The sequence below is a fragment of the Vicia villosa genome, linkage group LG2 (genome assembly GCF_029867415.1).
Source record: "Vicia villosa cultivar HV-30 ecotype Madison, WI linkage group LG2, Vvil1.0, whole genome shotgun sequence".
NCBI lineage: Eukaryota > Viridiplantae > Streptophyta > Magnoliopsida > Fabales > Fabaceae > Vicia > Vicia villosa.
Genome location: NC_081181.1, coordinates 13075594 through 13146271, shown reverse-complemented (window position 1 = coordinate 13146271; position 70678 = coordinate 13075594). Strand labels below are relative to the sequence as shown.

At 35.1% G+C, this 70678-nt stretch overlaps 12 protein-coding genes and 1 pseudogene across 13 annotated transcripts in view; 6 read left to right on the top strand and 7 right to left on the bottom strand.

Moving 5' to 3' along the window:
• Positions 1–15272: 15272 nt before the first annotated feature.
• Positions 15273–22638, top strand: LOC131649244 (uncharacterized). The gene is made up of 14 exons (XM_058919009.1): positions 15273–15499; positions 16889–17000; positions 18639–18751; positions 18871–18993; positions 19524–19714; positions 19815–19890; positions 20028–20114; positions 20212–20292; positions 20402–20434; positions 20526–20579; positions 20678–20719; positions 20937–21015; positions 21113–21183; positions 21293–22638. Exons 1-14 carry the CDS (start codon positions 15335–15337, stop codon positions 21386–21388), a joined length of 1323 nt encoding a protein of 440 aa, XP_058774992.1. The 5' UTR covers positions 15273–15334; the 3' UTR covers positions 21389–22638.
• On the bottom strand, positions 22252–23873 carry LOC131649245 (uncharacterized). Its single transcript, XM_058919010.1, has 4 exons — positions 23646–23873; positions 23474–23565; positions 22745–23005; positions 22252–22635 (listed from the first exon to the last, which is right to left on the bottom strand). The coding sequence occupies exons 1-4, from the start codon at positions 23773–23775 to the stop codon at positions 22456–22458; spliced, it is 663 nt and encodes a 220-aa protein (XP_058774993.1). The 5' UTR covers positions 23776–23873; the 3' UTR covers positions 22252–22455.
• Positions 23874–27184: 3311 nt separating this feature from the next.
• Positions 27185–30177, bottom strand: LOC131649243 (uncharacterized). Of its 2 annotated transcripts, none has more exons than XM_058919008.1 (6): positions 29983–30174; positions 29788–29902; positions 29398–29649; positions 28977–29120; positions 28149–28895; positions 27185–27574 (listed from the first exon to the last, which is right to left on the bottom strand). In XM_058919008.1, exons 2-6 carry the CDS (start codon positions 29899–29901, stop codon positions 27341–27343), a joined length of 1491 nt encoding a protein of 496 aa, XP_058774991.1. In that variant the 5' UTR covers position 29902; positions 29983–30174; the 3' UTR covers positions 27185–27340. The 2 variants fall into 2 exon arrangements, with proteins under 2 accessions (XP_058774991.1, XP_058774990.1); XM_058919007.1 differs by having other exon boundaries at positions 27432–27958; positions 29983–30177.
• A 5823-nt stretch (positions 30178–36000) lies between these two features.
• Positions 36001–38806, top strand: LOC131645916 (pentatricopeptide repeat-containing protein At2g17033-like). Its single transcript, XM_058916107.1, has 2 exons — positions 36001–36325; positions 36405–38806. The coding sequence occupies exons 1-2, from the start codon at positions 36038–36040 to the stop codon at positions 37515–37517; spliced, it is 1401 nt and encodes a 466-aa protein (XP_058772090.1). The 5' UTR covers positions 36001–36037; the 3' UTR covers positions 37518–38806.
• Positions 38807–43024: 4218 nt separating this feature from the next.
• Positions 43025–43852, top strand: LOC131648588 (uncharacterized). The gene has a single exon (XM_058918334.1). The coding sequence runs from the start codon at positions 43025–43027 to the stop codon at positions 43850–43852; it is 828 nt and encodes a 275-aa protein (XP_058774317.1).
• A 121-nt stretch (positions 43853–43973) lies between these two features.
• LOC131648587 (uncharacterized) lies at positions 43974–45236 on the top strand. The gene has a single exon (XM_058918333.1). The coding sequence runs from the start codon at positions 43974–43976 to the stop codon at positions 45234–45236; it is 1263 nt and encodes a 420-aa protein (XP_058774316.1).
• Positions 45237–45465: 229 nt separating this feature from the next.
• Positions 45466–46164, bottom strand: LOC131648586 (uncharacterized). Its single transcript, XM_058918332.1, has one exon. It carries the CDS (start codon positions 46162–46164, stop codon positions 45466–45468), a length of 699 nt encoding a protein of 232 aa, XP_058774315.1.
• Positions 46165–47312: 1148 nt separating this feature from the next.
• LOC131648585 (uncharacterized) lies at positions 47313–48401 on the bottom strand. The gene has a single exon (XM_058918331.1). It carries the CDS (start codon positions 48399–48401, stop codon positions 47313–47315), a length of 1089 nt encoding a protein of 362 aa, XP_058774314.1.
• A 3083-nt stretch (positions 48402–51484) lies between these two features.
• On the top strand, positions 51485–53427 carry LOC131648584 (protein FAR1-RELATED SEQUENCE 5-like). Its single transcript, XM_058918329.1, has 2 exons — positions 51485–52139; positions 52364–53427. The coding sequence occupies exons 1-2, from the start codon at positions 51485–51487 to the stop codon at positions 53425–53427; spliced, it is 1719 nt and encodes a 572-aa protein (XP_058774312.1).
• Positions 53428–61833: 8406 nt separating this feature from the next.
• Positions 61834–63596, top strand: LOC131648583 (F-box/LRR-repeat protein 4-like; annotated as a pseudogene).
• A 2729-nt stretch (positions 63597–66325) lies between these two features.
• On the bottom strand, positions 66326–67729 carry LOC131648582 (uncharacterized). Its single transcript, XM_058918328.1, has one exon. It carries the CDS (start codon positions 67727–67729, stop codon positions 66326–66328), a length of 1404 nt encoding a protein of 467 aa, XP_058774311.1.
• A 585-nt stretch (positions 67730–68314) lies between these two features.
• LOC131648580 (uncharacterized) lies at positions 68315–69043 on the bottom strand. Its single transcript, XM_058918327.1, has one exon. It carries the CDS (start codon positions 69041–69043, stop codon positions 68315–68317), a length of 729 nt encoding a protein of 242 aa, XP_058774310.1.
• Positions 69044–69355: 312 nt separating this feature from the next.
• The window catches only part of LOC131648579 (uncharacterized), a 1719-nt gene continuing 396 nt past the window's right edge, over positions 69356–70678 (bottom strand). Inside the window, exon 2 of the mRNA XM_058918326.1 lies at positions 69356–69969. Coding sequence (XP_058774309.1) covers positions 69356–69969 — 614 coding nt within the window. The remainder of the gene's footprint in view (positions 69970–70678) is intronic.

Sequence of the window (70678 nt, the reverse complement as noted above, 5' to 3'; positions counted from 1 at the left end):
CGATCTATCATCCTTTGAAAATGGACAAAATCCTTACAACCAAAGAGTCTCAAATGAAGTTCCATACCAAATTTAGTATGGAACTTCATTATTCAAAGCAATAGTAGGAGTGAGATTAAGAACATGCACAACCATGTAAAGTGTCTCACCCTAATAATTATTAGGTAACTTAACTTCAGAGATCATACACATCACTTCCTCAACTAATGTTCGATTCATCCTCTCTACTACACCATTCAATTAAGGAGTTTTAGGAGTATTTTATGTGCAATACCATGTGTTAGGAGTAAATTAATGGTAAATTCATGTGTTAATATAAGTAATTTCTGGTCTAAACTAATGCAAATTGTGATAGATCCATAGGTTTGTTATGAGAATTGAACTGAAAAGGTTTAGTTCATGTGTAAAGCAAATCGAATCACTTGTGGGTGTTATTGATGCAGGTTTAGAGCTGAACTGGAGCTTTAGGAAAACATGAAGAGGAAAGAAAGCTGGAAGTATCAAAGGCAAAGCAAAAAGATGAAGTTTGACAAGGGCGCGCCGCGGGAGTTCTAGCCAGCGCCGCGCCAAAGTTTCTGTTTTTGATCGCGCCGCGCGCATCCGTTGCCGCGCCGCGGCCTCGGCGTTACAAGCCCAAAACTTATAAATAGAAGCCCTAGCTTCCAAGTGAAAGGGGAGATCTTTTGTGAGCGAAATTAGGAGAGCATTCTGAGTTTGCAGTCACGAACAACAATTGAAGGCCAATTCTTTACCAATTGAAGAAATTCCGTTGAAGAAGATGAATCCCTCCATTGATTCTTGTGTGTTCTTCATGTCTATGGAGAGCTAAATTCCTCTTGTTGAGTTTAAGGTAGTAGTTAACCTATGAATATACAATACCATTGATTCTTTCCTATGAACAATTGTTTGAATTTTATTATCAATAAGAAACCTTGCTTTTAATTTACATCATTGTTGAATCCTTGATCGAAAGAGAGGATTTTTACTTTTGCCCTAGGTTACTATATTGATTCAATTGCAATTTGCAGAGATGGAATTGTGATTGGGTTTTCATAATTATCGTTCCTAATTACTATTATCGTTATTGATATTTGGAGAGATCGAATATCATACCGGTAAAAGTTATCTAATTTGGTTTGCAGACATGGAATCATATTTGAGGATAAGTGAAGATAATAGTTCAAATGATTGTTCAATTGTGAATTAATCCATAAGTTGTATAGGAATAGGTTGATGAACCCTAAAAGCTCAACATATTTCCTTAATCGTTAACAAATTCTCATTATTTGCATTCTTATTATTATTTAGATTTGACAATATTAGAATCATAAAACAAATCCAATTACTTTTTCTCACTCAAAATAAATAATTATAGAATGGCAGTGATATTAACCAATCCCTGTGGATACGATATATTACCGAAAATATTTACCCATAAATACTTTCAACAAATTGGCGCCGTTGCCGGGGATTGGTGTCAATATTGCACGCATTGCAATAGTTTTTTTTTTGAGTTATTTCCTTATTTTTAGTTATATTACTTTTAGTTATTTACTTATTTTTAGATTTTTTGTTTAGTTACTTATTTTTAGATTTTTTGTTTAGTTACTGAATTTTAGATTTTTTAGTTTAGTGCCTTTATTTTAGATTTTTAGTTAGTTACTTTATTTTAGATTTTGTTATTGCAATAGTTTTTTAATTTTTATTTTTATTTTTATTTTATCTTGTTATTTCACTTGTGTGCTAGTTTTGTAGATTTTTGTTTTTCGGAATGTGGGACCCAAATATAAATGTTGCGATTCATGCTCAAAACGAGATCCTAATTCAACAAATGGAGTATCTCCTTCAAAGTGTGTCACAGTTCACACCTCAAGTTAATGAGTTTCATGATATCGGATGGTGCACACTGGAAGATGCGATGGAGTATCATATGGCTAACCATGAATACTAACAACAAGGATTTTCACATTATAATCAAGGTTACCAAAGAGGACCCACTGAGTTAGAGGAAACCATGAATCAATTCATGCAATTCTCTTTAGCCATTCAACAAAACCGGGAAACACAAGATGTTCAATTTACCAAATTCTTCACCGAGAAAAACGTAAGTCAGGCCTCAACCTTTCAAAATCCTATGACTTGTGTAGAAACCTGCAATGCTACTTCTATAAGGAGTGTAAAAGTGGTTGATGAGGAAGTTGAAAACAAGGATGTTGGAAATAAGAGAGTGGAGGAGGAAATTGATAACAAGGGAGATGTTGTTGAAAAGGATAATATAGAGTATGTAAACGTCAAGAAAAATATAGAAGTTGAGTATGAGCCCTCAATGAAGCTACCTTATCCAAGACCTCCTAAAAAAGTGGATGATGTGTTAGTCGAAGGAAAAAAAAAAAGAGGATATAATCAAAGGAGTCGTGAATGAGTTAGAAACTTCAAAAGTTGAAACTTTTACAAAAGAGAATATGGTGGACTTAGAGTTGAAGAAGAGTAGTAATGCAAAGGAGCATAAACTCTCATTGGAATTACTTCCTCTACAAGCTCCTAATAAAGAAGGGAATGAGAGTCATTACGTTCGGCCAATGGAAATGTTTAGCCGTTTACAAATCACCATCCCATTTTTAGAAGGTTTAGAGTTAAAGCCAAAATGTGTCAAATTCATCAAGGATAGGTTCTCAAAGAAGAAGAAATTAATGGATAAGGAGGTTATCTCTCTTGAAGAGAGGACAAAACAAATGAAGGAAGAGAAATCGCGGGTTGAAGTGGTAAGAATTAAGGATGAAGAAACCAAACAAGCAAACATGAAATACTTTTGGGGCTTCACATTGGTAAGAAAAGTGCCAAGAAAACGAGACAATGGTTGATGATTCATCCATGAACCGTCGAGCCATGCGACGTTAAACGAAGCGCTTCGTGGGAGGCAAACCATGCTTCTAATGTTTTATTGTGTTTTGTTATTATTTCAGGAAATAAGAAGGGAACCTTTCTGGTGGAAGCTAGGAAGAGGCAATTGATATTGCAATACCCTCTGTGACTCAACCCTCTCGGGCTTGTTCTGAAACATTGAAGTCAATGTTTAGTTCAAGTTTGGGGGTGGATTTACTCTTTTTGCATTTTTCAATTTTATGCTTTTATGTTGTTATTTGTCCCCAGTTTAGAATGGGTAGTTCCACAGCATAATGAAAATCTCAAGCAAAGTACCAACAATGGAGCAACATGCGTGAAAGTGGTAGTGAGTGAAATTTTTTGAAAAATTTTTTTTTTTAAGTTTTCACTTTCTTTTTCAATAAGTGACAAGGCAGGTATGAATTTTCAAACTTAAACTCTTAATGTGCGCATGAAACGTAGGTTGTTAGTAAATACTTGGCAGAAGTTCTTTATGGTACACTATTTTTGTTGGATCGGTTTAGCCTTAACCATTGTGAGGAAAGCCTTCCATTGTTTACTATATGCAGGAGACCATCAATTGTTTTGACTTGTTTGTATCATGCTAAACCGTTTGTCGCATCGTTTGTGGAAATCTGTGAAAGTGATTTAGGCACTTGTTGAATCTGAGAGTTCTTTAAGCCAATTCCAACGTAAAACTTATTTTCTTCTGTGAGAGTGTGATCCTTTGCTAACTATTCTTTGAGCCTGAGGTCAAGATAAGCATCATAATATGCACCAAGGAAAATACCTGGTGAGTTTTGATCTCAATAAAAAGTTTTGTTTCGAACCATCAACCATAAAATTTGGTGATGTGTTTTCTCTTTGACCGTTCTTAGAAAGTAGGGGAGCATTCACATAATCTAAGTACAGGTTGATCTCCAAGTTGGGGAGAATCACAATCCAAAGAAAAGTAAGTACAAGTGGTAAGCGGTGAAGGACAAAAGAAATTCGTAGCTCGAAAAAAAATTTTATATATATAAAAAAAAAAGAACAACGTTTGAATCTAACAGTTGTTGAAAAAAGAGAAAAAGAAAAAAACTGAGCTACGAATGAGAAAAGATGACCAGGTAAGAAAGATAAAGTTATAGAGAAGAAGGAGCGAGTTATGATTTGGATGCTTCCCTAGATTAGGAACAACCCTTGATTATCTTCTTTTCTTTGAATCGAAACCGCATTACAACCCTAGAAAGACCTTCTGATCCTCAGATTCCACACGACTTGATGCTAACAATTTGGTGAACGTATGATATGGATCTTTGTTGATTTAATTGTTTGGATGAGTGTTTAACCCCTCTTTTATTCATCATACTTTTTGATGAGAGTGATTAGTGCTGATTCAATTACAATTGTGTAGTGTTTTGAACTTCTGGAGGTAATTTGCTTTCAAAATTTGTTTCGTGTGTATGTTCTGAGTTTGCAGGAAGAAAAGGAGTATTTTGCTTTGGTTACTAAATTGAACCACTTGAGAAAACTTTTTGAAAAACTTGTTGCATGACTGTTGGTATGTTTTGTTGGAGGTAAGTTAAATTGTTTAGGGACAAACAAAGCTCTAAGTTGGGGAGAGTTTGTTAGGAGTAAATTAATGGTAAATTCATGTGTTAATATAAGTAATTTCTGGTCTAAACTAATGCAAATTGTGATAGATCCATAGGTTTGTTATGAGAATTGAACTGAAAAGGTTTAGTTCATGTGTAAAGCAAATCGAATCACTTGTGGGTATTATTGATGCAGGTTTAGAGTTGAACTGGAGCTTTAGGAAAACATGAAGAGGAAAGAAAGCTGGAAGTCTCAAAGGCAAAACAAAAAGATGAAGTTTGACAAGGGCGCGCCGCGGGAGTTCTAGCCAGCGCCGCGCCAAAGTTTCTGTTTTTGATCGCGCCGCGCGCATCTGTTGCCGCGCCGCGGCCTCGGCGTTACAAGCCCAAAACTTATAAATAGAAGCCCTAGCTTCCAAGTGAAAGGGGAGATCTTTTGTGAGCGAAATTAGGAGAGCATTCTGAGTTTGCAGTCACGAACAACAATTGAAGGCCAATTCTTTACCAATTGAAGAAATTCCGTTGAAGAAGATGAATCCCTCCATTGATTCTTGTGTGTTCTTCATGTCTATGGAGAGCTAAATTCCTCTTGTTGAGTTTAAGGTAGTAGTTAACCTATGAATATACAATACCATTGATTCTTTCCTATGAACAATTGTTTGAATTTTATTATCAATAAGAAACCTTGCTTTTAATTTACATCATTGTTGAATCCTTGATCGAAAGAGAGGATTTTTACTTTTGCCCTAGGTTACTATATTGATTCAATTGCAATTTGCAGAGATGGAATTGTGATTGGGTTTTCATAATTATCGTTCCTAATTACTATTATCGTTATTGATATTTGGAGAGATCGAATCTCATACCGGTAAAAGTTATCTAATTTGGTTTGCAGACATGGAATCATATTTGAGGATAAGTGAAGATAATAGTTCAAATGATTGTTCAATTGTGAATTAATCCATAAGTTGTATAGGAATAGGTTGATGAACCCTAAAAGCTCAACATATTTCCTTAATCGTTAACAAATTCTCATTATTTGCATTCTTATTATTATTTAGATTTGACAATATTAGAATCATAAAACAAATCCAATTACTTTTTCTCACTCAAAATAAATAATTATAGAACGACAGTGATATTAACCAATCCCTGTGGATACGATATATTACCGAAAATATTTACCCATAAATACTTTCAACAAATTGGCGCCGTTGCCGGGGATTGGTGTCAATATTGCACGCATTGCAATAGTTTTTTTTTGAGTTATTTCCTTATTTTTAGTTATATTACTTTTAGTTATTTCCTTATTTTTAGTTATATTACTTTTAGTCTAAGCAAAACAAATTAATATTCGACTTTGAATTATAAGATGTGTTCACATATACTTAATGTGTTTTACTATCACTAGTGGAAGAAAATCCACTAGATAGATATTTATGTGTGTTGAAAAAGGGGGCAACTCTTGACGTATGTAGGAAGGCCACAATATTGAAAAAGCAATAGAATGAAAGATAGTGTTTGTTCCCCACCACCCACATTGCCTTTGCATTCTGCACGCCAAAGTAACCTACTAATAAGGTAAATCCAAACAGAACCTTCCAAGTCACGTTTCCTTATGTTCTTTTGCTTTCTTTGCTACTGCACTGGCAGTTAGTATCATTAAATTAAACAATATTTGGAATCTTCTTTTTATCTTTTCTTTTTTTTTCTTTTTGTTTTATTGTTTTCTTCACTCATATCACCACTCACACTATAAAAGCAGCGAGATCTAAAATATATATTTATAATTTTAAAAAGCTAAAACATTATCAACCAAATATTCAAACAAATCACATTTTTAACTAAAACCTCATTATTATATCCAACTTTCAAACAAAAACAAAGGGGCGTATCAAAACAATTTTTATAGATGTGCCAATTGAACTTGTGCTAGTGTATTTTTTAATTTTATTTACGTTTTTTAATAGCTTTTCGTTGTAGATTTTACGCTTTTTATACATATCTTTACAAAAAGTTATGATTTAAATGCTTAGAAAGACGTTTTGCAAATAAATTAAAAAATATAGAGATTAAAGGTAGTGTACTATCAGTGTAAATATTTTATACAGTAAGTGGATCACAACACTTAAAAAGTATTACTTTATATCTGATTTAAAGAAAAAGTTTAATGTCTACAAAAATTAACGGGTATGATTTCACTGATAATATAAAACAGTTTTATACTGTCATGTATTTCCATTAAATCATATATATATAAAAAATATCAAATTCACGGAAAAATCTATAAATAACGTAAATAAAATTAAAAAAGAATACAGTGGTGACGATTCAAATGGCACACCCTATTAAAATTACAAGAATGCTAAATTTACACCATATTATGACACTACACCGTATTTTATACGGTTTTTTAATTTTTTACAATATTTTATTTCCACTTAAAAATTTGTGCATGTATTTAATGTATCCTACTCTCACATAATATATACAGTGTAGGCCTGAAGTGATAGTAGAAAAATTCATTGGGTGGGGTGGAATGATGTTTGTCTTCCGGTAGAAAAGGGTGGGTTAGGAGTGAGGAAGATCGATGATTTCAACGTTGCTCTCTTAGACAAATGGAGGTGGAGGATTCTTCAAGGATCGGACTCCATATGGTAAAATCTTTTATGTGCTAGGTATGGTGATATTTGTTTACAAGTGACCAATGGCGGATATTTCACCCCTATTCGATCTTCTCAATCTTATTGGTGGAAGGACATTCTCCCTTTAGGAAAGAATTCCTTCAAGGATGCCATAGTCAACAATTGCAATTTCAAGGCTGGAAAAGGGTTTATTACTTCCTTTTGGCACGCTAAGTGGCTTGGTAGGGTTTTGCTAAAGGAGTCATTTCCTTTGCTCTTCGCGGCGTCTATGTTAAAGAATGCCTTCGTCGCTAGTATGGGGGGCTGGAAGGACGGCTTATGGCATTGGGGAAGCTTTGGAATTCCGGACTTTGCTGCTGCCAGCACGCATCAGTCTGCTGCCTGGCAGCTCCGTATGGCAGTAGCCGCGACCAGCTGCTCCCTTGTTGGCCGTAATTCGTTGTCTTGGGAGTTAGGATCTTGTGACTCGTTTTCGGTAAAATCTTGTTATAATTATTATGCTGGTTTTTTTCGACCTTTTGGTCCTTCCAATAGGCATGATGAAGCTCTCAATCTTGTTTGGAGTATGGCTGCCCCGTTTAAAACAAAAGCTTTTGGATTGAGGCTTATGATTAACAGGTTACCAACAAAGGATCTTTTGAAGATTAGAGGTATGAGTTTTTCGGATGATACGGCTAATTGTGTTTTTTGCGATTCGGATCTTGAAACTATGGAACATTCTTTTTTTAAGTGTTCTATTGTAAAGTTAATTTGGAGGAATATAGCGGAGTAGATTGGTATGTCGGATGTGACGGAGGAAGACCCTAAGGGGAGTTTTATGTTTTGTTACAATTTTTGTAGAAACATGAAATTGAAGGAGGGAAGACAAAGTTGCATTTGGATGGCTATAACTTGGTGTATAAGGTTAGTTAGAAATGGTATTATTTTCCGGAAAGACTCTTAAAGCGTTCTTAATACGGTTTGGGCTATTAAGACGTTGGTTTGGATATGGTCTTTCATGGGGGAGATTACTTACCCCAATTAAACAGTAATTGTTTTAGCAGTCTCTTTTTCTTTTCTTTTTTTTTAAAGTTAAATATATTAAAATTTTAATTAAAAATGTGGTTTGATTGGGTTATTTGACTAAAAATGTTGGTAATATGGATAAAATTTTCAAATAAATATAATAACAAATAATATCAAATACTTAAATTGTAAATCAGAATGACTAAATAAATCATTTCATATAAAATAGTTTTACGCTAATATTTCATAAAAATTTATTTTTATATTATATTATATAACTAATTATAAAATATCTCAATAATTTGACAAAATATATGTTGAAAGTAATTCTTTGTGTCGAAGCAGGTTGCTCGACAGAGACAAGGGAGGGTCGAAAATATTTGTTCGTGTGGGAATAGTTTGTTACACACAGATTTGTTTTAGATCTAGATAGATTTAATTTAGATTTAAAATAGATTAGATTTGATTTAGTTCCAAAATAGGTATTTTGGGCTTTTATAGTTTTGGGTTTTGGCTTAGGAAGAAAGCTAACATAAATCTATAAATAGGGAGTAATCCTCATTATTTTGTAATCAAGTCAATTGAATTGTATTCAAGGAATTTGCAGTTGCAAGTGAATAACAAAGTTTTCCACAGTTTGTGGGCAGAGAGTTACTCTGCAGAAACCCTAATCTTTTTTCTTCTTTAAATTTTTTTTCATCGCTATTGTGTGAGTGATAACAATCTTGTTCATCAAGATTGATAGAAATTCATCATAGATATTGGTGGATTTCCAACATCTGGTATCAAGAGCTTCGGCTTATCGATCAAGGGAAGAAGAAGAAAACCACGATGGTGGTGAGCTATGGTAATGGAAATTATCCAGCAAGTCTACCAATTCTGAAAGTAGATAACTATGAGAATTGGTCCAAACATATGAAAGTTCTATTCAGGTGTCAAGGTCTTTGGGATCTTGTAAAGGATGGAGTTGAAGAACTTGAAGAAGACGCTTCAGCAGAAGAAATAGAAGAACACGAAGAATTGGAGAAGAAGAGTTTTAAAGCACTCTTTATAATTCATCCATGTCTGAGTCCAGGCAACTTCGAAAAGGTTAATGATTCAGAATCTGCAAAAGAAGCTTGGGAGATTCTTGAAAAATCTTTTGGAGGCGCTGAGAAGGTGAAAGAGGTGAAGTTACAAACTCACAAAAGAACGTATGAACTGCTTCAGATGGAAGATAATAAAAGCATGAGTGATTTCTTCACTAGGGTTACAAAACTAGTGAATCAAATCAAGATATGTGGATAAACGTTAACAACAAGAGCTGTTGTTTCAAAGATCTTTAGGTCATTGGCTCCTAAGTTCGACCACGTGGTGGTAGCCATAGAAGAGTCAAAGGATTTGTCGAAACTGACAAAGGAAGAGCTTCAAGGGACGCTTGAATCTCATGAACAACGAATGGCTGAAAGAGCAGCAAGCAAGTCAAAGAGTGATGTGGCTTTGCAGGCTCAGTCGGAAAACAAAGGCAAAGGAAGTTGGAATGGAAATAAAGGAGAGGTGGCTAACACAATTCGACTAATCGAAGTCAGCAAGAAGGAAATTGGTCAAATCAGAAAAAATCCACATACCAAAGCAACCAAAGAGGTGGTATTGCAGGTAAAGGAAGAGGTGGTGGTCGAAAACCTGACAAGAGTCACATTCAATGTTTCAATTGTCAAAAGTATGGTCACTATTCTACAAAGTGCCGAGAAAAGAATACGGATCAAGAAAGTGATGCAAAGCTTGCAAAGCAAGAAGAAGAAGAAGAAGAAGAAGAGGAAGAAGAAGAAGAGATGATGTTGATGGTCACAACAAAAGATGAAGATAAATTCAAGGACCAATGGTATTTGGACTCAGGATGCTCATCACACATGTCTGGAAGGAAATATTGGTTTGTCAACATAAAGCCCTCGATGAAGAACATGGTGAAATTTAAAAATGACAATACTCTAGCAACTAAAGGTATTGGAGACGTTCTAATCATGAGGAAAGATGGCAAGAGGTCAGTAATTTCCAATGTGTTGTACATACCAGGCATGAAGAGCAACTTGCTCAGCATTGGGCAGTTGGTTGAAAAGAACTACAAAGTGTCGATCGAAGACAAGATGATGAGAGTCATCGACGCAATTGGAAGGTTAATCTTGAAGGCTCCTATGTCTCAAAATAGAACCTTCAAGATCAAAATTGATGTTATGGAGCACAACTGCCTTTCGAATGCAGCTAGCAGAGATGAATGGATGTGGCACTATCGACTAGGTCATCTCAACTTTAAAGACATCAGAGACTTAAAAAGAAAGAATATGGTTTCAGGACTGCCAGAAATCGACATTCCAAACGAGGTATGTGAGGAATGTGTGCAGGCGAAGCAGCACAAGAATAGCTTCAGCAAGGATGCAGGAAGTAAGTTGAAGGCTATTCTCGAAATCATATACTCTGATGTATGTGTTCCTATCCAGGTGGATTCGAATGGAGGTAACAAATACTTTGTTACATTCATAGATGATTTCAATCGAAAACTATGGACTTACCTGATCAAGAAGAAAAGTGAAGTGATCGAGGTATTTGTCAAGTTTAAATCAATGGTCGAAAGACAAAGTGGTCAAAAGCTCAAAGTTTTGAGAACTGATGGTGGTGGAGAATATGCGTCGAAAGACTTTGACATGTTATGCGATAAAGAAGGGATTGTGCATGAGGTAGTGCCACCCTACACTCCACAGCAGAATGGAACTGCTGAAAGAAAGAATCGAACCATCATGAATATGGTGAGAAGTATGTTGAAAGGAAAAAATTTACCGAAAGAGTTTTGGGGGGAAGCTGTGTCGACCGCAACATATATTCTGAACAGATGTCCGACGAAGAAGCTAGAAGGAATTACTCCAGAAGAATGTTGGTCTGATGTGAACCCTAACTTGAGTCATCTGAAGGTATTTGGATCTATAGCATATAGACATGTGCCAGATCATTTGAGAAGAAAACTTGATGACAAGTCGAGTCAGATGATCCTAATAAGATATCATTCGACTGAAGGTTACAAGTTGTTTGATCCAGTGAATAAGAAAGTTGTGATCAGCAGAGACATGATCATAGATGAACTTGAAGAATGGGATTAGACTAAAAATATCAAGAAAGATTCAGTGGGAATCTTACTCGAAGAACCAGAAACTCAAGTCGAAAGAGAAGTTCAACAAGAGGAGGTTAGAGATCAACCAAATACAAGCAGACCTCAGAGAACAAGACACATGCCTACAAGGTTACAAGATTGTGTTATTACATCAAATGATGTAGTCAATGATGAAAGTGAGATGGTACATTACATTTTCTATGCAGATGTCGAACCCGTTAATGAAAATGAGGCATTGAAGGATTCGAAGTGGGTGAAAGCTATGAATGAGGAAGTGAAGTCCATCGAAGACAACAATATTTGGTCACATGTCGAATTACCTCAAGGCAAAAAGGCAATTGATGTGAAGTGGGTATACAAGATGAAATGTAATCCCAAAGGAGAAGTGACTCGACACAAGGCAAGGCTTGTGGCGAAAGGATTTCTTCAGAAAGAAGGAATTGACTTTGATGAAGTTTTTGCACCTGTTGCTAGAATCGAAACAATCAGGTTGGTTGTTGGTCTAGCAGAAATAAACAATTAACACATATGTCAGATGGACGTGAAGTGTGCATTCCTAAATGGACCCTTAGACGAAGAAGTTTATGTTGCACAACCATTTGGGTTTGTGAAATATGGCGAAGAGAAAAAGGTGTACAGGCTACATAAAGCCCTGTATGGACTGAAGCAAGCTCCCAGAGATTGGAGTAAGAAGATTGACGGTTTCCTAAGGGAGAAGGAATTTGTGAAGTGCGCAACTGAACATGGAGTATATGTAAGAAGAAGCAATAGTGAATTGCTTATACTATGTCTCTATGTCGATGACTTGTTGATAACAGGTAGCTGCAAGAAAGAGATCGAAGACTTCAAAGGAGATCTTAGCAAAGAGTTCGAAATGTCTAATCTGGGCGACATTTCATATTTCCTTTGCATCGAATTCTACAAGAGTAGTAGAGGTTTGATGATGCACCAACAAAGATATCCAAGTGAAATTCTCAAGAGATTTGAGACAGAAGAATGCAATTCGACTTCGACACCTGCTGAAACAAGATTGCAACTGTCGAAGAACCCAGATGAAGATGATGTCGACCCAACCCAATACATAAGACTTATTGGGTCATTAAGATACCTTTTCCATACAAGGCCTGACTAAGCATACAGTGTAGGTATGGTAAGTAAATTCATGCAGAAACCAAAGGTATCACACCTAGCAGCGGCAAAGAGGATATTGAGGTATCTAAAAGGAACGCTCAAATATGGCATTAAATTTCCTGCAGCTGATAAAGGAAAAGAATGCAAGTTAGTTGGGTACACTGATTCAAGTTGGTGTAGTGATGCTGAGGATAAAAAATCCACAGCAGGTTATGTGTTTATGTTAGGTGGTGCACCAGCTGCTTGGAGTTCGAGAAAGGAACCAGTAGTGGCATTATCATTATGCGAAGTAGAGTACATAGCTGTTTCTCTTTGTGCATGTCAAGCAACATGGATGGAGAACTTGGTCGAAGAGATAACAGGTAAAGATCATGGAGCAATTACCATGAAGATCGACAACATGTCAGCTATCAACCTGGCGAAGAATCCAATAGCGCATGGTCGAAGTAAGCACATTGAAATGAGGTTCAACTATCTTCGAGAGCAGGTAGATAAAGCGAAGATGAATTTGGAACATTGCAGAACTGAGAATCAGATTGCAGACATCATGACAAAGGGAGTGCAGGTCGAAATATTCAAAAGACTAAGAGCTATGATGAATATAGATAGCTTAGACACAATGAATTAAGTGGTGTGTTGAAAGTAATTCCTCGTGTCGAAGCAGGTTGCTCGACAAAGATATGGGAGTGTCGAAAATATTTGTTTGTGTGGGAATAGTTTGTTACACACATATTTGTTTTAGATATAGATAGATTTAATTTAGATTTAAAATAGATTTGATTTGATTTAGCTCCAAAATAGGTATTTTGGACTTTTATAGTTTTGGGCTTTGGCTTAGGGAGAAATCTAACCTAAATCTATAAATAGGGAGTAACCCTCATTATTTTGTAATCAAGTCAATTGAATTGTACTCAAAGAATTTGCAGTTGCAAGTGAATAACAAAGTTTTCCACAATTTGTGGGCAGAGAGTTACTCTGCAGAAACCCTAATATTTTTTCTTCTTTAAATTTCTTTTCTCTTTTCATCGCTATTGTGTGAGTGATAACAATCTTTTTCATCAATATTGATAGAAATTCATCATAGATATTGGTAGATTTCCAACATCTGGTATCAAGAGCTCCGGTTTATCGATCAAGGGAAGAAGAAGAAAACCAGACTCTGATACCACTGTTAGGGGCAATTCGGAGGGTCAACGAGGGAGCATTATTTACTTGGGACATACTTTGTGAGAGACATACCACATCTCCACCTAAAACCTTAAGGTTTTAGGTGGAGAAGTGGTGTGTCTCCCACAAAGGTGTGTTGCTCAAGTGGAATGTCCCGAAAATTAACGATGCTCCTGACTCGACCCTCCCCTGATTGTTGCGCCAACAGTGGTATCACGAGCCTTAGGTTTCGAGATAGGGACCGACTCACTTGTATCGAAACACTTCCCGCAGGTGGTGGGTAGAAGGTTTTCCGTTGAGTGTCAACGGATACAAGTGTATGTGGAAGAGGAGTTTCCACATGGAGGGGAAGCATTGTAAACTCACGCTTGAGGGGGAGTGTTGAGAATAATTCAAGTGTGAGTGTGGATAATAGTCCCACATTGGAAATGCATGTGGTGACTTGTGCATATATAAGTGGTAGAACCCACTCACCTATCACCTTAAGGTTTTAGGTGGAGAAGTGGTGTGTCTCCCACAAGGTATGTTGCTCAAGTGAAATGTCCCGGAAATTAACAATGCTCCTGACTCGACCCTCCCCCAACTGTTACGCCAACAATATCTTTTTAAGAAATATTATCTTATAAATATTAACAAGTTATTATATTAATACATATTTATAAATAAATTTATTCTTAAATAAGTGTTCCATCACTATTTAACATTTAGACTAATAAGTTACACTTATTCTACTAAACTAGAATATATTTGACCGAGAATATTGAATATCCATGTAAAATTTTGTTGAGATTGATTGAAAATATACATGTTGATATTCTTTATGGTGGAGTATGATTGTCGGTGAAGACAATGAAAATTAATGTATTAATTTTAATCAAGGTAGAGATTGTTAGGGTTGATTGAAAATATATGTTGAAGAAGTCCCAAGTTTTGTGAAGAAAGAGGGAGTCCAAGACTATATATAGGATTAAAGCTTTTCCAAGTCTCACATTGCTTAGTTTAATGATGAAGAGAGAATTCAAAGCTATATATATATATATATATATATATATATATATATATATATATATATATATATATATATATATATATATATATATATATATATATATATATATATATATATATATATATATATATATATATATATATATATATATATATAAAAATTCAAGTTCTTCGTTACAATATGTACCAGTAAAAATTAAAGCACTTTAAGCTTGTATTTGACTTTCTTTTTTTTTCTTATGTTCTTGTAATAGAATGTTGTAAGATGTAGTTAAATATTTATTTTGGAGGATATGAGTGTACTGAAGGCCTGAATTAGTTGAGAGTATATTATGTGTTGTAACAATTTTTGGATAATGTTATTATCTGATTGTTTGTTATTTTTCCAACAAATTTACCATGCCTCTTCTATTTTCTCAAAGAAAAACTATATATTTGTAAAATTTAAAATTAAACTTTTTTTAGCAACTAAATCTAAATTTTTAACTATATTAATTATATACATACCTCTACATTTTTATTTTTTTTTCTATCAACAATAAATAAATTATTTATCAAAACATAAACAAACTTCTTTTTAAAAAACAAACTTGTAAAAAAATAAAAATAACTGAAATTAATTATGTTAAAAAGAAAGAGAGGTCCTGGCCCACGCCTGCCCCATGGATGAGTTTAATAATAGAAGCAACCGAACCAAATATATAAAGAGCCTAACAGACCATGCATTCTCCAACTAGTTCTCCACTCCTTCATCTTCCAATTTAGGAGTAACTATATCTATGGAGGGATTAACAGGGCTTACTCATCTCTTTGTAACAATGTTTCTCGCTGGATTCGGCGGAGTTATTGTTATTCCGGCCATCACCGACGTCACCATGGCCGCACTTTGCCCCGGTCAAGATCAATGCTCTCTTGCTATTTACCTCACCGGTTTCCAACATGCTGTGAGTTTTCAAATTTCATCTCTTTCAATTTTCATCCATTTCTCTGTAGAAATTAGAATGCTCTTCATTTTCTGAAAAAGAAAAAAATAATAATAACCGCTCATTCGGTGGAAGCAAAACGGTTCATGCACTAATTAATTAATACAGAAAACTTCCATTCCCCAATATATATTATACTCATTATTGAATTAATTAAATTAGCTTATCATAAAAGTATTTTACTACTTAGCACTTAAATAATTTTTTTATAAATAATAAATGGAAGGGTGGCAAAACCGGCGGTCGTTCGTCGGGCAGGCCCACCAAACTGGTTGGCGGATTGGATTGGGATTTTGGGTCTGCCGCCCACCAAAGTTCGCGCTGTCAATATCCGCCACCCGCCTAAGCTCGTCCCGCTAAAGCTCGCCGCCCGCTAAAGCCCACATCAACTATTTGTTAGGCTCGTTTCGTCTTAAGTCCGTCATTATTTAATTAATTCTAATAATTCAAATTCTTGATGATTTTATTTTATACATTTATTTGTAAATATATGCAATATTTTTTAGATAAAATTTATTTAAAAGACGCTTTATAAAAAATAGTTATAAAAATAAGAAAAATTTAATTGAAAGGTAAATTTTTTTTATTAATCTATTAAAAAATAAAGAAACATAAAATAAAAAATATGAAAGAAACATAAATTAAAAAATAGGCGGCCAAACCCGCCGCCCGCCAACCCGCCACCTTGACGGGGCGTACATGATTTTTATGCCCATTTTACTTAGCGGATATTAGACAGGACGAACGCGAGGCCGGACGGGCGGCCTGTTTTGCCACCCCTAGTCAGGAGTTCGAAACTTGTGTCATCTCTAATTCTTATTTTTTTTAGACTCATCATATATATATTTTCAATATATAGAAAAGATATCTAAAAAGTAAATTTTTTTCTCATAAAGATCAGAGGAGAGAGGTACCCATACGAATTAGACTGATTTTTCGGAATAATTTTTTTATTTTCATTATTAAAATAACTTTTTAATAATAGAGATGATAAGGAATATTAGATATTTGAAGTCAGTTAAGCAATGTGTTATTTCTCCATCAATATTAACAATTTTGCAAGTTATCTAAGCTAAAGTTTTTTTTAGTTATGCGGTATGTATCGGATACATAATTGGAAGTAACTTGAAAGAATGTTAAATTATGACATGTTATGAAACTTAGTGGCTAGTGCGGCTTTCATTGACTATGACATTTTTTTGCCTTTTCAATATTAGATTGAGAAAATCAATCCATGTATATAAAATCTTATTGTCAAATTAAAATATCAATAATCAATACTCTTTATCTAAAATTTCAGGAAATTATTTAATTAATAAAAAATGAGAAGTTGTTGATTTTGTGGTGCAGATGATTGGAGTAGGGTCAGTGTTGACAACACCATTAATTGGGAACTTGTCTGACCGATATGGCAGGAAAGCTTTGATCACACTTCCTCTCACAGTGTCTCTCATTCCTCAAGGTACTATATAGCATCATCATCCTTAACTAAATATACACATTTTTAAATAATTACTCCAACTTTTTTTAAGCTTAATTTGTTAATTCATCATTTCTTTAGTGGTTTGTTATGGCTTATATACCCTACCACATTCCACAATTGTGTTTAGTGAGTGGTCCAACTGCTTTATTGGGGGAATTAATAACCACTTTGTTGAACACATCGTTACGCATACTATATCATGGGCCACACCACACTACAAACTCATACATGTCTTTAAAAATAAAAATAAAATCTTTAATCTAATGGTTAGTGAATTGCCCTTAAAAAAAGTGGTTAGTAAATTATAATGTAAATTATTCTGAAAAATTTTGAATTCAAATTTTAAACATGATATATATAGCACGTTTGGATTTGCGTCCTTTTTCGTGTTCTAAAGTGGTGTCACTGTAAAATTTTAGAAGCGAGGAATAATAACTTCTACATAAATGTGATAATTTGTCGTGCTTTTGAATAACCCAACGCAGTTTCACTTCTAAAAATTGAGGGATTGAAGTTTAAATTGACAAAACCCTATTTTAAATACCTAAATTATGATTAATAGATTATAAACTTAGATATTTTAAAAGAAAAAAAATCTATTTGTAAATCTTTATTTTCTTTGCGAGTTTTTTTTATTGATTTATAACTTCTTTTTTATGAGTGAATTCAAATAATTTATTAATTAAACATTTGGTATATTATTTTACATTTACAAATTAGTCACTTAATTTATTAAACACTACAAATTCAATTAAATTCAATTAGTAAAAGTTTAAAAGTTATAAGTCATCAATTAACTTATAAACTATAAACTATAAACTATAAGTTCAAATGTCTTTTTTACTAAACTCTACAAGTTATGAGCTATAAGTTTATCCCTTATAAACTATGGATGTGTTTGGATTGCAGTAAACAAAATTGATTCTAGTATATTTGAGTTTGGTAGAATTGATTTTAATACAATTGAGTTTAACAGAATTGATTTATGATCAGATACATCTAGGTAAAAATGAGTTAAACAATAAATTTTAAATATAAAAATCACCTAGAATCAATTCTGGAGGTAGAAACTACAAATTTTAGTTTTAAGTAAAATCAATTCGGGAGGTGAAATCAATTCTACTTTTGATAAAAACAAACATTTCAAAATCACCCTGAATCAATTCTACATCTCTAGAATTGATTCTAGGTATTCCAAAAGCCAATTCAATCTTGCTATAACTTATAAAATATTATTAAGATATTCTATTGCGAAAATGCACTATTGATATTGATGTATACTCCCTTAGTGGGAAGCCTAATTATTAATGATTCATCCATCTTAGCACTCAACTTCTCATGTAAGATGTGCTACCTTACTGTTTGACACTCAACACCATTTGAAACTTTTGGTCATGATAGTGTTTACCACTCCTTTTGCTTTTCATACTTTTCTTACTTTTCTTTCTCTCTTGGTTTAACTAACTTTAACATCACTTAGAAGAAAAAAGTAATTAGGGATGATTTTGTCATTAATTTTTTTGAATTATTTGTATGGATTAAACTAGTTTAATTAATTGGCTACATAGTAGTAACTAAATACTAATTAAATAAAAATATTGTTCTGTATATCTGCAGCCATATTGGCATATAGCAGGGATACAAAATTCTACTATGCATACTATGTGGTCAAAACTCTTGCTGCCATTGCTGGTGAAGGCAGCTTCCATTGCCTAGCTCTTGCTTATGTGGTACTTTACAATCTCATTAACCTATTCAATTAAGCTGATTCCAATTCACAAATACACTAATAATATTCAATTGATTAAAAAAAAGTTAACATGTGGTTTAATTTTGATTTACTTACTAGGCAGACAAAGTTCCAGTTGGGAAAAGAGCATCAGCATTTGGAATACTTGCTGGTGTTGGATCAGCATCTTTTGTTGGTGGAACATTAGCTGCTAGATTTCTATCCACACCTTTGACATTTCAGGTTACATAGTAAAATCAAATTTCCTGCCTATATACACGTTAACAATGTTTTAGGTAGGGATGACAAACGGACATGTATGCCCCTCTAAAAGCTAAAAGTTGCAAAACTTCTTGCTAATGTCCGCGTCCATAAAAAATAAGGTAGAGCGGGATAGGCAAATTAGAGGGTGAGGGTCTAAAATCTTGACATGTTCCGTGTGGGCAAAACGGCCATGCCCCGTGTGGGCAAAATGGTCATGCCCAGCATGCAGATCCGTTTCGCCACCTTTAGTTTTAGGAAAAAGAATACTTGAATTTGTTAGGGTTTCAAGAAGTGGCCGCGGTGACATTGTGATTGAGCCACGATCCTTGATAATGCAGAGAATTGTGGTCAAACGCTACTTATGCGACCTCAATTGTGGCCGTGTTATGGTTTCAACAACACAAAAAAAAAATGTTATGTAGTGGCCCAGATCGCAATCGCAGACCTTTATTGAAAACCCTGCTCAGAATACCCTTTTATTTATCTGAATGTGTGATTGGTTTATACAGGTTGCTTCAGTGTTTTCTATGATAGCATTAGTGTACATGAGAATTTTCCTCAAGGAAAGTGCACCTATGAGTCAACCATTATTGAAAGAGACAGAGGAACCATGCATTCAACAGTGTGAGGATGATATGCCACAAAAAACATTTAAGAAACTACCTTCAATGGGGGATGTAATTTGTTTGCTCAAGTGTAGGTCAGTGCTGATTGATGACATTAATCCACTTTTGAAAAAATCTCTTTGTAATCACTTCATTTGATAGATTTATTGATCTTACAAGCTTTCACTTTTGCAGCCCTACATTCTCACAAGCAGCAATTGTTTTGCTCTTCAATAGTCTTGCGGACGGCGGCTTGATGGCAGTATTGCTGGTAAATCATTACTACTTTCTTACCGAATACAATCAATTCATGAGATACCGCAAATTTCAAACAACTGTCTATGGATATTGAATAATCATAGACCGAAATTCTGTAACTAACTAAAGTAAATTTGTCACTACATGCAGTATTATTTGAAGGCGCGTTTTCAATTCAACAAGAATCAGTTTGCCGACTTGATGATGATCTCGGGGATCGGAGCTACTCTGACACAAGTATGTCATAATAACCTTAGTTGCAATTCGCTATATTTTCTGTTCTCTATACTAACTAACATATCGTTCGTTTTGTGTACTTGCGATTCTTTTTCAGCTATTTCTCATGCCCATATTAGTACCTGCTGTAGGAGAGGAAAAGTTGCTCACAACAGGACTCTTTGTTTCCTGCATAAATGTAAGTTCGAGCCTGATACTTGACTGTTCCCTCGTGTTTTTTGTTTTCGGCTTTTCGCCTTAATTTAATTTTTTAAGTCACCTCATTATTAATTTGTTATGTTATGCAGATACTGGTATACAGTATAGCATGGTCATCATGGGTAATTATTTTCGAAAACATTGTTATTTACTAAAGTTTATTTTATTTTGCAAAACAATCCTTCAAGACTGTTGAAATTGAAAACCATGCAGGTTCCTTATGCTCTAGCAGGTTTCTCTGTTTTAGGAGTTCTTGTGCGACCAACTGTAAGTTTCTTATTTTAATCTGTTATTACTCTCTCAATCGTTTTTGTTTTAAAACTTTGGAATAGTGCTCTAATCTCTTCACTTTGTGATTGAAACAGATAACCAGCATTGCATCCAAACAAGTTGGACCAAATGAACAGGTATATGAATGACGAAAAAAAGACATTCGATTCCCTCTATTATTGTAAATGCTATGAACAAATTTGAATCATTTCATGTAAATGGCATCTAATAGTAGAAAATGTTGAAAGAAGATGTTATAGAATACAATGCTGGCTCAGAAAGTTCAGATAACAGTAATTGAAAACTCTTCTCAACTTCATCTCTATATGCTTAGAAGTTAAGTCTTTGATTTAGGGAATGGTTCAAGGATGTCTCTCAGGAATCACTTCCGTCGCCAACATCATTTCTCCATTAATTTTCAGTCCACTGACAGGTAAGACTATAATCGGGAGCAAAATCTACAGACACATATAGTAGTACTATTGAATTAAGAGAAAAATCAAAACCTGATAAGCTTTTACTGTATGCAGCCATATTCCTGTCAGAAGACGCACCGTTTAATTTTCCTGGATTCAGCCTAATGTGCCTTGGGCTAATACTGGTAAGATGATCCTTCATCACTTATCAATTATCAATATCATTCATCACATATCAATCAGTTCTTCCGATTTTTCTCTGTCATGAAGTTAACAAGTTACATTGTATTGCAGATGACAGCGTTTTTCCTTAGTCTTATGATTCGCCCTCCTCCTCCTATTGTTGGTGACAAAGTTAGTAGTAACCGTTGTACAGACACCTTGGTCTGAGGTGGGAGATACGTCTGCCTACTATTTGCGCGCAGATGCAGCAAACAATGTATTTCATTCATCATTTTGCCTCTCCAAAAATGTTGTACATAATCTTTGAGAGATAAGTTGCAAAATAATAGAATGAAATATACTTTAGGTGTAGATTCTACTTCTACTGAAGACATCAATATGGTTTTACACATGGAGACACCAAGAACACACATAAGCGAATTATAGAAAAAAGGAACATGACTTAGTTAAGTTGACTTTGAAAATAGTTATCAGATGAACCAACTGATAAGTCACAGAATTTTCTGCAATTATGAAGAAGGAATGTGGTAATGTATTATGAGCCATATTCTTATTAGTTGTGTCCGAAATCTGGTAAACTTGTAATATTATTTCTTGTATTTATAGTCTTAGATTTTGTTGTTTAATCTTTTTTTTCATAGCCCGTTTGACACTCATAGTTATGTACATAAGTTAGTGAAGGATTGTAATTTTTAGTATGTTTTATGCAATAGATGATTGTGTTAAGTGTTACTTGAAATGAGCAATGTAATGATTGATTTTCAATATTATTTACAGCTCTGTGAACCTATAAAGCGCACACAACCATGACACGCCGACGACACTAATAACAATTTGAAAAAAAATGAATAAATTAAACGTAATCACAAGTGTCGGTGACGGGTCGGTGCAGGTATCCAACATCAACACGGACACATCTTTTTCAGAGGTGTCGGTGCTACGTAACTGAAAAGTGTTCCGTGATAAAATGAAGGAAGGAAACAAGGCTAAAATGCACTAGTTCAAAAGGTTTTAAATTATAGTAGAACATTCAGAGAGTGGCCAAGGAGCAATGGCAAGCAGAAGAAATATTTATGCAAAGTATTGTACATAATTAAATTCATGATTGTACAATTAGGTTGCAAAGCTATACATACACATATATACTATACAAAGCCATCCTCTGACAAATTTTACCATAAAGCATGAAAACATAAACAATATACAAGACAACTAATCTAAAACTTCTTAACATCAGAGGTAGAAAATATATACTCCATAAGCCGGTAAGTCACTCATGCAACGGGGAATATATCATCATCATCATCGCTGTCGCTATCTACGTCCATGAACCTGAACTTAAGATCATCCCATCCAGGACCTTTATAATTAAAACTTGAATTCAGATAGCAATTTGTCTCCTGAAACAAGTTCAAGTGATCCACAAGCTTATGGTACGCATTGCATCCACAGCACTGCCAACAATGAGAAAAACAAATGTATTGTCAGCTCAAAGTCTTGTAACCACATCGCAGTTCGCATAAGTAATTTAACCTCCTTAGTTGAACAAAAACAAAATGTTACCTGAACAAACACAGTTCCATCATTATACGCATGAGGATTAATAGCCCGTGTAGTTCGCTGGCTGCAGATTGTACAAGTAAAAGCAATAAGCATCCTCCTCCTCGGAGATTTCGTGAACAGAGACCACGGAAAAGTTGAAATATTCCCCGTCCCTAATTCATCATCCTTCCCAACAGCAGGAACAGGCGGCCCTTCCATCCCCGAACCCGTTGTCCATCCTCTACCAGTTGCAGCACTCAACACCAGCCCCATCGCCGCATCCTAACCCCACAAATTACCATCAAAACCCTTTTCATCCATTACATCCAAATACATAACAGAATATATTTTTTTCTAAAATTTCAAATAATTTAGCTGCAGATGGATTAAAGTTCAAATTGTTCAACCATAATTGAATTATTTTCATAACAAACCTAAAAAATCTATTTTTTTTTGCCTAAATAAAAAAATTGGTAAAGAAATAAGACAATTGAACATTCTAATCAACAAAAAAACCAACTTTTATAGGATAGAATCAGAAAAATTAGGGAAAAGGGTTTGTTACATGACATAACTGAATTATTTTCACAACAAACCTAAAAAATCTATTTTTTGCATAAATATAAAAATTGATGAAGTAATGAGAAAATTGAACACTCCTATAACCCAAAAACCTAAAAATTATAACTTTAGTAGAAATTTGATTGATATATGATAGAATAAGAAAAATTAGGGAAAAGGATTTGTTACATTAGAAAGAGGGGAAATGGAGAAGCATTGATTACTGAGAACTGGAAGGTTGATGTTGATGTTGATTTCATCGGAATCCTTAGCATCGTCACCTGAAAGAGATCATACAATAAAATGAATCAAAATTGAAGATTGACCGAAGAAAAGATTGAGATGGAAAAAGAATACGTACGTTTGGAGGAAGGTGGACGAAAGTGGAGGGTTTTCTTGGAAGAAAGAGATGTTCTTGTTGTTGTTGAAGGGAAGATGGAGAAAGAAGGTAGCGTTGTTGAAGAAGAAGATGAGGTTAAAGATTCCATCATCAGTGTTTGAATGTGATTCTCAATCTTAGTGGAAGGAAATGAAATGAGGTTTTTTCTTGACCTTGGAATACGGTAACACAAAAACAACGCACCGCAAAAAATATATTAATATTAATTATTATTATCATATATTATTATATATGAGGCTGGGAGAATGAGGAGGAGTGGAAACTCACTGCATTGTCAATATTCAACACTATTTTGTTCCTTTCTTTGCTACTATTTTTTTTTTTCTTCCATATTGCATACCTATTTAGTAATTTTTTTTAATACTGAAAAATTATTTCTTCTAAATAAATAATTAAATTATTAATTATCTTTTATTCGATTTTATAGTTTACAATTTTCTACTATTAAGTATTTTTGTGGAAAATTTTCTTCCTTAAGTAAACTTACATTCCTATATTTTTTTATCCGATTTATAAAAATAAAAAACATTTAAGTATATGGAATAACTAATATATATATATATATATATATATATATATATATATATATATATATATATATATATATATATATATATATATATATATATATATATATATATATATATATATATATATATATATATATAGAGAGAGTCTAAGTACATTAATTATTTAATGTATCTAAAATGTAAATTTAAAGTGGGTCATGTTCTAATTAGTAGTGAAAAACTAGCGACTAACTCACTTCTAAGACAGATAACTAATCAAACTCATTCAGTGATTCATCGTCAATCTTTTTTGACAGAAGATTAAATTATTTTGCAGTTTCCAAATAGTCCAGACCATTGAATGTCAAATCAAGACCTACCCAAAGGCCATCTTCTTACACATACCAAAACCTTGGAACAAATCAAATGCATCAATAACCAACAATGGGCAAGACTTAAGCCTACCCACTCGCCTAAAAATCTTATACCAGATTGTGGAAGCAGCTCCACATAGCACAAAAAAGTGATATACTGATTTCACATTCCCATAATATGTTGCACAACCCATTCTGTTATCTCTAAACACAATATGTCGTTAGATAAGGTTCTGTCTAGTTGATGTGTCCTAAAGCAACTGCCAAGAAAACACCTTCACTCTTTAGGGAAACCACCATTCCCAAACCCTAGCTAAACACTATAGCACTCGCTCTAATCTACTCTCACTTCCACCAGACAAACTAGAAAGACGAGGATAATCAGACTTCACGAAGAAACCACCAACAAGCTCTAGGTTTCAAATTAAAACATTCGTCTGACCCTACTTAATCAACTCATCCATCCTCCCTATAAGCTCCAAAAGAAGTTTTTTCCTCCCAAACAAGGAGGGAATGCCCTATCAAGAAATTCCAAACCCACCTGCCCATCCCTCCCACTACTTGAGACTTCTTCTCGAGAAAAAAGAATAATCGTTCATACTGAACATTAAAAGAATTTGACCTTACCCGCGCGTCGTGCCAAAAATTGGTCTGCATCTCACCCCTTACCATCTTGGAAAAAGAGGATACAAACCAATATGATGACTCATCTAACTTTGAGCTCAAAAGAGAAACATTTTTTCACCAGCGATAGGCACTTCTAAAACTCTCATTCCTCACCTACCAGAGGCCCTATAATTTGAGACCCGTACCTAGTCAAAATCATATCCTTCCACAAGTAGGGGTGATTGACCATCACTCTCCACCTCCACTTGCCTAAAAGAGACAAGTTCACCATCCACGTATCTTTAACCCTGGGACCTTTCTGGCCCTTAGCTTTACACACATCCTCCCACTTGACCCACGTCACCTTCACCCCACCCCAAAGGAAGCACCCTTGCATTCTAACCACTTTCTTCCACACCACTACCGACATCTTCATAAAAGAGAGAAAAAAAATTGGTATAAGTTCAAAACCAATTTCAAAAGAGCTCTTGGAAAAATTCACTTTAAGACCAGAGACAAGCTCAAAAATTCTCATAATAAACTTAATAATCATAAATATTTAGTATAAACTCTAACAACATTCGTCCTTCTACTAATTTAATTGATACATCTCTTGTTAAATTGATAGGATAATTGTTTCTTATTTTTAAGACTACTTATCTTAAAAATAATTATATTAGATTATTGAATAAAAAAAAGAGAAATGGTGTTTCAACCTACTTTTATATTTGGAGTTTTTTCAAAATTTTCATTTAACCCCAGTTGATAGCGTGGACTTATGGTTAGTTTAGATTCTTTGTTCATGAAAAGCAAAATGGAGCTTTTTTTATTTAAAGTTGTTCAGGATTCAAACCTTGAAGGCCTGAACCATCAGCTTCCTTAACTCAACTAACAAGTGTCAACTGAGCTACCCCACCCACCCCTATAAAATGGAGCTTAAATTTGTGATCGGATTTTTTTCAAGAAAGAGAAAATAATGAGGACCAATCAAAAGATTGGGAAAAAATATTTTATTTGAATTTGATTATAATAATTCTATTTAGTTTTAATTTAAAATTATACTAATTTTTAATTTCGAATTAACTAATATTTGCTTCATTTCACTTATTTTATGACTCATTTAATTTTAGGAAAATTCTTATAATGAGTCAGCATTTTGATATTTAGGAGAATTCTTATAAAGAGTCAGCATTTTGATATTTATGACTCATTTAATTTAAGGAGAATTCTTATAATGAGTCAGCATTTTGTAACGTCTCTTGGCTATTTTATGAGAATGATCCGTGAGTTTTGTTCTTGTAGTAATTTCTTTAGATTTGGTGTCTCATTTTCCATCTTCAAATCTATCTTTTAGTCATATTCCCCGTTTTTATTTGTTTAGTACTTTGTTGAAATCATATAATTTGATTAAATCTTCAAATCCTATGAAAGCAATCAAAGTCCATATCAATACTGGAATTATAACCTTGGCTCTTATAATATATCAACTTCTAATGGACAATAATAGGTAAATGAAAGGTCTAGTTTTTGGTGGTAGTTGAAATTGTACCCGCTTCCCTACAAAATTATCTTTGAACTAGATGTCTAGAACACATTCTATTAGTCAAACATAACCATATGTATAAGAAATGAATCTAGTCTCCCTAGCTGATGTTCATCACTCTGCACATTCATGCATATTGCAAGCAAAATGAAATATCAAGTCTATCAAAACTTGTGTTAGATAATAAAATGTTTGATTTTAAATGGAGTTTAAGGAGGTGAAAATGAAATGTCACTTTATCAAAACATAAATAAAGCAAACAAGTGAAACATCTCCTCTCCTTTCAAATGAAGTAATGACTCTCAATATTCAGTTCTGACAAACAATGCTTGTTTGTACAAGAAGCAGAATCATGTATTTAGGTGGTAATAAATGACTTTAACCAAAGCATGTGAGAGAAGCTTTAGTCAAAATCAATCTTGTAACACCCAAAGGATTAATTAAAGCCTTAAACAAACACATAAACAATTAAGAACTAATAGCGGGTTATATAAGTTTAAGGGCAGTTATATACGGAATTCTGTTAAGACAGTATCCAAGATTCCAGTCAACAGTTATTCATAGACCTATTTTATATACAATTGCCATCATTCTTTTGGAAGGCTCAAGTTCAACAAGCACAACTCAACTGAACAAGTCATCTTGGTTGCTTGCATCTCCATCATCGTCGCCATCATCATCGGTGGAATCGTCAGTAATAGTATTGAATGTCAATATCAACTCTAAAAATTCTCGATCTGCAGTTGACTGCTCTGCACTGTTTTCCGTCATAACCCTTCGCCTTGGAAGTGAAAACAGTTGCATCATCAGGTCGTCCGGAGAAGCTACCTGGTACATCCAGTCCCGAGCCTTGGCTTTCTGTCGGACACAGAAAACTTTTATCAATTTGCATCATTACAAACCACCAGACATATTATCATTGTTGCCATTGTCATCATTATTATCATCACCAACACCATTGTTCTCATCATCATTACAATCATTGACATAATCTCCTTCATCAAATTCATCAATATCCTCATCATCCTCACAACCTTCATCGTCATTATCTTCATCAACATCATCATCACCACCTCCACCATCATCGTCATCATCATCATCATCATCATCATCATATTCATCATCATCAAACATATCATCAAACATATCATCGTCGTCATCAAACATATCATTGTCGTCATTGTCATCGTCACTATCATCATCGGCATCACTCTCAAACCAACGAATTTCATCAAATATAACCTTATTCAAAGAAGTAACAGCAGAGAAATTATTTATTTGGATTAGTTTAATTTTTTAGATGAAAATTTTATGAAAACTGTCCCAGTTAGAGTTAGGTAAATAAACTAGAGCTTCTAAAACATAAAAAGTATCACTAAATAAGATAATTTGGTTGAGTTCTGAAATGTAATAACTAGATCAAGAATCATACCTGTTCAATATTTTTGGGTAAAATAGCTTTCTCGAGGGCCTTTGGAGTCCATATCTTGATGTCATGCTCAATACCACTGCTTGCAAGTACCGTTGAATGAGGATGAGACTCAATACAGTTCACAACATGCTTGTCTGCTTCCATGACACGAATAAGCTGACCACCTTTCTTCTTCCATGTGAAAATCCGACCACAGTCTGATCCACTCACCACATACTCACAATTAGGTCCAAAAAAACTTACACCCTTAACTGTCTCACAATTCCTGTGACCCTTAAAAACTTGAGGGGTGACTTTGTCGTTAGCATCCATGTTTGGTGGAGAATGCTCAGAACTATCACCCATGTCACTTGTATCACTATTCACAGAAATAGGGGACCCAGGAATAGGATCCATTCCTAAACCCATATCTTGTGTAAAAAGGTAAATAAACTCATCATTGTAGGACACAAGAAGCTCCCTTTGTTCAGAAAAGGCCAAGCCTGTTATTCCTACTTGCTCATCACCAATCAAGTGTCGAGGGCAAAAGTAGTCAATCGGTTGACCAAAATCAGTTGATGCATCCCACTTATATTTGCGGATATCAAAAAGCCGTGTATATTCATCAGACCCTGCAACCGCAAAGAGATTTGGGTTCCTTGGATCAATTGCAATTGTATTAAGAAGGATGACTGGCACATAACTCCATTTATCCCCTAGTGGCTTGCAAGTAAAAAGTTCTGTTGCAGTCCCGGTTCTCAGATCAAACTGTTAAGATAGCTAGCTGGTGAAAGTGGACTAAAAGATAAAGTACAAAAAGATATTCATAGAAAAAAATTAATCACTCACATGTTGTACTAATCCATCTTCACCGCAGGTGTAAAATATATGAGGGCTACCAGGCTCGATAGCCAACTTATGAGCCCGTCCTAGATGTTTGGCCAATAACTTAGTTTCCACATGTCCTTGTTCAAGAATTTGAGCTTGCCTCACCTAAAATTGAGAATTCGCATAACAAAAAAACCCTTCTTTTAGTAAACTAGCCAAATAACATTCATGCATGACATATCCAAAACAGTCCACGACCGCTACAAAACGGTATCAACAAGTGCCGATACCGATACCGTTATTCACCATTTTTACGTTAAAGAACAAAGTATGGTTATTTCCCACCCCAACAACCGCAACTAGTGTCGCGACAGCAACACCTATACCGACCGAAATTGCAAAAGCTTGTCCATTACATATAAGAATGATCCTTACGACATACCTGGCCATCAGCAGCGCAAGTGACAATGGTTCGATCATCGGAGTGAGGCATGAACTTAGCCTGGAAAACATTGTTACTGTGACCGGAATGGAAAGAGAGCCTAGTACGACCAGTTTCCCAATCCCAGAGAATAATTTTCCTGTCATCAGAACCTGAAACCAGAATATCACCATCTGCATTGAAGCCTACAGTGTTCACACAACCTCTGTGCTTGTCCAGTTTTCTGAATACATCAAGTCGAAGAACAAGATCCTAAACACATTACAACATCAATCAATCAATCATCATAGATACACATTCACATGTTGATGCCATGAAACCCTAATAATTTCACTTTATCATCAAAATCAACAAATCTAAAATGTGAATTTGAACCGTAAATGCGGGTACCTCGGAGGCGGCGAGACGGTTGGGGAAAATTCTGGCGGGTAACTCGCCGAGTTCCCGATTGGAGAGATCGCGAAGGGGCTTGTAGACGGTGGTGTCTCTAGGTCTCTTGTTCATCCTGCAAAACGGGGAAAACGAAAGAGTAAGAGAGATAGGGCGAGGAAAGAAAAGATAAACTGTGACGGTGGTGGTGGTTACTTTGATGCCGGCGAGCGAGCGGCGAGGGCTGAGTGAGTCTGTGAGAGAGTGGGGTCGTTTGTATGTTGAAAACGATCGATTGTGGTGGTGTGTGTAGTGTGTACTCACGTAAGAGGGCTCCACAGACTCTGTTAACGTGGCACCCACGCTATTCAAGAGAAATTCTTAATCTACTCATGCTCACATGCCCCGTTGTTGACATAAAATTCTATTATTTTTAGAAAGACAAAAAAATAAAGATGATATTGATAATGAACAAAGATTTTTTTCAAATATTTAGATTAATAGTATATTTTTTCTCCTATATCATTTTTGAATAAAAATTATTTATATCATAAATATCATTTTTTTTTAAATAATATCATGAATATCTAAAGCTAAAGTAGTCATACCTGAGGGACAGTCACATATAGAACCTGCTGAACCCCCTTGTGGAGGTTATTTCCACTCCTAAAAGAGCATAGAGCGACACAGATGTGATAAATGATGAAGATACATGTACTTTGAGCACTAATCTGAGCAAAGATAGAGGCAAGTCAAATGTTGTAACAAGTAACTCATCTGAAATTCCGTGCTTAAATGGAGTTGGGGTGCTTGAGGATTTGAAAGAGCCTCTAGTAGCCATAGATAAAGGACCATGATTTTATCTTGGAACATAAGGGGTTAAATAAAGTAGGTAAGATTAGAGATATTAGCTCCCATCTCTTGCATCTTAGACCTGCCATTTGCTTATTGCTTGAAACTAGAGTAAAAAGTAACAACATAGCCAAGGTTAGAGATAAGCTTAGACTTAATGATTGTTGGGTGGATAATTCTACTGCTCACCCTAATGGTAGAATCTGGATCAATTTGGGATAATAATAGGTTTGATTTAAAGCTTGTCAACCTCTCTAGCCAACACATACACTATGGAGTATACAATACAGCAGGGAATTTTCAATTTTGGTTAACTGCAGTCTATGCTCATAACCAGTTGGATAGAAGAAAGGCATTGTGGAAAACTATTGAGAAAATCCATGGTACTCAAGTTGGTCCTTGATGTATTATTGACGACTTTAACAATGTAGCTAAAGGACAGGACAGGATCGGGGGCAAGCTTGTTACTAAGGCTGAATACAGTGATCTGCTCAGTATGATGAATAAAACAGAGTTATCTGAAATGGACAGCCTGGCAGATTTCTTCACTTGGTCAAACCAGCGTTCTATTGGGACTATATATTCTAGGATTGATATAGCCATCTACAATGTCCAATGGTTCCAGCTTTATAGCACTCATACCCTGACTATCCTTCCCCCTAGTATATCAGATCACTCTCTTTTTGCATATCAAAGGCCATGAGGATATAAAGAAGAAACAACAGCACTTCAAATTCAACAATTACCTAGCTGACATGCCTGGATTTCATGAGATGGTTACTGAATCTTGGATGAAACCTGCTCGAGGGAGACCCATGCATAAATTGTGGCATAATATCAAGAAGTTGCAAAGGGATATCAAGTAGTTTCGCATGAACACTGGTACCTTGAAGCAGAGACTGACTCAAGCTAGAGTTGTCCTCCATGATGCCCAACAGGAGCTACTCTGTAACAGAATGGAAGGTAGCCTCATTGATAAAATCAAGAAGCTTACTGAGGATGTTATTAGTATTCACAACCAAGAAGAGAGTATGCCGAGGCAACATGTTAAAATTTACTAGATTAGCAAAGGTGATGGAAACAACAACTTTTTCTATGCCTAACTCACTGCTAGGCACAACACCAAAAATATTACTTTTCTGCAACATGATAATGGTGAGATTATTACGGGACATGATAACCTTATGCAGGAAGTGATGTCCTTCTATGGCAACCTTATGGGAATTGCAGCTACTAGCATCAAGCACATAGATGTGGAGGCCATGAGAAAGGGCGCTCAGCTTGACATGGTGCAGAGAGGTTGGCTTATCAGGAATATCACTATGGAGGAAATTGAATGAGCTCTGAAAGGGATAGAAGAAAACAAATCCCCTGGTATTGATGGCTTAAATGCTAAATTATTTAAGATCTGTTGGAATACTCTGAAGACTAATGTGGCTGCAGCAGTTGAGGAGTTCTTTACCAAGGGTTTCTTACATAAGGAGTTTAATAGGACTGTTGTTACTCTTATTCCCAAAGGTGAGAGTGCAAAAAGTATCAAGGAATATAGACCTATAGTAGGATGCACCATTGTCCTTAAAATTATCTGTAGGATCCTTACTGCTAGAATGAGAGATATTATGCCAATAATTATTAACAAAAACCAAGCAACTTTCATCTCTGGCTAGGATATCCACAATCATATTCTCCTAGCTTATGAGCTACTTAAAGGTTATGATAGGAAGTATGAGACCCCTAGATGTATGTTTTAAATAGACCTTCAAAAGGCCTGTGATATGGTCCATTGGGGAGCCCTTGAGAAGATTATGCAAGAGTTGGGATTTCCTAGTAAATTCATCATTTGGGGTGATGACTCTTGTCACCACTGTCACTTATGCTTTTAATGTGAATGGGGAGCTCTCTACACCTTTGCAAGCCAAAAGGAGAATTAGGCAAGAGGGTCCTATATCCCCTTTGATCTTTATCATCCTGATGGAGTACCTCAGCAAATGCCTTCTAAAGATTCAACTTGACCCTAATTTTAATCACCATGTGAAGTGTGAAAAGTTATCCCTAATCAACCTCTCGTTTGCTGATGACATCCTGCTTTTCTGCAGGGGTGATCAGACATCTATTGATTTACTCATGACTACTTTTCATTCTTTTTCAAATTCAACAGGTCTTGTCCTTAACCCAAGGAAGAGCAAGGTTTTTTTTTGTAGTGTAAACATGGACGCTAGGAGTAGTATCAAGGCAGCTACAGGTTTCGAAGAAGGTAAATTCCCTGCAAGGTATTTAGGTGTTCCTCTTTCCTGCAAAAAGTTGAATATCCACCATTATCTTCCCCTCATAGATATGATTACTAGCCGGATTAGGCGTTGGTCTACTAAACTGCTTAGTTATGCTGGAAGAATCCAGCTGGTTAAGAGTATTTCTTGCTCAATAACTCAGTACTGGATGCACAATTTCCCTTACCCAAATCTCTCATCAAGAAGATTGATTCCTTGTGTAGAGCTTTCATTTGGGCTGGCAATAGAAAGAGTCATGTGGCTTGGGATAAGGTCTGTATCCCAGCTAAACAAAGGGTATGGGTTTGATTAATCTGTATGTTTATTACAAAGCCTCTCTTCTTAAGTGCCTCTGGAATATCTGTAGTAAAAGTGACAATTTATGGGTAAAGTGGATCCATACTAATTTTCTGAAGGGTAAAGATATTATAAAGATGGATGCAGGCAGTAACTGGACTTGGATTATGAGGAAGATTCTCAGTCCTTCTCATTGAAGCTTTGCAGCCTCTTTGGGCATAACTGCTGCATATTAATAAGTTATCCTTGAAGCAGATTTATGGTATCCTGATTGATGACCACACTAGAGTCCCTTGGCATAAACTGTTTTGTCATAATCTGGTCAGACCTAAAGCCAAGATTATTTTTTGGCTGCTATGCAATGGTAGGCTTCCCACTAAAGAAAGGCTCCACCGTTTTGGTATGCTGCATGATTCTACATGTAGCCTTTGAACTAAGGTTGAGGAGACAGCAAATCATCTTTTTTTTTCTGTTGCAAAGGTACCTCTGGTATATGGAAGTAAGTGCCGGTGTGGCTGAATGTTGACCACCAACCTCTGAATTGGGTCCAAGAGCTGCAATGGCTTACTAAATATGTTAGAGGGAAGGGTATATGAATACTATTTATTTTGATAATGATAGGCACACAAACTACACTGTTGAAAATATCATAGAGAATATAGCGTTTTGAGGTTGGCAAAATAGGAAGCTTAGACTACACATTGCCAATCTAATGCTTTAATTTGTTTCTCTTGGTGGCTGGATCGTTTTGATCGCCCCTTGTTTGTATAGTTTTTTTGAATTAATATATTCCCTTTTTGGTTAAAAAAAAAGTCAAATACAAAAGTGATCAAAGATCCAACCTTCTAATAAAAAAAGTTAACACTAAAGCATCAAAGTAGCTATATGTTTCCTTAATTTGGTCGACACCAACCTCTATACATCACTTTCTCTATAATTCTTTCTCCTATATCCATGCTTGTATTTCTATGAGTATGCTTTCCAAAAATCACTTCATTTATGTATTATCATATACCATACACAGTTTCAGCAACTGCAGCCTTGAGCAACTTGAATCTCCAACCTTTTTTAGCAGCCATCTACATAAGCCAACCAAGCTCAATAGACCAAATTTGAGGCTCATGAGTTATGCCTATCCCCTGCAACACATGCTTCCACACGGCTTTAGAGTACCTACAATCAAACAAAACATGATCCAGAGTTTCATCTGTCTCATTGCAGAGACTGCAGCCTCGCTCAGTAATCAAACCAAAACGAATCAGCTTATCTTTTGTACCCAGTCTGCCATGGCAGGCCAACCACGTGGTGATAGCAGCCCTAGACCTAACACAATTATCTTTGAACAGATGTCTCCAAGGGACCCTAACCGAATCACCCATCATCTTATCATACAAATGCTTCATCCTAAACTTCTTCTTCTGGACCATGTGATCCCAATCAGGTTGCAGATTTGTATATTTCTTTACAATGGGCCGTGGCTGCCGTGCTTGTTATTTTGATAACTTTGATTTGTTGTAAGATGAGTTTTTTTTTTTTTAATATTCAATCGGAATGCGAGAAAATCATCAAGGGTGCAAAATGCAACAAGCAACCTTAATAATAATAAAAAAAAATCTTTGAGCATGCTATGTGATATGAATACACCATATCAAACTACCTAAAAAAATTCATTCTGAATATTTTAGAAATTCTTACTACTACTATTTGGTACTAAAACCTCTCTAAATATTAATTTCATAACTATAAATTTTTGTTCATAGTGTCTATATTATATTAATATGCATTTAAAAATAGGATAATACAAAGAGGCATAAGTTAAGAAATTTATATTGAAAAAACAATAAAAATAATTAATTATATATTGAGAAAAAGGGCGATGCACTGGCAGTGTAAAAAAGTTTTACACTGTCAACCAATCACAACTTTGTTAAGCACCAAGTCATACTTTAAATCTTAAATTACTGATATGATGTGGCAGAATAAAATATTTTTATTGGATGACAGTGTAAATTTTTTTTGCACTTGCACTACCTTTTAACTCTTATATATTTTATATTAAACTAATACACAATTTGCAAGACAATAATTTTTTTATTTAGTTCAGTAACACAAGTTAGAATTATTCTTAAAAATATAATTAATTTATATACTATATTCTAAGTGTCTAAGTATAATTCAAATAATTATTTATGAAATTTATTTTCTTTTATTAATTATATAATATTAAAATTTATTTAAGAATATGATTATTTGATATTTAAAAGGTTACACAGTCAGTGCATCACAACCATTAATATATTATTTTATAAAATTAAAATTAAAATCAAAATTTAATAAATATTTAACGACTATTAATGTATTTCCATTAAATCCTATAAATATTATTCTTTTGGTTTCAAAATGAGAGTGTTTTAAAGAAAAATAATTGTTTTAAAATAAATATTATTCTCTCGTGAAAATGATTTTTATTTTTCTAATTATTTGTACACTATTTTTAATATATTAATAAGATTAATACAGTAGAATGTAATATTTTATAATATTATTATTATATTTTGAGAAAAAGAGATATGCACTGACAGTGTAAAATATTTTTACACTGTCAATCAATCACAACCATGTATTCAATTAAAATACAATTTTAATTTTAAAAAACTAATATGACATGGCAAAAGTAAGGATTTTGATTAGATGTATGTGTAAATTTAATTTACACTGTCAGTGCACTACCTTTAAACTCTTATATTTTTTATCTTTGTAAAAAAAAATTTAAATGGAGGAAATATTATAATCTTATATAGAAACAGCATGAGGAGGAGCAAGGAGAAGTAACGGCCATTTGAGTTGAGTTAAAGATGACGCTGAGATTTCAACTTCAAATCCAACAATATCCTCCTCTTCCCATTCATTTCCAAATGCAACAACATGTTATTAGGAACAACAACTCTATCCGCTGTGCACTAACGAAACAAGGCCAACGATTTCTCACGAAACTCTCCACCTCCAATAACACCAACACCGATAATCTCATTCGTAAATTCGTACAATCCTCCTCAAAATCCGTACTACTCTCCACTCTCACTCACCTCCTCTCTCCCACCACCCACAACAACAACAACAACCTCTCTTCTTTCGCCCTCCCCGTAAGTCTCTCTCATAATTTTTTCTTCCCAAATTACCCCTGTAACTAATCATAACTAACTCTTGTATTTTTCTCAACAGCTCTATACAAGAATCTCCGAATCACCATGGTTCACATCCAACCCTACCATCACGGCAGACCTCATTTCCCTTCTCCACAAACTCCAACTCCACACCGAATCCCAAACGCTATTCTCCCAAACAATTTCAAATCTCAACAACCGTGAACGTGACCTTGTTCTCTTCTACTCTAAACTATTAGACTCACACTCCAAACGCGCTTCTCAAACCGGCTTCGATTCCGCTTATTCTTATCTCAACAACCTTCTTCACACTTCCTCTTCTCTTTACGTCAAACGCAGAGCTTATCAATCCATGGTTAGTGGATTATGTGTAATGGACAAGCCTCGTGAGGCTGAGAATCTCATTCAGGATTTTCAACAAACAGATGGTGGTCCTGGTGGGGATAGGATTCAAATTCAACCGTCTGCTTTTGAATTCAAGTCTGTTATATATGGATACGGAAGATTGGGTTTATTTCAGGATATGGTTAGAGTGGTTGATGAAATGGAGAAGAATGGGTTTCTTATGGATACTGTTTGTTACAATATGGTTCTTTCGACCTACGGAATTCATGGGGAGCATTTGGAAATGGTTTCTTGGCTTAGACGAATGAGGAATTCCGGTGTTCCGTTCTCTATAAGAACTTATAACTCTGTGTCTAATTCTTGTCCGACGATAATGAGGAAGGTTGTGGAGTTGTATGAGTTGCCGTTGTCAATAGAAGAGCTGTTGAATGAGTGTTTGGTTGGAGGAGAAGCTATGGTGATTAAGGAGTTACTTTCGTGTTGTGCGATTTTTGAAGAGGTAATGGTGTGGGATTCTTCGGAGGTTAAATTGGATTTGCATGGATTTCATTTGGGTTCGGCTTATTTGGTTATGTTACTTTGGTTCGAGGAGATGCGAAAGAGGTTGTTGAATGCTTCAAATTATGAGATTCCGGCTGAAATCACTTTGGTTTGTGGGGTTGGAAAGCATAGCAGTGTCAGAGGAGAATCACCGGTGAAAGCATTGGTTAAGGAGATGATGGTGAAGATGAAAGGTCCTCTCAGGATTGATAGGAAGAATGATGGTTGCTTTGTTGCGAAAGGTAAAGCTGTTAAAGTTTGGTTATGTGAATTGACAAAGCTATGATTTTGCTACTATATATGACGATGGTGATGTTAAACATGAAATCAAATGATATGACAAAGATAGTTTCACTTTCACACGCACTTGCTATGCGATTAGTATTTATTGACTTAAATTACTTTGGTGCTGGACTTCAACTTGTGTATCATTTGATTCAGATTGTAGGACCTTGTTATCTTCCTCTTCCATAGCTTTGAACAACAAGTGTAGAAGAACTCGGTAGCTAGTTACATGTTTGTCAAAGGCTAGCATTGAACATAAATAATTAAATGAGCAAGTTTAATCGACTCAATTTTATTTATTTGCATTCGGTGTTTTGATTTCTTGCTAATAGAAAAAATTAGTTATAAGGTTAGAGAGCTAAACATGATTCAGCAAGCACTAGCAAGGCAAGTTAACCCCTTTTCATTTTCTGCAGTGGCTAGTCTTGGATATTTATCCAACAAATCTCAATGCATTTTGTAAACAACAAACCGATGAACCGGTTCTATACACAAAATCAAACCGATTTAATTAGTGAATCGGTCCTAGACACAAAATCAAACCGATTTAATTAGTGAATCGGTCCTAGACACAAAATCAAACCGATTTAATTGGTCATGCCCAGACTGAACTGTTGCGATATATATATATATTGAACCGAACTGAACTAGTACAGTACCAATTGAACACATATGCTAATCTCACACAAAGTCCACTGGTTGCTTTCATCTCAAGAATATTCTAGCTCCCAACTAAGCACATATGAGAGACCAATAAAATGATTAACCTATCCAGTAAGAGACAGAATCTTATCAAAGAAATATAACTCAATACAAAGCAATGAAAGAATACAATTTGAAATTGCATAACACAAAAACTTAATAATTATCATGAACAAACTGACACAATTTTTTTGAAGTTGAAAAACAAAAAACACCTTCTAGAGTTCATTCAACCTTAAGCAGAATTGTTTCATGATACTAGCGCTATGAATCCACGAAACATTAGAGTTCATTCAACCTTGAGTAGAATTGTTTCATGATACTAGCGCTATGAATCCACGAAACATTAATCCGATGGATCATTTATCTTTCTCAAGGGTGGCCTTGAAAATGTCATTGGGACAACAACCATATAATTCACTTGAGTGCAGTTCTTTAAATGGACAACAAACTATGAAGCATTTGGTCATTCATGTATGAATGGTTAGAGAGATTAATCTTGCGGAGTTTGAAAAGTTTCGACGAAAGAGTCTCTATTCCATCATGTAAGTTATTGCAAACTGTGCGCCTTCCGCTTAGGTCCAGTTCTTCGAGCAAAGGGAAAGAGTCTCTTAATTGTATATTTACTTTACTTATCAATTCATATACTTAGTTTACTTTCAATTCAATTCTATACTTAGCTCTCTTAATTGTGTATACTTATCAATTCATGAAATCGTATACTTAAGCTCTCTCAATCGTATACATAGTAAAATTATTTTTTATCAATTAAGCTCTCTTTATAAATCGTATACTTAATTGTGTGTATACCAAATTATTTTTGTTACTTAATTATACTTGAATTGAAATACATAATTCTTCATACTAAAGTTTTAAATAAGATTTGTTGGAATTTAAATTCGAGTACTAGTTATAGAATATAATTATATGTGTTTTTGGCCAAGTCGGTTACTCGTAACAAAAACATGTTAATCAAAATTGGACCGAAAACAGAAATTTTATTCTAATTGTGTGTTTGGACCTGAAAACCGGCATGCAAAAATTAGAATTAAAATTTGGGATTGAAACTTGTATGGTTATAGTTCTTCTTAGATTTTACTGCAGCTTCTTTGTTCATGAGACTCAAGCGTCCATTGAAGCTCTTCTTTTGTCAATTTTGACAAATCTTTCGATTCTTCTGTGGCTACCACTATATGATCGAACTTGGGAGCCAATGACCTCAAGATCCTTGCAACAACTGCTCTTAATGTCAACACTTCTCCACATACCTTGAGGATCTTTGGGAGTTTCATTGGAAAAATTGTGAGGGTTTCTTCTCCAAGATCAAGGTGTTGGGGGTTTTGACAAGATCTTTACAATTTGGATTCGATCGAGTGAAAGCCTTGAACAACGAGAGGTTATTGCAAAGGAGTACTGTGAGATGGTGAATCGATTGGAGATCTTGGGTCATAACGATTTGCAATTTGAATTCGACCGAGTGAAATCACTGAAGAACGGTAGCTTCTTGCAAAGGAGTAGCGCGAGACGGTGAATCGGTTAGTGTTGTTGGGTGACTTGATAAAATTCAAATCAAAGAAAAAGGAGTGCAAGGATCAACACATAACATAGAGTTTGTAAGGTTGGATAGCAACATTTCTCTTGTAAACAATTTTTTGCACAGTAAGATTGATATCTCAATTCCAAATTGGAATTGGGGGAAGACGTAGCTGTAGGGAGGACGATCGACAAAGTGCCTAAACGAATCCTTGTGTCCTCTCTCTCTCTCTCTCTCTCTCTCTCTCTCTCTCTCTCTCTCTCTCTCTCTCTCTCTCTCTCTCTCTCTCTCTCTCTCTCTCTCTCTCTCTCTCTCTCTCTCTCTCTCTCTCTCTCTCTCATTTACTTGACATAAAAAAATTGTTAAATACATTGATTGCATATTCGATTCGTAGAGATTTTCCATTGCTTATTCAAAACTAAATTGATTTGTTGATTGCTTTACAATCTAATTGATTGTAAGATTTTTTTTATATAAACAAACTGGCAAGAAAAATCTGAAAAATCGATCACACGCCATGTGTTTGATAATTTGTCAATATAAGTTTTCTTACTATTTTTATTGGAAATAGGTTACCTTAGAAAGCCTATTGAAACAATTGATTTTCTTCTCTTGAAGTAAGCAAATGTCGGTTTTCCCCGACGAGGTTATCTTTGAAATGGCTTTCCTCTTGGTTGAGTTACAACTCCCTCGAATATGATAAGATAGAATAATCAGTTCTCATACTTGTTTTTAACTTCCTTTGATATGATATTGTGTTTGTCTTGCCTCTTCAATCTCTTAATTTATTCAATAAAGATAACATAATTATCATCACCTCTTATACCAAGATTGTCTGCCTTCTTCCAAATTTTAGCAGCCAAACTTCCCTCTTCCAACAATATAAACCTCTGATTCCCTTGAACTACATCCAAATTCGTTGTTGATTTACAACATAGAGCCGACCCGCCAGAAAATCTTTCAAATTGAGAGATAGAAGGAAAGACATGTTTATGTGATGATTGGATTGAGGAATTGGCACAATTAGAAGGGAGGAGGGAGGAGAAGTAATATGGGAATGTAGTTTGGAAAAAAGGAGAAACTTTGGTTGTCTCAGGTAGCGATGAGGCCATCAATTTTAGAAAGTAATTTTCTTTTCATTTTTAGTTCGGTAAAGAGAAAGGGAGATCTAGCAGGTTCAGAGTTTACAATCTGAAGGCCCAGATCACTAGCAGGTCCAGAGGCTACATGTTAAAGGGCCAAATCATTAAAGGGCCCCATAAAAATGGGCATATGAGAATCTCGGGTGCCCAAGTCACGAATATGAGATTTTCTAGTATTCGTCTCATCAACCATTGACTTAGTTTCCTTTGCCATTTTCCATGTCTGACTTTTAGAAGTTCTAGGATTGAAATGATGTGATCCGGAACCACAAATGGTGTTAATGTTGTTGTTGTTGTTGTTGAAGGTTTTGAGCAACTATGATTTATTCCTAAAAGTCTTTACTCAAGGATTGCGAGTGTCAAAAAAACATTTTCCAAATTTTGGAACAAACACCTGATTAGAAGTTTGATGCATTCCAAGCATGCAAATTGTATACGCTAGTGAAAGCAGTGATAATGATAGCATCAACAACCAATCTTGGTGAAGGCATATCTGACATTCAAGACAGGTCTCTACCACCTTGTATGGGACCTATACATGTTGTATTTTTGATATTCTCGGTAAACAATCTTGATATTCTGCGAAGATTTGTTGCATAGTATTTTTTATACTATGGATAAACAATGTAACCATTTTAAAAAAACTATAACCCCTCTGTTTTGTTTTAAAACCGAGGGGTTAGAGTAAAATAATATTATTTTTTTACAAAAATAGTTACATGTTTACCCATAATATTAAAAATACATTGTATGCAATAAATATTGTAAGAGACCTTTGCTCAAGCTGTAATTTTAATACTCTGGGTGAACAATCTGATTATATGCAAAAATTTATTTCATAAAATGTATTTTTAATATTCTAGGTAAATAATGTAACCATTTTTGAAAAAGAATTTTTTTTACTCTAACCTCTAGGTTGTTTTAAAAACCGAGATGATAGTTAAGTGTTTTTTTTCTTCCATATTTTCATTCAACGGCCTTAAGCAAATATTTTTCGTCCATTTAAAGGTTATCAACGCTCAAGAATCCGCCATTAGTGATCCGCGTGAAACCTAAGGGACGTCCATTATATAAGTTCTCTTACGATATTAAAAATCTAAGTGAAACATATGAAACCTAAGGAAACTTGGTAAAGTTATCTTCGAAGGATTGCAAGAGCAGAAAATCATCTGGGTTCAAGGTTTGTTCTATTAAATTTTTATTTGTATCGAAAATATTTTTGATTATATATTTTAATTATCTTACCTTTTTTTTACGAGAAACAAATACATGCAAGATTCGTACATGAAAGAGTGTCTCAGTATTTGATCTTGTCCATAATATCAAGAAATTGAAGATCCATCATATGATCTTCATGGACAATTAATGAAATATTCTTTGTACACACTGTATCGAGTTTTATTAAAAAAATATAATATTATGAAAAATATTGTAACGAGATTTATTTTAAAAGAAATAATATAATTACCCCTCAATTTTTATGATAAACCGAGATAAAATAAGCGCTAGTTTTTGTAAATAATAAAATTGCAAAAACCTGGGTTCAAATCCATGTCATAATAAACCTTTACCTTAATGTTTTAAAAACCGATGTGTTAAGTCATTACTTTTCATAACGCTCTTTGTTACCCCGACTTTTGCTGAAACATCGTCTGGGCCTTGTAACATCGTCCGGGCATAAATAATCTCCAAATGATTGAACAGTTAACACAAAAAATAGGTTTCACGATGAAGCAATTTGACAATAGCGGGTTTCGAACCTGAGATCTTAAGATAAACACACTCTCAGCACCCAAGCGTTTCACCGCTAGATGACACACGCACACAATTAAGTATATGATTTTATGATCCTAAAACACTCCTCTCTTTACGGCGGTTCACAAAGATAAATTGTTTTGGAAGCATGAGTCCAATGGTAAGTTCTCAGTTCGAAGTGCTTATAGGTATTGTATCAATGATGCTATTGATACCTCTCACCTAAGAATTAAGGAGAGCTGGAATTTGTTATGGAACATCAAGGCCTCACCCAGAGTTAAGAATTTTCTGTGGCGTCTGCGTAGAGACTGTGTGCCTACTCGAAGGAGATTGTTGGATAAAGGTGTTAATTGTCCCTCTAATTGTGTTGCGTGTATGGATGGCGAAGAGAATAGTTTTAACTTATTCATCCAGTGTTCTAAAAGTATAGAGTGTTGGATAAGAGTGGGTTTGTGGCCTTTGTTGCAGCGGATTAGTAGTAATGAAGAATTATTTGCGTCTGTGATTTTCTCCTTTTTGCAGGTTTCCAACCATGACCAAAAAGCGATTTTCTCAGTTACCTTATGGAGTATCTGGAAAGGGAGAAATAATCAGGTTTGGAATCAGGTGGAAGACTCTCCGACGCTCATCTGTCAGCGGGCAAGTCAGTTGTTGACAGATTGGAAAGAAGCTCAGAAATATCGCCTCAACAATGAGATTATTACTTCACCGCCAGCTATTATCAGATGGGAAAAACCGCAGAGGGGCAGATTTAAGTGCAATATTGACGCCGCTTTTTCTCATAATAAGGTTGGTTTTGGTGCCTGTATTAGAGATGAATTGGGTAATTTCATTGTAGCTCGGACTGAATGGTTCTCTCCTTGCACCGATGTTGTTATTGGCGAGGCTCTAGGCCTTCTGAAAGCTGTTAACTGGGTCCATGATATGGGGTACGACAATATGGATTTTGAATTAGATGCTAAGCGGGTTATGGATAGTGTAACCTCTCCGAGACCTAATGACTCGGATCTAGGCGCTATTACGGAAGAATGTAACCGGTTGATGGCCCTCTTCTTTAGGAACTCTCATGTTAAGTTCGTTAGAAGACAAGCTAATGAGGTTGCTCACGCTCTTGCACGGGTGGCTCCATTTATGGCTAGTTTTCATAATTTCTATGATATTCCAACATGTATTCAGAATATTATTATTAATGAAATGAGTTAATTTTCCCCCGTCAAAAAAAAAAATGTAGGAGAAATATGCATGTACGTGAACTTTGAAATATTCTCTTTCAAACAAAACCCTAGAATCTAAAATCTGTAACCATTCTCTTTTATTCACAGAAATGGCAGAAGCATCAGATATACCTGATGAATACTGGGAATCCATTTTCAAAATCCTCAACGAAGATGAAAATGAGAAACACCATCTCCACTTCAAGTCTCTCTCCCTCGTTTCAAACAAGTTTCTCTCCATCACCAGCACTCTTCAATCCTCCCTCAATGTCTATAATCCAACACGTTTTTTTCTTCCTGCATTTCTCAAAAGGTTCACCAATCTCACCTCTCTCAACTTCACTTGTTTCCACGATGACCTCAATGAATTTCTCCATCAACTCTCTCGATTTCCATCCAACATCACATCACTCAATCTCTCCCACAAACCCAACATTCCGGTTGATGGCCTGAGAGCCTTCTCTCAGAGTAACAAAACCCTAACATCTCTCAAATGTTCCAACGTGAATTCCATCAATAGCTATGACTTGTTACTCATTGTCGATTGTTTCCCTTTGCTCGAAGAACTCGGCCTAAGTGGAGATCATCAATTCAGCATTTGCAATAACTTACATAATGGGATAGCGACTCTTTCTATGAAACTTTTCAAACTCCGCAAGATTAACCTCTCTCTTCATTCATACATGAACGACATATTGCTCTATCGCTTGTTCATGAATTGTAAGCTTCTCCAAGAGGCCATCATATTTGACTGTTACTCCGTATCCATTGAAGGTATTACTTTAGCTCTCAGTGAAAGACCAACACTGAGGTCTTTATCATTTACTCATGATTCAGAAAATTTTACAAATTTGTTTGCATTGATTACAAACCATCCATCACTTAGTTATATCACAATGGAATACAAACGTCGTTGGAGAACCAGTATGCAAAATTCTAATACTTGGATGGATTATGTTGTAAGTCCTCGATTAAAGTCTCTATGTTTGGTTGGAAATACATGGTTAAGTGATGACAACGTCGTAACATTTGCTTCCATTTTCCCTAATTTGCAGCTGCTCGATTTAAGTTATTGCAATAAGATATCTAAAAGCATTTGTCATGTTTTAAACATGTGTTGCAAAATTAGGCATTTGAACTTAGCTCATTGTTCAAAAGTGAAGCTACTTGAAATGAACTTTGAAGCTCCTAAATTGGAGTTGTTAAACTTGTCACATACAAAAGTTAAGGATGAAACACTTGGTGTGATCTCAAAGAATTGTTGCGGCCTTTTGCAACTTTTACTTGAAAAATGTGTTTATGTTACATATATAGGAGTGAACCGTGTGGTAGAAAACTGCACACAATTGAGAGAGATCAATTTGAAGAAATGATGTGGAGTGAATTCTAAGGTTGTTGCTTCAATGATATCTTCAAGGCCATCACTGAAAAAGATACATGTTCCACCGAGTTATGGTTTAGACGACAAAGAAAAAGAATTTTGGTGGAGTCATAGAGATCTCCTGTGCTAGTATTATGAAACAGTTCTGATTTTTTTTAATAAGCAATGATATTAATAAAGGGAGCATAAGGGTTACTCCACCCACTACAAACGGAAAGCTCCTAACACTCAAAACAAAGGAGTGGAAGGATATTCCAAGTGTGATAATTACAAAGAACTCCTAGCTTATAGAAAGATAAGAGCCAATTCCAAGAGGAGAGGATAATCTCGGACATACACTCGGAAAAGCTAAACAACTCTTTTCTAAAAATACAAGCATTACGCTTCAACCATAAGCACCAAGCCGTTGCCAACCATATCACCGCCGCAATAGTCCTCTTTATTAAACTCTTCACTTTACCACAAGAAGCAAAGAATCCAACAAATTCATCAAAAGATAACTCCAATCCATGACCAATCCAATGGAATACCCTTCTCCATATCCGGGAAGTTATCTCACAACCTCCAATAAGGTGCAGTAAAGTCTCCTCTTTTTTCATGCACAAAACACACATCAAGTCATTAACATCCACCAAAACACCTCTTTTGAAAAGTTGATCTTTAGTTGCTATTCTATTATGAATAATACGCCAACCAAAAAACAGAATTTTTGCGGGAGCTTTGACATTCCACAAGTAAGACGCTTCTTTTACCAAACCCGCATTAAGAGGAGGACCCGATAGATAAGTTTTGAAGCGTTCATAACAAGACTTAACCGTAAACACACCCGATGATACATCTCGCCACGAAAAAGAGTCTGAAGCATGAACACGCAGGCTGCACTGCTGCAGTAAGACCGTAAGGTCCTGTACTAAGGCCATTAGGCCGCTGCTGTCCGCATCCGACAGCAAAGACAGATCCAGCACGTCTGTCACAATTCAAGTCCACCCTTCAGAACCTAAGCACCCAGCTTCAGCCACAGATATAAGGTGATTTTTCGCCAACATAAACAGTTCCGGGTATGCCTCCATTATCGGCTGCTCACCCAACCAACACCCATACCAAAAAGGGGTCTCCTTACCATTCCCCACCCTACAATCAACCGCTCTCGCAAAATGCCTATCACTCATTCTCTCATAGTTCTGATGAGAATTATGCTCATCAATTTGTTCATGATAATTGTTCAAGTTTTTATGTCATGCAATTTTAAACTGTATTCTTTTCATTACTTTGTTATGAATTATATTTCTTGGATAAGATTCTCTATTTTTTATTGAAACAATATTTACTGCATGAAGCAAAGATTTACAAGATTTTTGCTTGAAACAAATGAGTTTGTTAGTAAGAGTACGCAAATCTGTGATGTGTTAATATTCATTGTTTACCGGAACAATGAATGTATTTTTTTTATTAAAGATTAGTTTTGCCATTTAAAAAAATAGTGGTGCAGTTTGTTGTGCGTTTACCTGCTAATTCTATACACTCTATATTATATATATAAATTCAAATCGTTCCTTTTTGATATAAAATAAAATAAAAATATTTGTACTGTGATAAGAACTGAATTGAAATTTATGACTCCTTGTACTGAATTTTGTTTTCTATCTATGTCGATATATATGTTATATGCACGACAGAAAGCAAGAATGTTTGATATGTATTCATATTCATGATGAATATTTTAGATTAGGATGTTTGTAGTCTATCATTGAATACATAATACAAAGCTTGTGATGTAATCTTATAAGTGCTCATCATGTAGTCCTTTAATCGTGATAATAGATACTTCTTTTTGTAGTAGTGTTCATGATTATGAATATGATATCGCCAAGGTGTAATTGGTAGTGCTGCTTGAAGTTGGCATGATTCACTTGGAAATAAAAGGTTGTTGTTGTCATCCTGTGTTTTTTTTTCTGTAAGCTAGAAATTCATTGATGATAGAGAACCCAGGTTCTCACCTGAACTTACAAAAAAAGCTCAAGGGCGATAAACAAAACACCCAGAGAAAAAATTATCCACCAATTACAACTTACGACATGAAAAGCAAAGGATCTTTGCAAAAGTTATAAAAGTTACAATTGGTGAAACTAATTTTTCCTATGACTAACCACTTCCAAGCCAAAATCTTTGTATTCCAAACGATGTCGTTGATATTCCACGTATCGTTTCTGAACACGATACCATTCCTGACCAACCAAATGTTCCAGCAAGTAGCCATCCATAAGACCCCTTCTCTTCTATGCCTCATTTTCTTGTATTTGCAGTAACCATACCACCTCATGAAACTCTCCTTCATGGTAGAGAACTTTTCCGCTTTCCACCCGATCCAATCCGCCATATCCTTCCAAACCATGGTAGCTACAACACAATTAAGAAATAAGTGCTCGATTGATTCATCAGAGTCACCACAAAAACAGCATGTGGTTGTAGTATTTAGACCATGAACCTCCAAAGCGACACGAGTCGGGATCCTATTAAAAAAACTCCGCCAAGCGAAAGCCTTCACCTTCATTGGAACAAACATCTTCCAAATAATCTTAAAAGCTTTATCGTGCTTTTCCACCGGACCCATAGGGATATGTTTCGCGCTAACGGCAAGGTAGCAGCTAGAGACCGAGAAAGCGCCACTACTGTCCAGCAACCAAGTAACAGCATCTTTAACATTCACTTGCTCCATGACTGAAGAATTCTGCACGCAACCATGCGGAGAAGCCATCTGTGCAGAACTGTCTAGAGGGACAGCAACTGTTCCCAACGGACTCAGGCACGGCAGGGAGGTTAGCAGGCTGCTGAGCGGCAAAGCTAAGAGCTGTTCGTCAATAACTCTTTGCGGAATGCCAAGGTCTGACCATCTCCAACCATTATTGGACCACCCTCCCATTGAAGCCACGGAGACGTCCTGCAAAACAGAAAACGAAAACAGCGTCGGGTATAAGTCTTTAAGTATTCCTTCATTCATCCACCATGCGTGCCAAAATGACGCCTCGTAACCGTTCGCCACTCTAACTCGACAGTTTTGAGCAAAGAAGTTTTCGGGAGCGACATTATCCAGAGCCAGAATATCCTGCCACCATGTTGAACTAGTCTTCCTCCTATTAGACTGCCCCCCTCCGTTCATCACGAACATCGACACGTCTTCATACCAAGCCTTCAAAACATTGTACCATAAAGCTTCCTTCTCCGTCAATAATCTCCATTTCCACTTGCTCAAGAGAGCTAAATTAAATTCTTCTATTCTTCTAATGCCAAGGCCTCCATGTTTAATTGGAAGACAAACCGTATTCCAACTAAACTAACGAATGCACCGTTTATCCGCCGTGCCTCCCCACAAAAACTTGCTTTGGATTGCGTTTATCTCCCTAACCACTTTCTTAGGGGCTTTATGAAAGGATAGAGTGAAAATAGCAAGACTCCCCAAAACCGCCTTTAAAAGAGTTATCCGTCCGCCTAAAGAGAGATACCGATTCTTCCACCCGAGAAGCCTACATTTGATCTTGCTAACGATATTGCTCCATGTTGAAATCTTTCTAGAATTGTGTCCTACCGGAATGCCCAAGAAGTAAAACGCCTTGTCCTCCCTCTTACAAGAAAGGAAAGACTTAGCTATCTCGAGGAAATTGTCGCTCAAATTTATGCCAATGAGTTTGCTCTTGTGAAAATTAATTCCCAAGCCCGAAACTATTTGAAAACTTGTGAGGACCGATTTAATGGCCCACAAATGATCCCACCCTCCGTCACCCACCATAAGCGTGTCGTCCGCAAATTGAAGCACGTCGACGAAACACTTACCATGGATGTTAATCCCCGCATAGGAACCATTAGCCACCGCTCTATTTACCAACCACTTCAACCCTTCCGCCACGATAACATAAAGAAAAGGCGATAAAGGATCGCCTTGTCGCAATTCCTTCTCCACCTTAAACTCTATTGTGAGGATCGCCTTGTCGCAATCCTGTGTATTCGTTTTTCATCAAATTCAAACTCTTAATTAGTACTAACTGATTTTTTTGATCAGATTATGGCTTTTTCAACCCTTTTTGGTTCAGGTTTTAATCTCAAAATGCTTGTAAGGCTATTAGAAATACTAAGATCTTGAAAATCAGTGAAACAAAAGCGTGAAAAAGGTAAGTTTAGTTTTTTTTTTAAATAAGCAATGATATTAACCAAAGGGAGTATAATGGATACTCCACCCGAGAAAACAAACGGAAAGCTCTAACTACTCGCTAACAAGTAATTCCAAGAAAAAAGGATAATATGCGACAAGCATTCCGAAAAACTAAAAAACTCCTTAAAGATAATAGCATTCCTCTTCATCCAAATGCACCAAATAGTGTCTCAAAGGATTCCGGTCCCCCTCTCTTTTGGTTTCTTCCTCATGGGGAAATAGTTTTCATTATATTGGTGCATAGTTAGTGCTTAGTTTACTACATTCGCATAATAAGAAAAAAGTTGGGAGATGTTAATAAAGTTGTATGGTGTAGAATATTCTAACAATAGATGGTTGCGGAGTTGGAAGCAAGGTAAGATCATATTCTTGAGCTGAAAGAAAATAGTGGACTTTGTTTGAGATTAACAAATGTGTACATTTGATAAATAATGATAGATTCAATTTCTGTAACAATTCTGAAAATCTGAACCACTTGATGTTTGAATGCCAAAGAATGAAATAGATTTGGAGGGATGTTTTGAACTGGTTCCATAACAATCACTGCCTTGGTGAGTAGAACAGAGAGTTGAATTGGATTATGAATGTTAGCAAAGGTAAGAGGCGAAAGGCCCAAATCCTGAAAAGTGCCTTTGAAGAGACTATATACGAAAGCTAAGTTGGATATATAAAAATGATATAGGTTATGAGAAGCATGTAACTAATACAAATATAGGAAAATATAAACTCTAAAATGCTCGAGTTTATTCGGAGATACATTTCCAAACGCATAAAATACCATATTTTTGTCTAAATTTAATTTGGGGACGCATGTCCAAATAAACCCAAAGTTAATTCGTAGCTACATCTCCAAAGTCAACTTTTGTCTTTAGTAAATCAAGCCACCACCACATCTCCAGACGGCAGCCGCTAATATGCATAAACATTTACTTATGCATGGTGCATAAGTTAACCTAAGCCCTTGGATCAATATTTCCATCTAATGGCTAGAAATCACCATATATATATATATATATATATATATATATATATATATATATATATATATATATATATATATATATATATATATATATATATATATATATATTTACTAAAAACAGAAAAGAAAAAAAACGTTTTGCTGATTTTTTTCCTTCTCAATTCAACGACTCGACATCTTTTTCTTCTCAACTCACAACCGTCGCCACCGCCTGCACCGTCGCCACCGCCAATCTCCGCCGATCACCACCGTCTTCATCCTTCCTTCCCAACACATCACCACTGTTGCCATGCTTCCTTCCCAACACCTCATCACCGTCGCCTTTCTTCGCCGCCATCAATTACTCATTCCGGTGATTCCTCACAGCTCACTTTCATCCACGAAATCATAGGTATTGGATTTTACACTTGTTAAATTGAATTTTAGATGATTCACACTTCAATTTCTGAATTTCTATAGAACTGATTGTTTTACCTAATTCAAGAATTCATTGAGTAATGTATGTACTATGGTTGAGTAGTGTTACGATTCCATGAGTAATGTATATTTTGATAGAATAACCTTGCATACTTCCATGAGTAATGTGCAATATATTTTGATAGAATAACCTTGCCTACTGTATAATATTAAATTGAATTTTAGAATTCCCACTTCAATTTCTGATTTCTTTCTTGCAATATGTGATTACCTAATGCGAGAATTCATCGAGTAATGTGTAATATGGTTGAGTAATGTTAGGATTCCATGAGTAATGTGCAATATATTTTGATAGAATAACCTTGACTGTATAATATTGAATATGCATATCTATCTTTCCTATTATTAAAGTTGTAATTTGTATTTTGTAGGTTGTGTTGCTAATGGATGAGATTTCGTCTTCCACAAATGTCACTCAAGATGTTGGTTCAATCTCCGATGAAAATAAAGAATCGTGGCAACATTTTGTCTTCCACGACCTTTCATCAATCAAGGATTTCTATGCTAAATACGCTCATGAAAAGGGATTTAGCGTGAGAAGAAATTTGCACTCCTTCTTTGATTCTCATAACAAAAAATGGACATTGTGCAATATATCCGTTATGTTTGTAACAAGCATGGTTTCAAGCACGGAAGTCGGGCGGATCTTAAGAACAAGATAAACTCGGATACTCCTGTTCTCATTGAATATCAGAAAGAGAAAGAACTTCCCGAGGAAAGGACTGGTTGCCCAGCTAGTATTTCGTTGAAGTATGATTCCAATGTTAAAGGTTATCACATATACAAATGGAATGTTACTCATAACCACCCTCTCCATAAACCCGAGCATTCGCATTACTTGAGAACGGCTCGAGAGATTAGTGAGCCTAAAAAACAACTTGCTATAATAAATTCAAAATCAGGCATGTCTGTAAGATCCTCCTTTCAAGTTATGCGTCAAATAGCTGGTGGTTCGAAGAACCTTGGGTATTGCTTCCAAGATTTAAAGAACTTTCTCACCACTGTTCGACAAAAGGAAATGGTCATTGGTGATGCAACTATTATCCAAGAATATCTTAGAAACGAAGCTTTGAGGAACCCATCATTTTATTATGATATCCAAGTAGATTCTGAAGAGAACATAGCTAGTATTTTCTGGTCAGATGCAATCATGCAGCAAGACTATGAATTATTTGGTGATCTCATCAGTTTCGACATAACTTATCGAACAAATACGGAGTATCGCCCATTAGGTATGTGTTCTATTCATTTCACTACTATTATATCAAGCTTCCATTTTATTTTGTAATTATCAGTGCATTGATATATTCTCTCTACCATATTTATTATTACATCATTATATATTAGTATAAAGATATATTGATAACATCCTTTGTTTTAGGTATGACACTGCTTTTATATTGATAACATCAATTGTTTTAACTTTTTCGTTATATGTTTTTGTCATACATACCAGCTCCGTTCCTTGGATTTGACAACCACCATAAGAGTGTATTATTTGGTTGTGCCCTGCTCTACGATGAGACTTCAGCAAGTTTTGATTGGTTGTTTACCACTTTCCTGAAGTGCATGAAAAATAAGAAACCCATTACAATTTATACAGACCAAGCTTGTGCTTTGATGAAGTCAGTTCCAAACATCTTCCCCGATGTCTTCCATGGGTTGTGTTCTTGGCACATGGGGGAGAATGCAAAGTCCAACTTAGGCTCTCGTTGCAATGGTGCATTTCTTGACGAACTACATCACTTGGTTTCGAATGTTGATGATGAGGCAGAGTTTGACTTCAATTGGAATAAGATGCTTCAAAATTGTTTTGGTGGTAAAGCCACTTCTGAATTTACTTGGCTTGTCCAGATTCATCGTAATCGTACTCAATGGTCTTCTGCTTGGGTGAAATCACACTTCACTGTCGGTTTGAAGACCACACAGTTAAGTGAGTCGTTCAATGCCTTTCTTCGCCACTTTCTTCAGCCAGACCACTCACTTGTGCAATTCTTTATCCATTTCAATGTTATGGTTGAGAAAATGCGAGATAATCATGCTGATTGTGATTTCAAGGCTGCCAATACTAGGCCAAGAAACAATTATCCCAACAGCCAACTCATGAGGTCCGTTGTCGCCAAGTATACTCCAGCATCATTTGCATTCATTCACAAGCAATATGATCTTTCTTTCAAATATTATTATGAGGAGGACACGTCAAGAAGTTCAATTTCTAATAGAGTTTTCAAAGTGTTCACAATTCAACTTGTTCGTGATGCCGATGAGATGGATTTTGATAACGATGCCGCTGCGAATGTTTATATGTTGGTCGAAGAAGTTCCAGAAAACCTTCTTCCTAATGATCAAGATCCTTTGCGACTTGATGAGAGGGTTGTTAATGTAGATATTGGGAACAAGATTTTTTACTTGTACATGTCGGATGTTCGAGAATCGGGGATTCTTATGTCGCCATGTTTTCAAGATATTAGACTTCTTAGGGAGTTTTGTCCAATACCAGTCCTTGAAGTCCATACCTGACCACTACATATTGAAGTGTTGGACTAAAGGAATTCGTCCATCCCTTGATGCTTTAAAACCCATCAGTATTGGAGGTATTCAAGATACTACTTTTGCACAAAGATATCAACAAGCTTCTGGTGTTATGCTTTAGATTATAACCCGTGTTTGCATGGACCCTGATGCGTGCCAATTTTTTCTTAATGCTGCAATTGAATGTGGGAAGCAAGCGGAAGAGTTGATTGTTGCTAAAGGTGTTTCCGGTCAACCTTCATCTTCCAGGTCTGCATCTTGCAAAGATACTAGTGTTGCTGAACCTCTTGTAGTTGATTCTAGTGGAAAAAAGTTCAAAAAGAGACCCAATCCGATCAGGGCTAAGAAATGGCTCAAAAGTGATTATGAGTTAGCTAGGGAGAGACAAAGATTCATCGCACAGCGGAAGAAACAAAAGAAAGAAGAAGATGCTGCAAAATTAGCTTTAACAATCAACAATGTTGATTGATTTTCATTAATTTCTTTCCATTATTTTAGACAATTATATTTCAGTCTACTATTTCAAATTTTCATCATACTGTAAGCAGAATTTTTACTATTCCGTTTTAGTTACTGCAAATACATTAGTGACCGGAATGGATAATAAATGATATTTCTATGTTTCCATTGCCAATTTAGCTTCTTCTCAATCAATCAATCAGTAGATGAATTAGTTTGTTTTTCAATTAGGAATCAGTAGATGAATCACTTTGTTATTTTGTCTACTTTACCTTGTTATTAGTAAACTTTGTGGTAGCTAGGATGATTTATATCTACTCCTTAATTAATTTATGACTTCCATTTTTAAAAATGAAATAAAATTATACTTGGTTTTGTGTTATGTCAAAGGTTATGATGCTGTCTATGTTCTTTGTATATAATGCCTAAGTAATGATTCATGCATGGCTAGTAGTTACCTTTCTCAATTGGAGATATAATATTAGAAAGGTTAACCGACTTGTCATTTTATTAAAATAGTAGAAACAAGTGATTAAAATTACTACAATTTCACATTTTTAAATATGTATAACAGTTTTCTTTCATATTATAATATGCTTTGTATTTTTTATGAATCGAAGCAAAAAATGTGGATAGCCGCACGTTTTCGTCTTGTTGTCATATATTCTTTGAAGAAAGAGTTGTAAAATTGGATATCCACTTGTGTGTCATTTCAACTACTAATTTCTAAGTAATGATATAATTCACATTTTTGTTCATTGTCCAATTTTTTATTAATATGGTTCATTGGATTATCTTGATTTTGAAGTAGAGTAATAAAATGAATTGAGCTCAAAGAACATATTTAACACAATAATAATAAAATGAATTGAGTTCAAAGAACTTATTTAACACAATAAAACTATGCTTTATTATGCATCCATCTTCGATAGTTTCTCTTAGTTAAATTACATGCACCTGTGTAAAACATAATTGCTGAAACAAAGCATGTATAGCGACATATTAATCAATACTAAGCATGTATTACTCAATACTCAATACTCACCACTCAATACACAATACTCACCACTCAATACTCAATACCCCAATAATGCCTCAAACCACGGTGATTTCTGCATATTAAAAAGGATGTAAGACCACAACAGCCAGAATTTAACTAACCAGCCAATACCCTATTTCTCCACATAAATACTTCATTATATAACAACTACAAAATTGACTAGAAACAATGCAGAACTATACATCATCACATGACACATCTTGTCCCAGCATCAAAATGAATATAGCATATGTTTGGTATTGCGTTTGGAATTACATTTTGACATCCAGAGGCATTTTTTATGTAAAAATTTAGAAGCTGTGCATTGAAGCTTTTCTGTTAACTTGACTTTTAAACGCAATTTTCACCATCGTGACAATTTACCAAACAGTGCATATACTAAGTAGTGCAGAACTCTGTAAAATAGCTATATATTAATTACTTACACTACCACCTTGGGACTATCTATCCAAGAGAAAACCATATACTACAAGTCATTTGATAGGAACCAACAAGCAACTTTATGCCAAGTTTCAGTTGCCCAAATTTAAGTTTAAAGAAACAATTTGCTCATACAAGTCCAACTTCATCAATTCTAGAAATTGCTGTTAAAATGCTAACTTAAATACTAATCAATATAGGTACTAAACATCAAAATTATATTTCACTAAACACCGACATTCTTACTACACAATTCAATATAGAGTTTTTTTCCTTTTTGTCCTATGTTTTTTTGTCTTCTTCCCGGCTTCTTTCTCAAGGACTTGTGCCATAGAACATTCTTCCTCTTCTTCACCCAAGTTAGGGGCTTACTTCTTTGTCTTCACCTTTTTTTTGTTCTTCTCTGCTTCTTTCTCCAAGTCATCCGCCATAGCACATGCAGCCTCTTCTTCTGCCAAGGTCAGAGCTAACTTTGTCAAGTTTTGAAGCAGCTCATTGTCCTCATGCTTCAAGATGTCTAGCAGCACTTTTACTCTTTGAATCTCCATGAAACCATCTTGCTCTTCATTTGTCATCATATCCCAATGCTTAAAAAAATCCCAAATTGCAGCTTGCTTGCTATCCCATTTCTCAATATATGTCAGAACAAATAGCCCGCATGATTTCCTATCATGTTGTAAAGGCAATTTCACATCCTCCCAACTCCATTCACTAAAGTCTATAGGTTCATTTCTCTTAGCATTTATCAACTCCATCCCTTATCTCACTTTCCACTTCCCCCAGTTGTCCCATTCATCTTCTTTTCGAAATGTGAACCTTTCACAACTATTCAGAAATCCGAACCTCTGTTCTTTGAAATCAATCCCATATGCAGCATAGTGACTCTTCAAATAAACTAGGAAAAACCACTGTAATGATGAAAAGAAATCATGAGTACAATAATCAACATGGAACTTAATACTATCAAAACAGATTACTCAATACAGATTACTCAGTACAGATTACTCAGTACAGATTACTCAATACTATCAACATATTAATCAAAACAGATTGCTATAGCTAACCTTGTAATTAATCAAAACAGATTACTCAATACTATCAACATATTACTTAAACATTATTGAATATTATCCTACATATTTTCTATGCACAGTAACTTGGCCCTATTTAAACTATGTATACTATTATGTAGATGTAACGCCGCAACAATATATTTACAATATGTTCAATACTAGCACAAATATTAAGCAAAAATGTACTTACATATTCAGGATTTTCGATGTCTATATCATTAAAATCCATGTATTTGAGTTGTCTTATTAAATCTTCTGCATACTCAGCCACTACATGGGCTTCTCTATGATCCTTTTTGCGTCTAGTGATCTTGACGCCATGCTCAAACTATGTGCAAATAATTATAACAAAATACATTTAATATGGGAATTTAAACAATGAAGATATTGTAAATTTTAGTTAATTAAAACTAATAAATATGTGATACTTACTTCATATGTAACCGGGAATATGAACCTTTTCATCTTTCCTTTCATCATCTCTTTTTTATTCAAGAAACTAAAATAGTTTCCAATGACATCCCCCTCTAACTTACAATCCTTCTTGAGACAAAATAAGGATCCCCTGTTAAGGTTTTCTGACATCTTGCATTTGTCTTGGAACAATACCTCCCTTCATGTTAAAATCATTATCAATTAGAGATGAAATATAATGAATCTCATTTAAAAATTGAAGTTAAAAAAAATATTAAATGGCTGGAATTAAAAAATCAACGTACATAGCTCCTCCATTTGCTTCTGCCAATGACCAATTGTGTGTCTTCCTCACTCAATTTTTCCTTCTTCATTTGCATTACATATGGGGATCTAAAGTATTGTGACAATGTTGAGATCCTTTTTGGAAGCGGAAACTGTTCATTTTGTGGTATGTTCTCCATAAGTGTGTATGTTGCCACATCAGGTGGTGACTTTCTACTTTCTTCCATTGGTAATACTACTTCCAATGATATAGGAGTACTGAATCCTAGACTAAAAGAAGGCTGACCCCAATCAGAATCATTCATCTCAGCTGTATCACCATGCTTCTCTTGACTTTCTTTTTCAGGCTGATTTGCATCATCTTCTTTTCCGGGCTGTTCTGCATCATCCTCTTTATCAACTAAATTTGCAGCTTGTTCTTCAAGCCCATGATCCGAATCATCATCCTTGTCTTCACTCTCAACCAATTCAGGACTTGCATTTCTAGGCTCATGTGCATCATCCTCTTTATCTCCAACTTCTTTTCCCGTATTAGAACGATGCTCCTTGTCTCCAACTTCTTTTCCTTTTCTCATTGAAGACTCAGCTTCCTCTGCCTGTTTGACCCAATAAGTCTTCCAATCTGCCCAAAACTTCAGCTTTTCATCACAAATTTTTATTTGTTTTTTAGCCTGCAATGTACATAAAACCACTCAAATGAATAGCCACATATTACTCAAACTAAGCATGTATAGCCACATATTAAACATGTACTCACAAACTGTAATACTGAATACTACTCTAACAATGAATAGCCATATATTATGCAATACTCAATACTCAAACTGTAGCACTCAATACTAAATATTAAAATAACAATGAGTGGTCATATATTACACAATACTCGATACTCAAATAACAATGAATGACCATATATTAAGCATTACTCAATGCTCAATACTGCTAATATATTACACTACTAAATTTGAATATTGAGTATTTCGTTCAGATATACCTCTTCTAATGCGTAGTCTTGTGGAGCCAAATGAGCCTCCATCATTTCATCATCCACATTTTGTGTCTTTCGCTTTTTCCCTTTTCTTTGGATCACTTTCTCTCTACTACGTTTTGCAGTCTCAGCAATTTTGTCATGCATCACTTCATCATCCATGTCTTTTGCTGCCATACTACTTTCTGGAATATCACAATCTTGTTTATCAAGAACGATCACCTTGTTGAAACCTCCCTTCTCCTTTATTTTCTTCAACTCCAAGCTCACAATGTCATCCTCCCAATTTCCACAACTTGGTGGTTTTTCAACTATTTTCTTCTTTTTGGTTGTTTGCACCATATCTAAAAAATGTACCTACAATGAAGATATTAAATTTGATTATTAAATAAAATTTAAAGAGGATACATTCAATGAAAACAATATTTTAATAGATTACATACTAGAAGAAAGTGGAAGTCTGCTTTCCCAGAACATGCATCTTTCTTAATCCCTCCGTTGGCATGTTGTATTAAGTGTTGACACCAGTTGTAGTTACTAACTTTCTTTACTTCGCTCAACACTGTAGCATAGTTCAAACTAACCAAATATGAAGTAGTAGGGCAAAGAATGGTTCCGATAGCCAATAATATAAAACCTTTTGCCCAAGCTTTGTTCTTTGTGATTTCAAACTTCATCAATTTTTCATACAAAACATTGGTATGTATGTTGATCATACTATCATAAGTCTCCCCTATGTACCCGAGCTGCTCCTTAAATTTCTTCAACTTTTCTTTATTTGATTTGTTAACCTTTTCCCAATCAATTATCTTCTTACCCCTTGGAAAATCATATACCCTCTTCACATCTTCTTCTCCAACAGTAATTCTTGCATTTTCATTGACAATCATTCCCCTATGTTTGTCAAAGTTATTTAAAATCCAGCTTACAAATACCCCCGGGATAATGGTGATGTTCAGTTTCAACAATCCGCCAAATCCACATTCCTTAATATACTTCTCTTTCTTAATACAGTCTTCTTTCTTCCTGGGATCTTTCTTTCCCTCGTTCAACAACAAAACTAATTCTGTCAGCTTCTTAGGAAAACACCTATGTAATATCCTTGATGAAGTTTTTTTGCTTTTCTTATTTCTCATGTCAGCAATTCCATCCTCTTCCTCTTCTGTGCTAACTGCAGCAGTACGATCATTTAAGTCTTCCTCTTCTGTTGTCTCAAAATCTTCTGAATGGTCATTGTTGTCAATTCGTGCCGCAGATCTTGTTTTCATATCTGTCCATACAACATATTACTCAATAACAAGAACAGAAAGTAAGGAACGGAACATACTCAATATTAACAACATATTACTCAAATCCAAAAACAGATTATTCAAATCCTTACTTCTATGCAATATCCTTGATGAAGTTTTTTTGCTTTTCTTATTTCTCATGTCAGCAATTCCATCCTCTTCCTCTTCTGTCCTAACTGCAGCAGTACGATCATTTAAGTCTTCCTCTTCTGTTGTCTCAAAATCTTCTGAATGGTCATTGTTGTCAATTCGTGTCGCAGATCTTGTTTTCATATCTGTCGATACAACATATTACCCAATAACAAGAACAGAAAGTAAGGAACAGAACATACTCAATATTAACAACATATTACTCAAATCCAAAAACAGATTATTCAAATCCTTACTTCTAGGAACTTAAACGCTGGATATTTAAAACTATTTGTTTGGCCTTAAGATTTTAACCTTAGTATCCAACACCAAACATCAACTGAAGTGCAAATTTGAGTTTATAATTTCTCAATCAAGAAATTAAAAGGCTAACAACATGTCAATCAACTAATATGCATTAATATCTGAAATATGAAATATATATTGCGTAAAGAGTGCAGATCAAACAATTATTTCAACACCACTCAGTTGATGTCACATGATAATATTACAATGGAGATCTTCATCCTAGCTACATACACAGAAACATATTACTCAAATCTATAAACATATTACTGAAATCCAACACATACTACTCTAAGTCATTATAAATTACACTAAGATATCATGCATTACTCAAGACCTACTACAGATTATTCAATTTCTGTCACATTACTCAATTTTATGACACATAAGCTATCATAAATTACTCTAATCTATCATACATTACTTATGACCTACTGCAGATTACTCAATTTATATTTCACAGTACTCAATGTTATGATTCAATACAAACCACATATTAATCAAAACATAACATTCTTTACTCAACCATGTATATTACTCAATCTTGCCTGCTACAAATAGTGCTCATAGTAGACCACTCATTACTCAATACATATTACTCTATTTCATACATATTACTCAAATCAGTCTATTAATAACTCAGCAAGTTACATATCAACATGCATTACCTAAACAAGTTAATCAATCAGATTACTCAATATTACTCAAATAATTGATTTGGAATAAACATTCAGAGATTTATAATTTCAACAATTGAAACAAAATCGTGACCTAATCTGACCTAATCGCAGTAACTCAGACACAAAATGAAACAAAATCGTGACCTAATCTGACCTAATCGTAGTAACTAAAACACAAATTGAAACAAAATCGTGACCTAATCGGAAGAAAGTTTTAATCTTACCTAGATGATTTTGAAGAAATAGTTGTGGATGGCGATGGTGAAGGTTTTGCGATGGTGATGGTGAAGGTGCTGCGATGGTGGCGGCGGAGAGAGAGAGTGCGGTAGTGGTGGCGGCGAGAGAGAGAGAGGGAGAGATTCCGAAGCCCCAAAATCGTGAGAGAGCGAGAGAATGAGATTAGGTTTCCTCTTTAGCAAATGTCTTATATATGCCTAATATTCACCGTTAGATTAAAATGTTGATCCAAGGGCAGAGATTATTCTATGCATGGTGCATAGATTATTCTCTATGCACAGTAACTTGACCCTCTCCAGACTATTAGTAACAAGTGTGGAAAAAAATTTGCTTTTTTACTTAATAGTTGAATTTGAAAATTATCGTAAGCAGAGTGTATGAGTCAGTCATTTGCTTTGTCGTCCAACGAGAACCTTTACTCTGCTTGGAGTATAAGTATACCAAGCATGTGGCCCCTCAATTTCATTCGTGAATGGCCTCCAAATCGATGAAATACTTGAGATATGCCATATCTCCGTAATTTTCCACTAAATCCTCCAGCATCCAAGTCCATCTGTCACTGTCCCATTCGCATGCGTCCTCAACGCAGTAGTCCCTGCAGTTCACCTTATTATAAATGTCAGAGAAAGCATTCTTCAGCGATTGATATTCTAACCATTTTGAGTGCAATTCCATTGCCGTTATGAACATTGCAGAAGACTGCTCCTGAGACCGAAGATGCAAGCGCATTGTCGGCTTTTCATAAAATTGGCATGAAATTAAAAAACAAACTGTAGTTACGAATATACCTATTGTAAAATTCATATAATTTTTATATAAAATTGATATAGTTTATTATCTTATAATATAATAAATAGCTTATAAATATAATTAGAAATAAATTGGTATATTACTGTTTTGTATTGTGTTATATAGGCTTATAAATATATCTTATTAACAGACTTGAAACCAAAACCATCAAACCCTAACAGTAAACCCTACGTCCTCAACATCGTGAATGGAAAAGTAAAATCCCCTGGCGACACTACTCATTCACAAAACCTACGTCCTCAACATGGTGAAACTTAAGAAATTCGTATTGAAACTCAAGAGATTGTTATTCAAAACTCCGAAACCAAAATTTTCAACAGATTTATATTTAGACGATGATTGCTGGCAATATGTTTTCAAATTCATTTTTAATGACGACGAAGATGACAACCGTCGCCACTTCAAATCTCTTTCCCTCGTCTCCAAGCAGTTTCTCTCCATTACCAACCGTCTCCGGTTCTCTCTCACCGTCTGGAATCCAACACTCCCTTTACTCCCTCGTCTCTTTACAAGGTTCACCAATCTCATCTCTCTCGACCTATCATGGTTCTTGGGAGACATCAACGACCTTCTCGTCCAAATCTCTCGTTTTCCATTGAAACTAACATCTCTCAATATCTCCAACCAATCCACCATTCCTGCACACGGCTTGAGAGTTTTCTCTAGAAATATTACAACAATAACCTCTCTCGTTTGTTCCCGCATTTCTTCTCTCCATATTGACGACCTGTATCTTATCTCTGAATGTTTTCCTTTCCTTCAAGAACTTGACATCGATAACGATGAAAAACATCAGAGTGATTTTGGCATTAGGAATGTTAAAGTAAATTCTACTACGCCAATGGTGTTTCCTAACCTCCGCAAGATTAATATCTCTCGTCATAACAATATCGACGACCAATGCCTTTTACATTTATCCAAGAATTCTGAGTTACTTGAAGAGGTTGTGATGTTGAGATGCCCATACTTTACTATTGATGGCATCGCTTCTGTTATGTGCGAGAGGCCGAATTTGAAGTCTATATCAATTACTTGGTTTTCACTCTACAAGATTAATACTACATACTTTATTGACTCCCTGGTAAGTTTGAAGGACTTGACTTGTATTCATTTCGTGCATTGTTATATTCCGGACGAGTTGATTTTCTCTATTGCTATGAGAGGTCTTCCTTTGAGAAAGTTTGTCCTCAAATTTTGCGGTGGATATAGTTATGCAGCAATCTTTTGTTTGTTATCCAAGTGTCCATCTATACAACATTTAAATCTTTTAAGGCATGCTGATGTTTGGAATGACCAACATGTTGTGAACTTGTCTTTGTTGTTGGGTCGTTTAGTGTCTATAAACCTTAGTTTTCGGACGATGCTCACAGAATCAACTTTGTTTTCCCTTGTTCGTAAGTGTCCTTCGCTCACTCAGATCAAAATGTGCTACACAAATATCGGGAAAGAGGATATAGTGAATTCCAATTCTTTGGAGGATTTTGTTGTACGCCCTCAATTAAAGTCTCTCCATTTGGCTAATACACATCTAAGAGATGAAAGCATCAAAATGTTTGCTTCCATTTTTCCCAATTTGGAGCGGCTTGATTTAAGCAAGTGCCATAACATATCTGATGAAGGTATTTATCAAGTTTTAAGGAGATGTAGTAAGATTAGATATTTGAACTTAGCTAGCTGTGAACAAGTGAAGTTGCATGAATTGAACTTTGAAATTCCTAAATTGAAGGTGTTGAACTTGTCATTTACAAGTATTGACGATGAAACACTTTATGCAATCTCAAAGAGTTGTTCAGGACTTTTGCAATTGTTACTGAAAAGTTGTTATGAGGTGACAAACAATGGAATTATGCATGTCGTAAACAACTGCACGCAACTTAGAGAGATTGATTTGGTAAATTGTCGTAAACTGCTTCCCAACATTGTTGACGAGGTGATATTTTCGAGACCATCATTAAGAAAGTTATATATTTCACTTTACCACAACAAGAGGAAACTCTACTCGCGTGATGGGTGCCTTGTATTTTGAACTCTAGAATTTAAAATGTTATTTGTTTTCATATTTACTTCTTTAAGTTATTTTAATTTTTAAGGTGTAATTGTACTTATACAATGCGAGTAGTATAATTTGAGGAAGAGGCTATCTAGTTGGAAAGCGAGAAGCCGAGAAATCTTTCTCTGGACAGGAGAGTTATTCTGTTAAATTCAGTCTTGAATTCTATTTCTATGTACACGTTGAGTTTCTATAAAGCCCCGTCGAAGGTGATTAAGGAGATAAGGAGTATCCAAGGTATGTTCTTATGGAAAGGAGATGAGCACAGAAGATCGGTACATTGGGTGAGTTGAAAATCTGTTTGTAAATCGAAGGAAAGGGGGGGCCTCGGTATTAAATATATCGGAGTCATGAATAAGGCTCTTTTGTGTAAGTGGAAATGGAGAATTATCTCGGAAAACAATGCAATTTGGAGCAGTATTTTGAAATATAGATACAAGTGTGCGGAAGTGAAGATGTTCATTAGCAACAAGAACGTGATCGAGAAAGGGGATTCTATATGTGGTGGAGGGACATTATTATGGTGGATTCTGGTACCGGTTCTTGCGGTAAATATTTCGCTGATTGTATTTTATGCTGGCCCGGAAACGGTAGCAGGTTATCTTTTTGGTACAGCAAATGGATGGGAAACCAATATTTACAGGACGCCTTCCCGGAGGTTTTTGTATTATCTCAATCGAAGGAAATGAGAGTGGACAAGGCAGGTCAGTGGGAGGAAGAATTATGGCCTTGGAATGTTTGGCTTATGCGCAACGCTATTATGTTCAATGGCAAAGTTTTTAGTTTCGAAGAGTGCTTTGCGGCTATTGTTTTTGTCTCTTGGAAATGGTTGTGTATTGACTGTAAGCCTTCTGTTTCGAGTAATTTATTTGTTTGGAACAATTCGCCGTTACTTTGTTTCAGGTTGAAAGGTCTACCATTTTTGTTGGACTCCATAATGGTGTACTGCTTGTAACTGTTTTATCGAGGTCCAATAAAATTGCCTATTGAAGAAAAAAAATACTAGTTGGCTCATGCACAAAAATTGTTAAACGAAACCGAAAAAATGTTGAAGCAATTGTGATGAGCTTAACTCCAAATTAATTATGACATTTATGATCAGCAGCTTATCAGTTTTAATGACTTCAAGTTAGAAGAAGGGTGGTTAAAATACAGTGAATTGGGGATTTTCTGAATGTTTTTGTAATGTATGAAGCTCATAGAATAAAATGTAAGTGTCATTTGTATTTTGGGAATGTGAATTAAAGCTGCCATATTGTTTGAATGACAAGAATTGCAACCGGTAAACATTTGTATATAATGTATAACCAAATCAGACATCAATTCCTTATAAACAAAATATTACTCATTACTAAATTATTGTTCCAATTTAATACTCATATCATTTCAATTAAAATAATTAACCTATTCATATCATTTCTTTTTCCTAATTTGCATTCATTTGACAAAAATTTGGATGCAAATTACAATAAATTTGTCTTTGATTTACCTTGTAATTTCAATGATGGCAGTCTGTTATTCTTTAGAGAGATAATTAATAAGAAGAAATTATGTCTGGAGATACTCATTTTTATCTTAAATAAATCCAAAGGTATTATTTTTTGGTCTCACCGGTGAAGGATTTAATAGAGCCTTCACTCTAGACGCAACCAACAATAATAGATTTGCAGCGATTTAATAATATTATTAATTAAATATATTCTAATTTCTATTAAATATTATATTGCCCTTTCTTACTTGATGCAGTTTTGGTCTTCCAACCGTCTTTGTTTTAACTTCAGTACATTACCTTTTTGGATTGAAGGTTGCATTTACAAATAATAATAATATTCACTTTCAATAAAACCAACACATAAGATTTTAAATAAATTTTTTTTTGATATTTAGCCAAATTTCTATCAAGTTTCTTGAAAAATTTGACAGTTGTGGTTGTTAGTCAAAGTTTTTTTTTTAATAGGCAAAGATATTATTAAATTGGAATATAAGGGATACTCCACCCGACAGCATACAAGAGCGGAAAGCCTCTACTTCTTAAAACATAGAAGAGGTAGAGTATTCCAATAGTAAAGGTTACATAAGTCGGATTTTTTACAATTGGAGCAAAGTCAATTCCACGCCCTCCAAACAATATCTTTGCGTACTCTTGATTAAAGAGAAACTAGTCATTTTGATTCATTCTTGTACAAATCACTTGTACTTAACTTCATAAACAACACTTATAATTTGATTCAAATAATACAGAAAGACTACAAACTATCAATCAATAAGAAACAAGAAATGGAGCAGAATTCATAAGCATATGTGCAATTCAACCAACCTGTTTTTCTTAAACAAGAAAGCATTTGTTAATCTCACACAAAGTACAAACAATAAATGGAGCACAACTCATGAGTACATGCTACAATTATCTGTCATTAGAATATTCTAGACATTATGCAATTATCTGATGAACTTTTTGTTATCTGAACACATATCATAACTAAGAATCCAGCAAAAACAGGCTTCAATAAAACAAATTAAGAATCTTATCCAAGAAATATTATTCATAACAAAGCACTCAAAAGAATACAACTTAAAATTGCATAACATAAAGACTTGAACAATTATCATGAACAAATTGATGAGCTTAATTCTCATACAAAAAAACACCTTATATTTAAGAGTTCATCAGAACTGTTTCATAATACTAGCACAGAAGACTTCTATGACTCCACCAAAAATCTCTCTCTTCTTTGTTGTTGAAACCATAACTCGGTGGAACATGTATCTTTTTCAATGATGGCCTTGAAGATATCATTGAAGGAACAACCTTAGAATTCACTCTACAGCATTTCTTCAAATTGATCTCTCTCAATTGTGTGCAGTTTTCTACCACATGGTTCACTCCTATATATGTAACATAAACACATTTTTCAAGTAAAAGTTGCAAAAGCCCGCGACAATTCTTTGAGATCACACCAAGTGTTTCATCATTAACTCTTGTATGTGACAAGTTTAAAAACTCCAATTTAGGAGCTTCAAAGTTCATTCCAAGTAGCTTCACTCTTGAACAATGTGCTAAGTTCAAATGCCTAATTTTGCAACACATGTTTAAAACATGACAAATGCCGTCAGATATCTTATCGCAATAACTTAAATCGAGCAGTTGCAAATTAGGGAAAATGGAAGCTAATGTTACGACGTTTTCATCACTTAACCATGTATTACGAACCAAACATAGAGACTTCAATTGAGGACTTACAACATAATCCATCAAAGTATTAGAATTTTGCATACTCATTCTCCAACGACGTTTGTATTCCATTGTGATGTAACTCAATGATGGATGATTTGTAACCAGTGCAAACAAATTTGTAAAATTTTCTGAATCATGAGTAAATGATAAAGACCTGAGTGTTGGTCTTTCACCCAGAGCTAAAGTAATACCTGCAATGGATACGGAGTAACAGTCAAATATGATGGCCTCTTGGAGAAGCTTACAATTCTTGAACAAGCGATAAAGCAATATGTCGTTCATGTATGAATGACGAGAGAGGTTAATCTTGCGGAGTTTGAAAAGTTTCATAGAAAGAGTCGCTATCCCATTATGTAAGTTATTGCAAATGCTGAATTGATGATCTCCACTTAGGTCGAGTTCTTCCAGCAAAGGGAAACAATCGGCAATGAGTAGCAAGTCATAGCTGTCGATGAACTTCACGTCGGAACATTTGAGAGATGTTAGGGTTTTGTTATTCTGAGAGAAGGCTTTTAACCCCTCTACTGGAATGACGGGTTTGTGGGAGAGATTGAGTGATGTGATGTTGGATGGAAACCGGGAGAGTTGATGGAGGAATTCATTGAGGTCATCGTGGAAACAAGTGAAGTTGAGAGAGGTGAGATTGGTGAACCTTTTGAGAAATGCAGGAAGAAAAGAACGTGTTGGATTATAGACATTGAGGGAGGATTGAAGACGACTGGTGATGGAGAGAAACTTGTTTGAAACGAGGGAGAGAGACTTGAAGTGGAGATGGTGTTTGTCGTTTTCATCTTCGTTGAGGATTTTGAAAATGGATTCCCAGCATTCATCAGGTAAATCTGATGCTTCTGCCATTTTTTTGAGAGAGAGTTTTCTGTTTATCTGTGAATAAAAGAGAATGGTTACAGATTTTAGGGTTTTGTTTGAAAAAGAATATTTCAAAGTTCACGTACATGCATATTTCTCCTACATCTATGCTGTTTAATTGGTCAAATACATATATTTTTTTGGGTTTAATGATGCTGTAAAATAATTTTACACTCTCATTTAATAGAAAATCACAAATTTGTCTTATCATTAAAAGTTTTTTAAAACAAAATGATTTAATTGGATACAAAATTATGATTGACAGTGTAAAATCATTTTACACACATATCCATTTTCTCTATATTTATAAGCTAATTATTATATTATAAGATTATAAGATAATAAACTATATCAATTTTATATTAAAATTATATGGATTTTGCAATAGGTATAATTTTAACGATATAGTTTGTTTTTTTTTAATAAGCAATGATATATATAATTAAACTGGGATAATTACACACAGAACTCAAAGGAGCAAATACAACTAGCAGATCACCCTACATAAAATTCAAGCCAAGAGATTTTTAGAGACTAAGTGCAGAACTCTAAGGGTGTATGAAACCATTCTTATCAGTTACATATGACTTTCTTCTTCGAACCGGTCCCCAACCACCACCAAGTATACAATTTTATCTTGTCGGCAACTTCGCCTACGTCCAGAATACCATTCTTAAAAATAATATCGTTCCTCTGATTCCATAAGCACCAACAGGTAGCGAGCCAGAATACTGTAACTCTGTTTACGTTGCAAAGACCCTGCAACTTATACAACAAACCAGCAAAGTGTGGAGCACAATCATTGCGTAGAGGACAACTAATCCCCAACCATTGGTACACCAAATCCCAAACCTTTGTGATCATAGAACAAGAAAGGAATAAGTGGTTCCTCTCCTCCAAATGCATCAAACAGAATACACACACTCTCTCAGTATCCTCCTGCACAATTCCTAAGTCAACCAACAGCTCCCTTGTTCGCAATCTGTTAAGTAACATGCGCCATGCAAAAATTTTAACTTTAGAAGGAACCCTTGCCTTCCAAACCATCCTTAAGGCCTCCAAGGTGTCAACATCCTCCGAAACCGCCTCTTCTACCTTTAACAGCTCCAAGTACAAAGAGTTTACCGAAAACACACCTGATCCCCCCATAGACCATACCACCGAATCTCGCATTCCTCTAATGAGAGTGCAACCCTCCAAAATCTCCAACAACTCTCTCTTTTCATTCGCAGCTGCATGACTCAACACTGCCATGCCTGTATTAATCACCCACCTCCAACAATCCTCTTCCCAAACACCCATCTCATTAACACAGACACCAGCATTAGGTATGGATAAATTAAAGAGATTTGGATACAACACACACAAGGGTTTATGACCTATCCATCGTCTAAGCCAAAAGGGAATTAAAGAACCTTCGCCTAACTTGAGAGATACGCAATTGAAAAAACATTTTACCTTTGCCGAGTCAGCTACCTTCAACAGATCCTTCCACCAAAGTGATTCCTTGCTTCTTCTACCAGAACACTTATTCAGCACAAGTCTCTCCCACAAAGCTCCATATCTAGCTTCCAAGACACCAATCCAAATTGCATCAGTATCATTCAGGAACCTCTAAAGCCACTTTGCAAGCAAAGCTTCATTGAACTTGGCCAGGTCCTTGAGACCTAAGCCACCATCAATTTGATGCTTACACATCTTACTCCAGGTGACCCAACACAAGCCTTGCCTATCCGGTTTATGATTCCACAGAAAAATCCTCTGAATTGTGTTTAACTCCTTCAGTACCAATATTGGAACTCTAAAAAAAGATAGGTAATACAACAGGATATTAGATAGAACTGATTTGATCAAAGTAATCCTCTCACCTATGGATAGAAATCGACCTATCCTAGGGGACAGTTTTGCTTTCATAGCAGCCAGAATAGGATTCCAAAAAGAAATACGCCTATGGTTACCTCCCACCATAACCCCCAGAAACTTAAACGGGAACTTTCCAATCTTGCACATTAGAAACTGACTAGCTGCCAATATGAATGACTTCTCTAATCCTATTCCATACAGATTACTCTTCCCCATGTTAACCTTAAGGCCAAAAATCATTTCGAAACCTCGCAGAATTGATTTGATTGCCCACAAATTCCTCCATGAGCCTTCTCCCACAAGAATCGTGTTGTCCGCGAATTGCATCAATATAGTTTGTTTTTCATGCCAATTAATGGATTTGCCTATTAAAAAAAATCATACCAATTTTAAGAAAATCAAATGAAAATTAAATTATTCTAAATCTCAAGAAATTTTTGTAACTTTATTATTATGATTTAAAATTATTTTTTGAATAAAAAAATCTGGATTAATGATGACTCAAATTGAATTTTGCTTTTTGAATTTCCATTTAATATTGAGATGATATACAAATTCATTAGTATCACTGCATTAATTATATTTTATTATAAAAATAATGCATAACAAATTAAATGTATTTTATTTTATATTTATCAAAATTAAATTGTGTGCGTGTGTCTGGTTAGTGGTGAAACGCTTGGGTCTTGAGAGTGTGCTCCTCTCAAGGTCTCAAGTTTGAATCGAGAAGACGGGATGGCCCGACTAAAAAGAAAAGATATTCTGGGTTTATTCTTGAGAGTGTTTATTCTGGGTTTTCATAGGATCACAAATCTATTAGATGAGAGTGTTGGTCTTTTGAGAGTGTTTTTGGCGGGTCAGCTCTATGTTGTGAATCAATCAATTGTTTCAATAGGCTTTCTAAGGTAACCTATTTCAAGTTAAAATAGTAAGAAAAACGTAAATTGCAAATTATCAAACACTTGGCGTGTGATCGATTTTTCAGATTTTCCTTGTCGGCTTGTTGATATCAAAAACCTCTTACAATCAATTAGATTATAAGGCAATCAACAAATGAATTTAGCTTTGAACAAG

Excerpts from the sequence above, each read along its gene's own strand:
- LOC131645916 (XM_058916107.1), top strand. The coding sequence starts at position 36,038 with ATGACGCTGAGATTTCAACTTCAAATCCAACAATATCCTCCTCTTCCC. Across the intron at positions 36,326-36,404 it reads TCTCTTCTTTCGCCCTCCCC|CTCTATACAAGAATCTCCGA; the intron begins GTAAGTCTCTCT and ends TTTTCTCAACAG.
- LOC131649245 (XM_058919010.1), bottom strand. The coding sequence starts at position 23,775 with ATGATGGAATCTTTAACCTCATCTTCTTCTTCAACAACGCTACCTTCT. Across the intron at positions 23,566-23,645 it reads TCGTCCACCTTCCTCCAAAC|GTGACGATGCTAAGGATTCC; the intron begins GTACGTATTCTT and ends GATCTCTTTCAG. Across the intron at positions 22,636-22,744 it reads ATGGAACTGTGTTTGTTCAG|TGCTGTGGATGCAATGCGTA; the intron begins GTAACATTTTGT and ends CATTGTTGGCAG.
- LOC131648587 (XM_058918333.1), top strand. The coding sequence starts at position 43,974 with ATGGCAGAAGCATCAGATATACCTGATGAATACTGGGAATCCATTTTC.
- LOC131649244 (XM_058919009.1), top strand. The coding sequence starts at position 15,335 with ATGGAGGGATTAACAGGGCTTACTCATCTCTTTGTAACAATGTTTCTC. Across the intron at positions 19,715-19,814 it reads ATTTGTTTGCTCAAGTGTAG|CCCTACATTCTCACAAGCAG; the intron begins GTCAGTGCTGAT and ends TCACTTTTGCAG. Across the intron at positions 20,293-20,401 it reads TCTTTGTTTCCTGCATAAAT|ATACTGGTATACAGTATAGC; the intron begins GTAAGTTCGAGC and ends TATGTTATGCAG.
- LOC131648586 (XM_058918332.1), bottom strand. The coding sequence starts at position 46,164 with ATGGCCTTAGTACAGGACCTTACGGTCTTACTGCAGCAGTGCAGCCTG.
- LOC131649243 (XM_058919007.1), bottom strand. The coding sequence starts at position 29,901 with ATGAACAAGAGACCTAGAGACACCACCGTCTACAAGCCCCTTCGCGAT. Across the intron at positions 29,650-29,787 it reads ACCGTCTCGCCGCCTCCGAG|GATCTTGTTCTTCGACTTGA; the intron begins GTACCCGCATTT and ends TAATGTGTTTAG. Across the intron at positions 29,121-29,397 it reads CTTGCGCTGCTGATGGCCAG|GTGAGGCAAGCTCAAATTCT; the intron begins GTATGTCGTAAG and ends TCTCAATTTTAG.
- LOC131648580 (XM_058918327.1), bottom strand. The coding sequence starts at position 69,043 with ATGGGTGTTTGGGAAGAGGATTGTTGGAGGTGGGTGATTAATACAGGC.
- LOC131648588 (XM_058918334.1), top strand. The coding sequence starts at position 43,025 with ATGGATGGCGAAGAGAATAGTTTTAACTTATTCATCCAGTGTTCTAAA.
- LOC131648584 (XM_058918329.1), top strand. The coding sequence starts at position 51,485 with ATGGACATTGTGCAATATATCCGTTATGTTTGTAACAAGCATGGTTTC. Across the intron at positions 52,140-52,363 it reads TACGGAGTATCGCCCATTAG|CTCCGTTCCTTGGATTTGAC; the intron begins GTATGTGTTCTA and ends CATACATACCAG.
- LOC131648585 (XM_058918331.1), bottom strand. The coding sequence starts at position 48,401 with ATGAACGGAGGGGGGCAGTCTAATAGGAGGAAGACTAGTTCAACATGG.
- LOC131648582 (XM_058918328.1), bottom strand. The coding sequence starts at position 67,729 with ATGGCAGAAGCATCAGATTTACCTGATGAATGCTGGGAATCCATTTTC.